Source organism: Gymnoscopelus braueri (assembly GCF_963280865.1).
Source record: "Gymnoscopelus braueri genome assembly, chromosome: 5".
NCBI lineage: Eukaryota > Metazoa > Chordata > Actinopteri > Myctophiformes > Myctophidae > Gymnoscopelus > Gymnoscopelus braueri.
In genome coordinates, this window is record NC_137606.1 from 49583323 (window position 1) to 49655411 (window position 72089).

Here is a 72089-nt window from a genome sequence, read left to right on the forward strand (position 1 = left end):
CATCGTCCACACGTTGATACGGTCCGTCATAGGGCTGATCACGTTCGTCAACAACCTGCCCATGATGACGGCCCACTCTCTGTTTGACCTGTGGAACCTGTTCCTATTTGGCCTGATGCTGCTGGGCGCGGCCGCGTCCAACCTGGCCCACGGCGCGCTGGCCGTGCTGGGCAGCTGCACGCTGGCCCTGGGAGGGCTGGTGGAGACCCTGAAGATGGCGGGTTACCTGTCCGCGCACCTGTTTCTCCGCGGGAAGGAGCACCTGTGCCGCGCTCTGCTGTCCGTGCTGGAGGGCTGCGACATCGCCGTGAGCCTGGCCGTCTACTTTGTCAACACGGTCGTCAACTTTGTGCTCATCGCCGCGCAGAACCTGTGCTCGGCGCTGACCAGCGTGTGGCAGGCCGTGTCCAGCCCACTGCAGAAGGTCCTAGAACTCACCCTGACCCTCTTGACCTTCCTGTACAGCAGCCTGGTGGGAACCACCAACATCCTGTGCGCCCCCTGCCTATTGCTGCTGGACTTCCTGGCCTCGCTGACGCAGATCTTCGTCAGCGTCTTCGTCCTGAACGTCTACGGCTTCCTGCTCGCCGTCGCCATCGCCGCGGCCGCCACCGCCTACCTGAACCCGGCGACGAGCCGCCGGGCGGCACAGCGGGTGGTGGACTACGTCAACTCCGTCCCCGGCGCAGTGACCCTGCGGCGGGACCTGCGGGACGCCCTGCGCCGGTTGCCCGTCGTCGCGCGGCAGCTCCAAAGACTCCTCCGCCGCCTCTACCTGCTGGAGAGAGGCCTGTGGCGGCGCCTGTCTCACCAGAGCGGCCGCCTGGGCCTGACCATGAGGACCTGGCTCCACGGGCAGAGGGAGGAGGAGGAGGAGGACGAAGGCGACGACAGAGTGGGCGGGGACGGGGACCCGGGAGGAGAAGGGCCACGGAGGGACCCGCCGGACGGCAGAGCAGGGGACGGGGGCGGCCGCGGCCGGGAGCCGTTGGACCGCGTCCTCCCCAGCTCCAGCACGGACAGGCCCTTAAAGAAACTGTCCTCGGGCGCGGGCAGCAGCGTGCTCCCCACCGCCGACAGCCTGCTGAGCCTCCTGAAGGAGCAGGAGGAGAGGAAGAAGTGCGTGATCTGCCAGGACTGCACCAAGACGGTGGTGCTGCTGCCCTGCAGACACCTGTGTCTGTGCCGAGACTGTACCGACATCGTGCTGAGGCAGCCCCTCTACCAGCAGAACTGTCCTCTGTGCAGACACATGATCCTCAACACCATGGACGTGTACCTCTGAGAACAAGACCAGCGGCCATCGTTACCGCAAAGCTCATGAACATGAATGTATGACTCAACTGGGGTTCTTCTAGCTATACCGCAGTTATAGTGTTATCCTCTCCTCACTAGTCTACCCGTTTGATCACACCTGAAATGTTGTCTCTCTCATACGGTTTGGTTTGAACCACTTTCAACCTGGCGTCCTCCCTATTTTGGGCATGTCATCACATTGTCAAAGATAGCAAATCTACAAGCTCACAACACGTCACAACGTGACGTGTTGTGAGCTTGTAGATTTGCTATTTTTGCTATTTGTTATACGATTAATTGTATAGGGCTTAAGTGGTTAAAGGGGGATAAACCCTGGTCTGATTTTGTAGTTTGTTTTCCAGTTCAGGTTAAAAACCACAGCAGTTACCGTACACTGTGGTCAACACAGCTGCAGCTAATCAATTTAAATGGGTATGTTAATATTTAGGTGTATGAATCTGCAATCATTGACCCATGGCTATATCTAACACACCCATTATTACGTAATTGTATTACTGTAGCTGTAGCTGTGTTGTTTACATCACAGTAAGGCCAGTCTTATGCAGCCTGCCATGTTTTTTTAATCTAAACTGCAAAACAAAATGATTGGATCAACGCCAAAGAGTGCTTGATCCAATCAGCACCCTTCACAGTAGAAGGGTGCATTTCGTCATTTGTAGTTAGAGAAGCATACAAGTCCTGTCCCTGATGCTGAAATGTTTACTGCAGCCACCTTATGTCTTAAAGATACTTTGCCATCATCAGTGGGCCAAGCAGAGAATAAAACATAAGGTCTCTGTCGGGTGGAAACCTCATACAGTATGTCCAAAACTGTTACTGTTCAGGATTCAAATTCAAAAGTAGCAGATCCACGAGCTGGAAACGCAGCGCGAAGCGACGCGTTTTGAGCTTGACACTTTTGTGTGACGCTGTAGTATGATCAAGTCGGGCGTACCGTTAATTTATGAAAAAGCACAAAAAGTTAAAAATATGGAGATAAGATGTTTCTGCCCGACAGCAACGATAAGGCTTCATGTCGCTCAGCGCTCACGATGACACATGACATCTTTCAGTGGAAAGTACGGAACTGTGTGGCACGACACTGTTTTGTCGAAGCATAAATTAAGCGTGACACTGTTTTTTATAATATTCCTATACATAGAAGACGCCTGCATGTCCATAGTAAAGCACAATGCCTTGACAAGTAATCGACACAATCAATTCAGCTATGTGACATTCTGTGTAACAGTAGCATTTCATGAATTTGTTTAAAAGCAATCCCAAAGGGACTGGGACCTCTTGTTACAGTTAATGCTGTTTCTTAACCCATTCAATTCATTATTTTATACTTAGCGCTATTCAAAAATAGCAGATCTACAAGCCCATAAGTTTGTGCAAATCTTTGAATATATATTTATTTTTTTAAAGCATTTTTTTTAAATCAAATCTTTGCTGCCGGGGATTCTACAAATGTCTTCTGTTTTTAAAAAAATGCTTTAATATCAGTGGTTCAACTTTTTTCATGTCAAGGATCCCCCAAGATGACAATGTATTTGTCCGCGGACCCCCATCTCAAAATATTTTGTTCCAGGGACCCCCCCAGAAGCAAAGATTTTAGTTAAAAATGTATATTATATTATTCAAAGATTTGCACACATTTCACGATTAGTTTTTCAAAAATAGCAGATCTATATCAGATCTACAAGCTCATAGCGTGGCACAGTGCCGCGCTATGAGCTTGTAGATCTGCTATTTTTGAATAGCCAAAGAAATCTAAAGTGACATGGATGTGTTCCCGGATTTAATGGGTTAAGAACCTTTTTTTTTTCTTTTTTTTTTAAATGGTGACCACTTAACCTTCTCTGTAGCTTCACTGCTTAGAGCTCTTCATATGGAGGCATGTCAGGAACAAAAACATTTGTATAAATATATTTTGTATTTAGGGACAGTGGTCAATATTTGGCCAGTCATAGTTGGTCCAAAATGTGTCCATAAGTTTATCAGTTCTGTTGAAAGGGCTAATTCTAATATTCCACTACTGACATTTGACAGTCACTACCCAAGGCATTAAAAGTAATGGTTTGCTTTTCCTTAATAATTGTAATAAGTACTTTTTTGGGGCAATGTAAAATGACCATGAACTCATAGGAAGGTCTACATTTCCACAGGTTTGGGGCTAAAATGTTAATGATTTGTGTTCATTGATCAATGTTTACAGCACATCATTTGCATCATTACTCATAATATTATACAGTGGGGGTGTTGGAGAATCATTTCTTCAGAAAATGAAAGTGCCATATGTGATATAATGTTCTACTTTATTTGACAGTTTTTTTTTTCTACAAATGTTGGAATGAATGAAGAAGGGATTTTGAGTTGTAGGTTGTGCTATTTCTTTTGAATATCCGTTATTCAAATAGTCCCCCTATTACTTGCCTTTATGTCATCACACTATCCACTTTGTTATACGACGTTCTGTAAATGTAAAGTTATTGATTCTCTTTAGATAGTAATTTATTGGCAGAGAATCCAAACCAAAGGTGATGTGTTTCGTCTACCCCAACTAACTACTGCTTTTTCCCTAATATGCCCTGTATCATGGTGTATGTTTGTAATGGCAATGCTCTGAATCTTCCTTTTTTTTTTTTTTTAAGGTTTGTTTTTGAATGATATTGTTATAGAGACCAGACTGTTTCCAGACCTATTTTCCTCTCAGGTAATCTTAAAGCCTTTCAGAAAATGTTAGTGGCATTCTGAACTGAAGATGCCAGTGGACTGTTGGCATTGCTGAAGAGCCAAGAAAGACTGTCATCTGAGTGACCATACAGTTGTTTGAAACGGTGATGGAAGTCACAATACAATGTCAGGAATGTGTTTTTGTAAAAGAAAAAGAAAAGTGTTATGTGCTGACCAATCTAAGCACCTAATAAATGATGTTTAATGAATTACTCTTGTTGCATGGGTTGATGTTGCAAATGACTATCATGTGGCACAATACACTTTTGTTGCTGTTTCGTGCACCAAAAATAGCAGATCTACAAGCTCACAATGCATCGCAGACTCGCAGTGCATCATGTTGTGAGCTTGTAGGTCTGCTATTATCAGTGTGCGACACAATGTATACCAAGTATACATTGTGTATACAAGTACTAAGTATAAACCGTCACAAGATAATTTAGAACCTGGCCTTTATTTTATTTGACATTGTCCTCTTATCTCACAAAGACGTCATTAAAGCTGCACTATGTAACTTTCCTCTTCTACCCCGGATTTGAACCTGGTTTCTGCGCAAGTGCTTACATTTTACCATTGAGCTAATAGAGCCTGCCTGCTTGCTCAGGGGATACGTTGTGCCAGTGTCAAGGTGAGACATGACCTTTGACACAATCTAAGTGTTAAAAATATTTATTTTTAAGTTACATAGTGCTGCTTTAATTTGAACAGTACTACAACATACTAATTTATCATTTCAATATATTGGTATGGTTTCAGTGTTCATTTTGATTAAAAACAAGTTACATAGTGCCGCTTTAACTTTTCTTGTAGAATATTCACTTTAGTTGAAGTTGGCCAAAGATTAAATAATGTCAAAAAAATATTTTTATTATGCATTCAAAATATTTTGGGGCAATAACTGAGGCATGGCCTTATGTGCCTTGTTCAGAACCAACAGGAAAGTGTTGCATTCTCTTCAGCCTGATTTAGCTCAAATTGCATTCTTTCATGCTTTGCCATCTCCACTTTGACCAAATTTGGTTTCATTTCTATAACTCCATTTCCGACGTACGCGAAGAACCCATGAGATTATTTTTTATGTGGATGAAGATTTATTTATTTATTTATTTTACAGTTACTGGACTGTAGTAAATGAGGAAGGAATATGAACCAAGGTACAGCTTCCAATCCCTCATCTGGAAGGAGGGCAGAGAGGTTACGTTGACACAGTTCAGTGTGTGTGTGTGAGAGAGAGAGAAAGAGAGAGAGTTTGGAGACTGTAGGATACAGGGTCAGCAGAACGGGACCCTAACATCCATTTGGGACCACTTCAACCAACATCTGACTATTCACAGAAGCTTTGTGGTTTTCAGTTCCAGAACGTCAACCCCTTTCCCAATGCTCACTCTAAAAATAACCTCAACTTAGCTTGGCTTGTCAACGGCTTTAATGAAAGAATGCGGTGACTAGCATTACTAGATTGATTATTTTGTTTAGAGAATTTAAGATTTAGGCTGATTTGAATTTGAATAAGGAGACATCCTGTTTGATCCTATCTGTATATCCCTTGTCCTTTATGAAGACTTGTTACTCTACCAAATCACTTAATCGCTTAAGTCCTATCCCCCATTTGGCTATTCAAAATAGCCGATCTACAAGCTCACAACGCATTGCATGATGTGAGCTTTTGTAGATCTGCTGTTTTTGAAACATATTGAAATTTGGAGAGAGTAGCAGTTATGATGACACACAGTAAATGGTCCAACAGGCCGGGAATCTAACCTGGGACTTACTGATCAGGGCATTGTGTGCCCATATGTGCCCCTAACAACTTGGCTTGAATTAGGATGCGCCTAAAGTTTGTGGTCGTAACTCGTGAATTCAACTCCCTGTGAATAGAAGATGTCTGAGGAAGAGCCTTGGTGCTCAAATCGTCATCACTATAATAAATCAGCTGGTGTGTAGATTTGATATTTTTTATATGTAGTGAACCTTTTTGATCCAGCACCTGACCCTACCTATATGCGTGTCTTTTGCATTTCTCTCCAGATTCAGTGCCCTGGACATCTCCCTAAAGAGCAAAGGGTCATCATCCATAGCCACAACAACTTACACATCTCACCATGAGGTTTGCACTAAACCTAAAAGGCCACAAACTCTACACTGGCTCAGTCAGAGACATTAAACAACAAAGGACCCTGTGAGTGATTGTGGCCTGCTGACCCGTTAGCCTCAGTCCCAGCGTTGGTGTTTACGTGGCGGGACATTAATGAGGACTGCGTTAAGTGAAAAGAGGAAGTTGGATGTCAGGGAAAAGCAGACCAGAGTAAACGAAGAAGACTTTAATACCCCCCGAGAGCCGACCCTGTCGCCTTGACCCCCCCCCCCCCCCCCCCAACCGTTCTGCGCTGAGGCACTGTGGGAAAAAATTACTTAAACCACAGTCCAGCAAGGTTCACCCCTAGCTCTCTCTGTGTTAATGTTTCTTTCTACTCCCTTCCCCTCATCCCAGCTATTATGGCACTCGTAAATGTATTGCATAGTCACATAGTACGGAGATATTTTAAGAATATTTATAGTGCAAAAAATACAAATACCCTAACTTTCTCAATAAAAACTTTATGAAATACAATAAAAAATCAAGCTGCAGAAAGTGACTTCCAAGTACAGCAGAAAAAAAGCTTTACATTTTTGTTTTGACACAGAATCAAATGTTTTATGGCCATGATTCACCACGAGCCTGGATGGCTTGGTTCCAGGCTTAAAATTATTTATGTAAATATTTTCTGAAATCTCTATGGGAAAAATGAATGTGGTTTCTATCGGTGGCACCACAAAATGGCCGGCACTGCTATGCCCTATACTGCTTTCTGTATTGTTTATGTTTATATCACGCACCCTTTCCCCTTCCCTTGACCATGTTCTGTTATTATCATACTTTCTCTGTTATTCTTTCCCTATCGCTCGATCGCTCTGTTTCATCCAGTTTGATTGAGGAATGCTCCTGCTGTTCCTTATAACCGGACACCACACGACCGGCCTGGCGGTGACATGTCGTTGCCCCCGTAGTTAACTCAGGAACATCCTGATAACCTCACGGTTCACACCAGATAGAAGAAGGTGACGAGAAGAAAGACATACTGAAGTGATGTGAGGAGGCAAAGAGATTTAGGGTGGGGTCTTAGAGGAGGCTGACATAGAGCAGAGGTTCCCAAACCTTTCAGCTCGGGGCCCACAAGCTAAATGTGGTTTCTCCCTGGGACCCAAACTTACAAAAACACATGAAGAATTAACCACGTACGCCCTATTTAATAGTGATTGGCTATGTTCACCATGTCTTTGACAAAGAACATGTTTTAGATTTTTTGAACATTTCTGAGATTCAGAATTAGGAAACGTATAAAAATGTGCACCGCAACCCAAAAAATGGGTCCCGACCCATTGTTTGTGAAACACTGAGAGCATTACCAGCGACCTCAAGCCAGCGCTGACAGGCAATTTAGAAGCTAACAGCAGTGGTGGAAAAAGTACTCAAATTCTTTACTTAAGTAAAAGTACCAATACTGCAATATAAAAATACTTTGTTACAAGTAAAAGTCCAGAATAAAAAAAATACTTGAGTAAAAGTACAAAAGTATTGGCATCAAAATGTACTTAAAGTACCAAAAGTAAAAGTACTAAATATTTGAAAATAGCCGATCTACAAGCTCACAACGCGTCGCGATGCGACGCGTTGTGAGCTTGTAGATCGGCTATTTTCAAATAGCCTATGTATAAAATAGGGCTAAAGTGGTTAATGTATGTTTTATTATATCATAGTTTATATCTGAAAAGTAACTAGTAACTAAAGTTTTCAAGTAAATGTAGTGGAGTAAAAGTACAATATTTGCCTCTGAGATGTAGTGGAGTAGAAGTAAAAGTATTGGAAATTGGAAATACTCAAGTAAAGTACAAATACCTCAAAATTGTACTTAAGTACAGTACTTAAGTAAATGTACTTAGTTACTTTACACCACTGTAACCACGTACGCCCTATTTGATAGTGATTGGCTATGTTCACCATGTCTTTGACAAAGAACATGTTTTAGATTTTTTGAACATTTCTGAGATTCAGAATTAGGAAACGTATAAAAATGTGCACCGCAACCCAAAAAATGGGTCCCGACCCATTGTTTGTGAAACACTGAGATCATTACCAGCGACCTCAAGCCAGCGCTGACAGGCAATTTAGAAGCTAACAGTGATATGCTTGAATAAAAGCCAGTGTGTCGCCCTGCTGTGTGCTGATGATTAAAGCCGGTGCCTCCTGATGATGGCTCCACCAAAAATGGGATGATAGCCATCAGGTCAGAGGTCACGGGTCACGGGTCATAATGGCTCCTTGGTACTTGACCCTTCACCCTCCAGTCTGAGAGAGAGAGAGAGGGGGGAGCGGGGGAGTAAAAGGTCTGGCATGAAACGTACCACTGTTCCTGCACAAAAGAAGTGTCATCTTTGGAATGTTGGTCGCTGTGACACTGCTGTGTGAACCCACTGAGAGGAGGGGTCGGTGCTGCTAGACCATGGAGGGGCCGAGGACGGAGGAGGGAGATAGAAGACAATTAAAAGTTGAAACAATGCCTGGGACTGGCCCCACAGGAAGCATGTGTCATGCACATTGCACAGATACATTCTTGTCAAATGTTTCCCCCTAGATATATGAACTTATGTGGTCAGCCTCCTGTATAAACACAGAGTTGCAGAGAGGAGGGAAATCAGACATGGTTCCAAATATGAGCCCCAGAGTGTGTGTGTGTGTGTGTGTGTGTGTGTGTGTGTGTGTGTGTGTGTTGTTTGTGTGTGTGTGTGTGTGTGTGCGCCTCGAACCGGAACCACTCGTGGTGGACGTGACAAAGCCAATGTTGACATGTTGTGGCTGTCAGGGCCCTTCTTCTTCTTCTTCACACCACCTGGCCCTCTGCCCGGCTCACAGCTCCTCCATCCAGCTCTGCTCAGAGAAGGAATGGCTGGTTGCATCATTTCATTCACATTTCACACACTGACAGTGGTGTAAAGTAACTAAGTGCATTTACTCAAGTGCTGTACAATTTTGAGGTATTTTTACTTTTTTGAAAACTTTAGTCACTAGTTACTTTGTCGATTTGATTATTATTACAAAACATACATTAACCACTTCAACCCTATATAGCCTACTTTTGAAAATAGCCGATCTACAAACTCACTTGTAGATCTGCTATTTTCAAAGGATTTTTTGAAAACTTGTGAAATGAAACCTTCTGCATAATGATGAGTACTTTTACTCTTGGTACTTATATTGATGCCAATACTGTTGTACTTTTACTTTGAAAACCGAACTTGCAGCCCACTTGTTACGGAATATTTCTAAACTAGGGTATTGATACTTTTACTTAAGTACAAAATGTGAGTACTTCTTCCATCACTGCTCTACTCAGAGAAGGAATGGATGGTTGCATCATTGCATTCACATTTCACACACGGATCAATCTGTTGCTAAAGGAGTGGACTGCAGCAGGACTCTACTGGAGGTCATTATATGGATACATTCCATTAGTGTTTTAGTCAATAACACCATGTTAGCTCTCATGTCTCCATACAGTACAATGCAAGTAGGGCTCTTTAACAGTTAGAACCTTATGTCTGCTGACTTATACATATAGCTACCATGTCACTGAGTAAAAAACAAAATACCAAAGTAAGGATATGTTGAATCAATATGCTACTAAGCCCCAGTCTGTGGCAATGAGTACATGAATGATCTGAAGAAACTAAATCTAAATTGTCTGTATAATGAATCTGTACAACTAAAGGCACCTTAGAGCCCTATGGCAGATCATTCATTTGTTAATTAACATGACAGATCGAGCCCACACAATCATAACCATGATGATCATAACCACAAGTTGTACCACTGCAGTCTGTTAAGTTTACACACACACACACCTCATTTGTAGACGTTCCTATCTCTGACCATAAGATAATTGAGTAATGCAATGCTGCTCTCTTGTGGACAAAGTAATAATTCAAAAGCATAATGAGCCATGTAGGAGCAGAATTTCTTTTAGAGACACTTACCAAAGGAATGGCTGTGATATTACATGACCTCCCAGGTAGCAGACTCATCGCGGCGGCATTAAAAGCTGTAGCGCTGCGTACTCACTCAATAATTAATTACTGCGACTTGGGGCCAGCTATTGTCATCTAGTTTCATATCCACTTGAAGGTTCTGGCATGAAACATGTTTAGCTAGTTCCAAATTTGGAACCACATGATCTGATGCTGTAAAGTTTTTTTTTAAATAAATACTGGTAGGCCAACCAGACACAGCCTCCAGTGTCTCCAGATGGGAGTACAGGTATATAGCCGACATTATCAGTGATTCTCAGTTTGGTATGTTTTTGGCCACGGACCCCCAATGAGTGTACAAATAGAACCAAAATGATTTGGTTCCATTTGTACACTCTGAGTTAGACCTGCAAGGGTCCATTTGGTTCGTCACTATCACTAATTTAGCTGGGAATGGGGACCCCCTCAAGGACCCCTCTTTGAGAACCACTGGCCTAAATCTGGACTTGCGGTTGCTCCATCATACCAATAATCAATAACATATACAAATAGTTTTTATTGAATGAACCTTGTGTTTTTATGTCTTTGTATGTCAAGGAAGTATTTAATTCTGCTTTTGAAAGTCTACGTTCCAAATAAAACAAAAGTAAACCAAATACAAAACATTTATTGCATGTTTTATTTAATCAACCATTCGGCATTCAACAATTCGCCTTAAAAAACAAAACAAAAACAAATGGATGAAGAATGCAAGTGCTTAAGGATTTTTTGCTGTACTGTTTAAGAATAACACTAGTACTGCAATGAAGTCATTTGAGCCTGAAACAGGTCTGGATTCAGTTTGCTTTAAGCTCAGTTTATTCACAAACAGGATTTTCTTCTCAATGTAAATACTGATAACCAACCCACGTGGCTCCAAACCAAATTCACGTTTGGTTTCGTATTCAGCAATTTGAAAGCTTTGGGATTGTGTGTCATTTACAATGCAACCCTAGATTTGACACAGCATCACTTCGTTATCTGTACATAACATTGCATAGCAATATGCTCTTATGTTAAATGACCAATCATTGCTGTTGGGTAGAAATATATCAAGTTTATGTCCCTCCCCCCATAAATTAATGCCCTTTTTATACTTCTTCATATGACAGTGTCACACAAAGGTAATGAAAATAGCCCATCTACAAGCTCAACACGTTGCATGACGACAATCTATTTTCAAAATAGGTATCCCAGGTTGAAAATGATTAAATCCGCCTGTGGTTCTAATAAATATTTAACCAATGATAAGTATTAACAAGAGCTTGTGACTAAGTAATAACTTGGATCCATTGGAACACAGGTTTGTTTGTCTCCATTTCCTGTTTTGGACATGTTTCTACCCCACAGCGAAGAAATTAAGTTTTAGAAGTGATATTTGACAGCAGTAGAACCCTCCACCAACATGAACCATCCTGGAAACTTTATGTATCTTCTACACCAGCAGAACAAACTACATTTGAACTGGGAACCTTGGTTTACTGTTTGTTTTATGTGGGTTTTTTTTTAACTTCAGCAACAAATGCAATGGCAACGTTACAACTATGGGTCCCCAGAGTGGCCAATATCGATGGTAGACCGTTCATGAACCCTTAAAGGAGTAGTTCACCCAAAAGATGACTTATTTTCTATCAATTGTACACCCCACGAAGCCTTGAATTCATGGAGAAGAAAAAAAATTGTTCCTAAGCCAATAATTTGATTACCGGCGGAAAGATGCTTATTTATCTGTTAGCAGTAGGAGACACAAAGTAGACTCTTTGTGTCTCCTACCAGAAATACACCCAGTCATCAAATTATTGGCTTAGGAATGCGACAAAAAAAAAAAAATCTCCATGAAATCAAGACTTCATGGGGTGTGTAATTGACAGAAAATAAGTAATTTTTTGAGTGAACTACTCCTTTTAATTTACGCTTAGCGCGGCAAGTGTCGAACAACGCATCGCGCGATGAAATTGACGTCAAAACCACAAAATAATGTTGTGGAGGACGTGTCGCGTACCTGGAAACAGGAATGGTCCAAGATGCTTTATAAAGATGCTTTATAAAGATGCTTTATAAAATGCTGCATACTCTATTGATTGGGAAGATGATGTAAGCTCAGTTACAGAGATGCACGGGACAACCACTTCCTTGTTTACATTTTGTAGTGATGTCCGTGAGTCGCAGACAATATGAACACTCAAAACTTTGTAAACATGTAGTGTAATGCATCATTTGACACTTGTCGTTTAAACATAAATTGACCTTTACAGAGATATGTATGCAAAAAAAGAAAAGAAACATTTTCTATGTTCCACATGGATCTAAACCATCATCTATCAGACTATCATGCTGACTCCCAACCTGGGGCTCTGGACCCCCAGCGGGGCCCTCTAGAGATGACATGTTCAGACATGAGTCTCTAATTGATTGGAGTCCTAAATGGAGCAAGGCACCAACACTTCATGGGTTGGGGGTTCTACTCTACCGTGCTGCTCAGCTGGCGATGTGAGTGCCTTGCTCTAGCCGCGAAGCCCCCCACAGGGGAATAGAACCCACAACCCTGGCGGTGTTGGTGCAGGAGGAAGGTGCAGGGTTCTGAAGCGGGGTTCTGTCGATGCCAGGAGCAGAGGAGGAGGAGACGTACTCCTACTCTCCCAACTCCAGCTCCTCCAACTCCTTCAACAGCTGCTCCTCTTTCTGCATCTTCTCCAACTGGGGAGGAGAAACCCACATGGATTAAACCAAAATGAATTATCACAACTGATTTTCTTTTGTTAGGCCAAGTCATAATCTGTGATTTGAGAAACAGCAAGAAGGATTGAGGCTTTAACTTTTGCTTTTCTGAAACATCTGAGATTCAGGCATGCAAACAGCCCGAGGTGAAAAAGGTGACAACATGTTGTTTTCTTTCGGGTCAGGTGTCACACAATTGCCCTATTTGGGTTCAAAAAGGTGACTGTAGCTGAAAAGTGACACTTTTGCATGTCTGGAGATTATTGGGGTTTTCAGGAATTTTGAGCATGTATTCTGCTAGCATCACAACTTCAAATACTCTAATCCGACGTGTTGTAAGCTTGTAGATAGCCTATTTTTTGTAGATAGCCTATTTTTCGGTGCATGACATGCTTCCATAGAAGACATGCTGGCTACTATGGAATCCAAATGACTGAAATCAGTTGTGGCGAGTGAGAACTTTAATCCATGAACCCATTGGTCATGAGAGGGAATTAAGCCCAGAACATTGTGTTCAGGTCTTTTTCCACACAAGCACACACTGACCTGGTTTTTCTGCATGGGTTTACCAGAGGCCTGCAGCTCCTTCAACTCCTCAATGGCTCTCAGCTTCTGCAGGTCAGAAAACAGAAGACATGTAGGGCTTTTGGCAATTCATATAATTTTCGGTTCAATTACAATTTTGGCTTCGAATCATGAAAACAAGATAATGGAGATAAAACGATTGTTGTGCCGCTGCTGGATTCTGTATCACTCTCAAGTGGATTTGTGTTATAAATCCAGTGCAGCCCTTCCTTTACAGCGGCGCGCTCTTACCCTTCCCTAAATACCTAAACTCACGCGCTCCTGTTCCTGACATACTGTAGGGCATACAGCGACACGAGAAAGAAAACGTGATTAGAAAGGGCATTTGTTTCTGTCTAACCTGACATACTGTTAGTGTAGGGCATACAGCGACACAAGAAAGAAAATGTGATTAAAAAAGTCATTTGTTTCTGTCTAACCACCTGGTACAGTCTTCATTACTGCTCACCTTCTTTACGTTCTTAATCTTCTTGTCTGTCTCCGGGTCACCAGACGTGGGTGCTGCTGATTGGCTGTTTGTGGCGGCGGGGGCGGGGTTAGAGGGAGGCTCTGGGTCTTCCACCTTTGCATCCTAAAACATTAAACATAATTTTAAAATCATTCCTACTGTCAGTCACAATTTCTTTATCACATACCAGAGGCTTATTTATTGACAGAAATAGCATTTGTTCACTCTTGAAGACCTGTCTAGAGTGTATCCCGTACGTAAGAGAGTTATTCCTGCCTCAGTTGTGTATATGCATTGTGTGTATACTGTATGTCTCTACAGTGTATACTGTATAATTGAGTGTGACCTGTCGAGCAGCTTTCCTGGCCTCTCGTTTCTTCTGGTTCTTCAGAGCAGCTTTAGAAAGTTGTTTATCTGCAGCCGCTCCACCACGCATGTTCTGAGGAGGCTCCTCCTCATGCTGAGAGAGACAAACACAACGAAATATACATACACCAACAAGTCAGTTATTTGCCACACAAATGATGTTTGAGGGACAACAGGGTGTAGGATACAGGACAAAGATAAAGTGTACGATATGAAAATTACGTGTCATGATTATTGTGGCAAAAATAATTGCGATAAGCGATATTATCGGGATTATCAAATTATGCTTAAAACTTTAAAATGCCACTTTTGTTAACCACTTGAACCCCCAGCATCCTTATTCTGGGGGGGGAGCATTTGCCAAAAATAGACAATCTACAAGTTCGCAACGCGTTGTGAGCTTGTAGATCTGCTATTTTTGGCGAATCGATTTGTGTAGAGCAAAATAAGAGCACACCAAATGCGCTCTTTACACGTCCGTTTTAAGTTTTAAGAGGGTTTAAGTGGTACTGAATTTGCAGCTCAACAAAAGCTAATTCATCCTAGTGTATGACAGAGGACAATTTTACGATAAATTAAAATTATTGAAATTGTTTTTTTATCACTATAAACGATAAGGATTATCATCCCATTCCTAATAAAGTCTATCGGTTTATGCTCCATTCATCGCCCTGCCCTCCTCACCAGTTTGGAGCTTGCAGAGGCTGGTTGGTTGCGTAGTGCTGGTGGCCTGTAGGCCTGTGCTGGTTTGGCCTCGGTGCTGCCCAGGTCACTGGGGGCGGCTTGGTACTTGACCGGCCGCGCAGGGAACACGTCTTCTGGGAAGGACTGCCACAGAACCTGCCACAACTCTGCACCTTGTGGTGTTTCCTGGAAAAAAAACACGAAACCTCTTTTACACAGAATCCTTCAACTGGTCTAGAATGTACTAATGAACATGAAAACCTTGGCCACAAAGAGTTTGTAAAACACTGCTCTACACCCTCTGCTCCTTGTCATGTGTGGGTTAGCAGTTCATTGTTCAAGGGGGAATTGATATAAATTGGGGAGAAACAAAAATGCTGTGGAAACCTGTCATTGCATACATTTAAATGCATTATTATTCAACATTTAAACGTATTACTGTTATTGTTACCTGCTGGTAGAGAACAGAGCCGGTGTAGTGCCAGATCTTGTAACCATTAGAGACACGTAACCGTGGAGCGCAGGTTGCCGTGACAACATGCTCGCCGTCTGGGCACCAGGCGAAGAAGGTACAGTCTGGAGCCTGGGGCTTACAAACCTGCGTACAGCAATACATACATACAGTATTACTGTATACACCAATACAAACAGCACATGACATTATAGACCTGTATATACATTATTATGTACATGATATTATACACCTACATACATCAATACATACATAATACTGTATACATCAGTACATGATACATTACTGTATACAGTACAGCACATTAGAAACCGGCATACGTAAATGCATACAGTACATGATATTACTGCAGTGCATACCAGGGTTTCCACTGGTCAATTTTTGGGCCGGCCACCAATACCGACAGGATTATATTTTCAAAGCGTTGCAGATAGCCTACGTGCATCCAACAGTTCATTACACCTTGTTACGTTAGCGCTGCGCATCACAGATGCTGTTTTTATAGTTACCTAAATAATATCTATCTATCTAATCCATCATCTACTCCATCATGCAAAGGTGTCGCTTGCCAAAAAAAGAATTGAATAAAGTCAGGGAGGCGTGAGTGAACTGCTTGCGCGACTCCGTCGCACAGTATAAACAAACCAATATGTTATGATTTGGGCTTTACGTCTAATTCAACCTTAATATGCAAAAAAGCTTTTGCTTTGTTTTGTTAATGTTGTCATGATGGCACCAGGCAGGTTGACTACTTGCCTTCATGTCTCACCAACTTCCACCACTTTATCCATTGCAGACTGCTTGCTTGTATAATATCCACGACCCATACAAGTTCGGGTCCCTGTTTTATTATCGTCAATTGGGTCCGGCTTGGTTCAGATTACCTCATTACCTCAGGACCCTGGTTCTGTTTATCATATGTAACACCCGAGCGAACCAAGTAGACCCGTACTCAGCGCTGATTAGGAGGAGCCGCAGCTGTGTAAAGCTTGAATTGTGCTTCGCCGTATGGCGGTGTTGCTGCGTATCGAAAATAGCAGACATACATGCTCACAACGTGGCGTGTTGCGTTGTGTTACTTTATCCAAATAATAATAATAATAATAATCCAAATAATAATAATAATAATAATGGGCTTAAATTATAACATAGCCTAATAACAGAATTTGCCCAATCGGCCACGGTGGCCGGTGAAGTTTATAATTAACCCATTAAGACTGGGGACGCATCTGTGTCACTTTTAGATTTCTTTAGGCTATTCAAAAATAGCAGATATACAAGCTCATAGCGCGGCACCGAGTGCCGCGCTACGAGCTTGTAGATCTGCTATTTTTGAAAAATCGTGAAAATTATTTTTTTACATTTTTTTCCGAAAAACTGTTTGGATTTAGAAAATGTTTAGAAGCGGCCTCAGGTCTTAAAGGGTTAACGGCCAATTAAACATTTTATCGGTCAATGGAAACCTTGGTGCATACATCAATACATGCAGTACATGACTATAGAAACCTGCATACATCAATACATACATGACATTAGACAGGTTGTCTGTGCTTTGTCACTAGACGGTCCGTCTTCCTCACCTGTTTGTATTTCTTGACATCCCAAACCTCCATCTGTCCTCTCAAGTTCCCAAACCCAGCTAACACCAAGATATGACCCTGAGGACTGGACACAAACAACAACACCTTCAATAGTAAGAATAAAGGCTGTTTCATATGGAAGCGATTGACACGCCTGGTAATTAATTTTGAATGAGAGGCGGGTGATTAGTTGTGACGTAGCCTCGATCTCCAGGCTTTTATTGCTTAGTTTTGCTAAAAAATAAAAGCCTGGCCCGACCATAGCCTGTACTGGGTATGAGGAAGTGTTTCATTTCCCAACCAACCAGAGTGCAGTGGGCGTCGCTCGTAATGTTGTGTTAACGGGGCGGGGGTTGACGGACAGATCGGTGAACCAATGGGATCAGCCGCAATCTCTCGCCGGCTCTATACACCCGCCCCTCTATACACGAAATCAGGAGCGTTGGGGCAGACTAGTTGTGACGCACAGAGAATTTGAAGGGCGGAGGCAAGTGGGCGCGGTCCCGTGACATTCTTGCGCTCGTTTCATACACACGGGCGACAAGAGCAGCATTGTGGTCTGCATTTTTCCCCACGCTACGCGTGTGTTTGTGTCTGCACATGAGGGGCACACCGCGATCCCGCTGATCCAAGCGAGAACGCCCGCGTCAATCGCTCCGCATCTGAAACGGCCTTAATAGTAGCTCTGGTCCACCTCACGTCTAAAATACACTTTTTGGCCAGAAAAGAAAATATTTCACCGGATATGCCAGGGAGTCAACTCAAGATAAAGCTGTTTTAATTAAGTTAAACAGGAAGTGGACAGAGCGGGAGATCTTCGGATGACGTTATTTCCGGATTCCGGATGAGTGAAAAGTGTTTACTAACGGTCAGACAAGCGATCATAACGGATATACATTTTCTGTGACCAGTTGAAAAGGTATAAAAAACGAAAATGTCTGGCAGTGTTTTATTCTGGCAGTGAATTAGTTAAGAATGAAGAAAAAGAAGACAAAGAAACAAGAACGAAATGACAAAAGTCATATTCTACCAGGTGATGATGAGTGAGTGAGTGAGTGAGTGAGTGAGTGAGTGAGTGAGTGAGTGAGAGAGAGAGAGAGAGAGAGAGAGAGAGAGACCGGGCCGAAGGGGAAGTGTCCCCATTGGCTTAAAGGAGTGAAGGACAGCCAATAATGAATAGGTGGCGACTAGGTGTCGAATGATGATGATTAGTCTGACTGTTTGTAGACTCAGGTGCTCAAAAAGAGGAAGACAGGAGGGGGCGTTTGATTTTCTCACCTGTAGTAGGCAGCGTTTCTGGATCCGGTGCCGAAGTCAAACACAGGATCACATTTGAGGTTATAGACGGTGGCCTTGGCAGGCATGAAACCATAAACCACACAGAACTCTGAAGAGTTAGGATGCCACACCACGTCATATATAGGACCGTTCTTAGCTGTAGGATGGAGATACACACACACATAGTAAAAAAAACAATGACAATAGAACACTACAACTAGTAATGATGATAATAGTTGTGACATAGCTATGTTAGCTAGCTATAAAAGCAACTGTGAAGTAATAAGAATCAAAAACACAGCACACATGGTAACAGGACTCAACAGAGGTAATATTAGTACTAAACTTTAATTAATACAACTAGTATATACCTGTACACAACTAGTATATAGCTGTGCGCGCATGCGTGCGTGCGTGAGTTTAACGTGTACATTAAAGTGTAGTAGCGTGTACTAACGTAGTTGGACCACAGCACTCTCTCCATTAACAGCCACGTAGTGCAGACCCTGCTCTCCGTAGTACGATGCTCCAGTCTTATCAACCTCAGTGCTCGTTGACACCAACACCGCTGATGCTGCAGCACACACACACACACACACACACACGTATTACTATACTTGTGAGGACATGAAAACATTTAGGATGCCATTGAAAATTGCTGAAAATCTCCCAAAGAACTGCCGATCTACAAGCTGGCAGATCGGCTATCTTTGGTGAACGACACCGGCGCAGAACTAATTATACAGGTATAACTGTAACCCGAACTCCTAAACCTAACCGTTAAATGTCGAATCCTAACCCTGACCCCAACCTGAAATCTTTCCCAATTGTAAACCTACCTATAAAAATAAATTGAATCAAGAAATCAATCATTTTTCTTGTGAGGACCAGAGAAATGGACCTCACAATGTCTATTCTACTATACTTGTGGGGACATGGCTGAAGGCATGTTACCTCCGCCTGGCAGAGATAACAAAATGTCAGCAACTTAAGTGCTGTTCACACAAAGCACTTTAACTATGACGATAAATATAATAACTATATCGTTCACCATCTTCTTTGCTATAGTTGTGGTGTGAATTTTTAAAACTATACAGTATCTTTACAGTTATAGTGCTTGGTGTAATGCCGCAATTATATATCAAATACAAATTGGAAAATGAAATTAAATAAGTAATAACGGACAATCGAGAACCAAACCAAAGTAATACAATAAATAACATAAAATTAAGCTTACATTCTGGCACTAGACATCTGCACTGAGCCTCTGAGTCAACATATGTACAGTCTAACAAATATAAAAACTGCATTTTATAGTAGTGAAAATATTCCTTCTACTGCAGTTCTATGTGATGTAGGTTTGTATTGGAAAGGTTATGTGTGAATATTATCTTTTAAACATGAACCTTTTTTATTCCACAGCATGGACACTCTGTCTCCTTTGAAGAAGCTCTTGTTGGCCAGGGCAGCAGACGGACCCCCAAAATTGGGGTACTGATAGAGACGCACGAAGGATGGGGAGCCCTTCACACCTGGAACATACACCGCCACCTACAGGACACAACACCACATTACTTCACACGGTTACAATTAGGCAGTGGTGGAAAGTAACTAGGTACATTTACTTAAGTACTGTACTTAAGTACAATTTTGAGGTATTTGTACTTTACTTGAGTATTTCCAATTTCCAGTACTTTTACTTCTACTCCGCTACATCTCAGAGGCAAATATTATACTTTTACTCCACTACAATTATTTGAAAACTTGAGTTACTAGTTACTTTTCAGATTTAAATTATGATATTATGAAACATGCATTAACCACTTCAGCCCTATTTTATACCTAGGCTATTTGAAAATAGCCGATCTACAAGCTCACAACGCGTTGTGAGCTTGTAGATCTGCTATTTTCAAATATTTAGTACTTTTACTTTTGATACTTTAAGTACATTTTGATGCCAATACTTTTGTACTTTTACTCAAGTAAATTTTGAATTCTGGACTTTTACTTGTAACGGAGTATTTTTATATTGCAGTATTGGTACTTTTACTTAAGTAAAGAATTTGAGTACTTTTTCCACCACTGCAATTAGGGCTGTCACGACTAATTGTCATACAAATATAATTGGCGAGCAGGCGATTCTAATGCAATAATTGTGACAGGCCTACTTTACAATACATGTTGTCCTACCTTACTGGGATGTCCTCCTGGTGAGAGAACAAAGTCTGACACCTTCTGCATGTGAAGCTTGTTGGCGATGGTGTCTGAGAACACAGGTAGAAACAGTCACTGTTACAATACAATTACAATGGTCTTTTTATGTTATTAGTATTAACCCTTTAAGACCTGAGGCGATTCTTAAAAATGTTTTCTAAATCCTAACAGATTTTTGAAAAAACATAAAAAATATTTTTTTTCACGATTTTTCAAAAATAGCAGATCTACAAGCTCATAGCGCGGCACTCGGTGCCGCGCTATGAGCTTGTATATCTGCTATTTTTGAATAGCCAAAGAAATCTAAAGTGACACAGATGCGTTCCAGGTATTAATGGGTTAAATGAATAATTTAGGCATTTAGCAGACACTTTTAGCCAGAGCGACTTACAATAAACAAGGTAAATAATCACATAACTAGAATGCAGAGAGAACAGTACCTAGTGCCTCTCAAGAAACTAGGATACAGTGAACCTAGCATTTGTCTAAACCACATGCTATCTAAATAACATTCTGTGCATTGACTACTAACTATAAGACACCAGGTAAACAGTGACCCTAGCATCTGTCTAAATAACATCTAAATCACTATCTTAACTCTATCTACATCACATTCTTAACATTTTGTGGTCGGGAAAACGGAAGGAAACAAAAGACATGAGAACGAGTGACCCAAGATATGTCTGCATAGTAGCCAAAAGCCATATCTTGGTCAGTTGCTGGCATCAATATGAAGAGAAGGTGGCAAGAAGGGGTACAGGGAGAGTGAAATTAATAATACATTACACAGCACTTTGCAGAGCTTTACATACGACTATATTAGTTACGGCTGAGCCAAAGATTTTGGTGATCAGATGTATATTATAATCCATGATGAAGAGACATAGCAACTTATTTTATTCATACATAATGTTAGCTCCATAAAGAACCTCTCACTCCGCTATACAGCTCCGAGATGAGGTTCTATGTCGTTACCTTACAGAATCGGGTGAACGTCCGCCAAGGCTCCGCTGTTTACCCTTTTGTATACGTCGTATCCCAAAACTAATGGTAGATTCCGAGCCGCACGGATGTTTAAAGTTTAGTTCGGCGCATAAAATTTTAGGAACGGAGCGAAACTACACGTTTAAATCGCTTATTCAGTCAGCCTGTGGCCATGTTTCCCATTGTAGCCAAACCGGGAGCAGTACTGGCAGCGGACGTAGCGGGGTTTTCCGGGTTGAATGGGAAACATGGCCACAGGCTGACTAAATAAGCGATTTAAACGGGTAGTTTCGCTCCGTTCCTAAAATTTTATGCGCCGAACCAAACTTTAAACATCCGTGCGGCTTGGAATCTACCATTAGTTTTGGGATACGACGTATACAAAAGGGTAAACAGCGGAGCCTTGGCGGACGTTCACCCGATTCTGGAAGGTAACGACATAGAACCTCATCTCGGAGCTGTATAGCGGAGTGAGAGGTTCTTTATGGAGCTAACATAATGTATGGTATTTTATTTACAGTATATAATAGTATTTTATTTACACATAGTTCTATCGTCTTTTATTTATGTACAGTCTTGTATAGGTGTATCAATACAACACTAGGTTGTCTCTTACTGAAGTCATTGTTCTCAAAGAAGTGAAGTTCATTGTTGACGCTCCGCACAGCGATCTTCTCATCATCTGACCAACTGGGACACCTGAGAAAATAACACACCATACAATAACACACCGTACAATAACATACCATAGACACATCATACAACAACACTCCAGTGAGACACCATACAGTAATAACACACATAAAATAATAACACCCCATATAATAACACCCCATTAAAATAACAACATGCAATAGCACACCATACAATAGCATAACGTCTCTGTCAGGTGGAAACCTCACATGTCCAAAACTGTCCAAAAATACAAATATAGCAAAAGTAGCAGATTGAAAAGCTCAATTTCAAGCTTGTATATCTGCTACTTTTGCTGCATTTATGTGATCCTGTAGTATGATCAACTAGGGTGTTAATTTAGGAAAAAACACCAGAAGTTAGAATATGGAGATAGGAGTACGTTTTTTTTAATCTCTGGCTATTTGAACATCTTCGGCTTCGGAAAGGCTTTCCGAACTATAGTTCAGATAGTCAGGACATCAGGAGGTGCACAGGTTTCCGAGGAAATGTTCCGAGACCTCCTTTCTGAAGTTCGGAATGACAATTTGTAGTTATATCGCCTCCTTTTCCGAAGAAAGGTTCAGACGTCTGAAGGAGTATGCATTGCGCTTTATTGTATACACAGAGGTTCCAGTTCTTAAAGTAGCCATTGATTATGTTCTGGCCCATCATCTAATGACTTACAAAGAAACTGGCCCGAGGTCAAACTTACTGCCATAGTACTAGGGGTGGGACGATATGAAAATTTCATATCACGATAGTTGTGGCCAAAAATATCACGATATACGATATTATCACGATATTAGCGCGTCGCTTATAGAATTCTTAAAATGCTAGAAAAACAGTGAAATCACTTGACCTGTCATTTCTGTTAAAGAACATTTATTATCTTGTCACTCAGGGCAATTTGTAAACATCCAATACTGGAGGTAGAGAAAGACAATGTAAAGATAAGTAATCTGAACTTATCAAGAATCATTCACAATAAGTTATTTATTTTATCATTCAGAAGTAATCAAAGATGATATCTCTACATACAGTGGTGTAAAAGTACATTAAGTACTAAGTACATTTACTCAAGTACTGTATCTTATTTATTATTTTTATTGTATTTAAGTTTTTTTCATTTTCCAAAAAAATATAAAAAATAAATGAAAAAGGTTATCGAAAAAACGCGGCCCCGTCGCGTATTAGGAGGGCAGGGTGAGTCACCAGAAACAAGGACGGATGTTTTTGATTAATCTAGCATGTTAAAAATGGAGTTTGAAGTTATAATGGGTTTGTATAGGAAGGGGGCGTGTCTGATAAAATGAATATCAAATATCTAAATACTGAATCAAGCAACTTAAAAACGGTCTGGGGGGCTCACAAAAGCCTGAGTAGACGATAAAATGACCAAAAGTTGTTTTGAAAGTGAAATATCCCTTTAAGTACACTTTTGAGGATTTTTTACTTTACTGGAGTATTTCCCATTTCCAATAAATTTCTCTTACTTCTACTCCAATACATCTCAGAGGCAAATATTGTACTTTTCCTCCACTACAATGATTTGACAACTTTAGTTACTAATTACTTTGCTGATTTAGATCACAAAACCTACATGAACCACTGCAGCCCTATGCATTTTGGCCATTTGAAGATAGCCGATCTACAAGCTCACAATGTGAGCTTGTATATCGGCTATTTTCAAACATTTTTTTTTTTTATAGATTTGATGCCAATACTTTTGCACTTTTATTCAAGTAAATTTTGATTACCAGACTTTTACTAGTATTTCTACATTGCAGTATTGATACTTTTATTTAAGTAAAAGATTTGAGTACTTTCTCCACCAGTCACCACTGGCTATATAAATATCAATCTGACAATGTAAAGTTAAAACGGAACGGGACGTGCAGCAATTGCTGCTATAAAATAATGACTTTATATTTGGTTGCGCGCCGTGTGACGCATCAAAAAGATGCCTCGCTGCGACGCTGCCTATTACATTACACCCGCCTTCTTTGGAACTGTATCCGGTGCAGTCCACACACATATATATGCATGCTCACAGCTGTTTCCGTTTCCTTTGATTCTCTCTAGGCCGGATATGCAACCTGGCAAAGCAAATGGACACCAACATCTTTTTTGGTCGAACTTTTTTTTCTTTTTTTTTTTCGCGATAATTACAGTACCCGCGATACAGTTATCGTGGACGTTTTTTATCGCGATATACGATAATATCGTATATCGTCCCATCCCTACATAGTACACACCATACAAAAACACACACCACAACACATGCGACATCACAGTCAACATGAGCAGTGTGTTCTCACCATAAATCAACCTTCTTCTGATAAAGAGCCTTCAGGTTGCTGCCTGTCTGCAGGTCCCACAGCTGAAGGTTAGGGTCCCCCTGCACACTCTCCTGGCTCTCTGACACACACACACACACACACACACACACACACACACCCCCACACACACACACACACACACACACACACACACACACACACACACACACACACACACACACACAGAGTGTTGTCTTCATAGTCATTAATAACCAGTATGAAACCACAAACCAGTAGAGTGTGTCGGTAACCGGAACGCTCACCCCAAAACACACTCGCCCCCATTTCAAATGTTCTTGTATTCATTTTAAGGTTAAGAATATGGTTAGGTTTAGGCATAGTTTTACTGAGGTTACGTTTAGGAATAAGGTTAGGTTTAGGCATAGTTTTACTGAGGTTACGTTGGTTAAGGAATAAGGTTAGGTTTAGGCATAATTTTGCTGCGTTTACGTTAAAGTAATACTAGGTAACGTTTTCAACAAAACTAAAGTTAAATTGTATATCTTTTGTCAGTGGCAAAAGTTTCACAACACCCACTCCATGAATTTCACCCCCGGAAGCCTTTTATTTATATATTTTCTATTGAACGGTGAAGGGGGGGACTTTCCCGGGAAAATGACGTTCCTGGCCAACGTCATGACGTCGTGGCCGACGTCCCCAGGAACTACCGCAACGGTTTCCTGTTTGGCCAGGAACTACCGCGGTAATAGCAAAAAGGAACCTCACGCTGATGTTAAGAGAATGTAGGATTGGAAGATCGAAAAAGAACAGAAAAAGAAAGCACAGCTCATGGTAAATAATGCTCCACTGGCTAAGAGAAACGATCCGTAGATAGTATAAAACAATTAAAAGATCGCTTTTTGAAACGCTTCCGGCTTCCGGTGAAAACGAATGGAATTCTGGGTAATCGAGGATTACGGAAATTGTATGCAGTGACGGTAGTGACCAGCAGAGGTTGCTAAAAATCGTTATTTGGGATTCTGCATTGTACAACTTTAAGGAATAAGGTAAGGTTTAGGCATAGTTTTACAGAGGTTACGTTTAGGAATAAGGTTAGGTTTAGGCATAATTTTGCTGCGTTTACGTTAAGGAATATGGTTAGGTTTAGGCATAGTTTTACTGAGGTTACGTTTTAGAATAAGGTTAGGTTTAGGCATAATTTTTACTGAGGTTACGTTTAAGAATAAGGTTAGGTTTAGGCATAATTTTACTGAGGTTACGTTAAGAAATAAGGTTAGGCTTAGGCATAACTGAGGTTACATTTAGGAATACCTGGTGGCGACCTTTCCGAGGCCGCCGGATTTGACCCGGGGCAAGCGTGTTTTAGGGCGAGCATTCTTGTATTTAGTGTGACCGTCTACTGGTATATACTTACTGGTGTAGGGTTGCCAGGTAGCCAGTATGGTATTGAGGGGGGAGAACTGTAGTAGGGCTGTTTTAGGAAGGTCAAAGGTCGAAACGACAGACCCATCTGAAACCTTCACCACGCTTACCCTGGCAACACAGACATGAAACTGTTTTTATTGTTGTTTATGCTGTCTTGACAAGGTGTCCATTGAAAAAGGTGGTGTAAGTGATATTGCCTTGTTAAAGTGTTACATAGCTCTATTACTGTATTCTGATAATAATGATCATCTCTGAATGTATCACTGTACTGGATAAAAGAAAATAAAAATCAATTAAAAGATGTATTAGTTAAATAATAAAAATAAAACAGTAAAAACATCAATATATTCAAAGATTTGCACAAATTCACATTTTTTTCAAAAACAGCAGACCAGGTTCCAGGGGGTCCACAGCAAAAGTAGTTAGTATAGCGTCACAATCATTTCAACCACTTTATGTTAAAATGACATCTATTCTGTGCTGGCTGGATTTTCTCACTTTCATGATATACAAGCAAGCTCATAGCATGTCACTTTGTGCCACGCTATGAGCATGTAGATCTGCTATTTTTGAAAAATCTTGAAGATTTGAGCAAATCTTTGAATACACATTTTTTAAAGGTTGTAGGTAGAGGTCGGGGGTCAGTTACTTGTCTCCGTTGCACCATCCAAACATGGAGCCATCTTTGCTGAAGGTCACATGTCTGCTCTGTCTGTTGTCCCTGGAAACAACACAATACAACACTATTACACACAAGCATACCATGACTAATACAAAAAATACACAATTAAAAATATATTCTACGCTATCTATCGAACTGTATACCCATTCATCCATCCACATTCATGCAAGCAGTTTGTGATGCATATGATTATTAAGTGCTATATAAATAAAGTTTTTATGTCAGATTAATTGATAGATACATAGATGGATAGATAGATAGATAGGACTTTACATCAAGGGGGCAAGCACGACTTCAACACCTTTCAATATTACTGAGCTTTCTTACTGAGTGCACGGTCTGGAAAAGTTACTTTACAATAAATCTCTATAATACCAGTACTCACAGAACTGTCCGTTAAGGCACTTTTATTTAGAAGTTGTCATGATATACTGCAGAGCAGATTAACCTTGTGTCACCGTGACATGGAGTGACATAAAAGTGAAGTATAGAGAACACAAGAAGACAACATGGTGACACATTGTGGGGTTTATCAAAGTATTAGTCACCTCTGGAAGGTGGGACACTCCTCACAGTGTGGTGGTCCACGTAGCAATGTGGTTCCATTTGAACCACGCACTGTTGAGACAGACAGACAGAAAAAGACACACACACACACACACACACAGAGAGAGAGAGACAGACAGACAGACAGACAGACACAAGGAGAGACAGACAGAAACAGATAGAGAGAGAGAGACTCAATAAAAGACAATAATATTAACTTAATATTCTGACTTAAAATCGTATGAATTGCTAATTTAACTGACTTATTACAGTCAAACCACGTTGGCAGATATGAGTTCAGTTGGCATATGTATAATGTACATGAAGACATTCACCAGCATAACGCTATTTTTTAAACGGCATTCATTTTAATAACGTGTATTACATGAGTCTTACACTACATTCTCATTGAGAACGGTAAATCTCCATGCGATATAAATGTGATAAAACGTGTTTGTTGGTAGAATTAAAATGCAGCACCTGCAAGAAGGGGAGTGGGAGGCGCCATCTTGGATGTTACCGGAAACAGAAGCCCGGCAGAGCGGAAGCTACGTTACAAAAAGGGCGGGGCGGGCGTATTCTTCAATGCCACATCAGCACATGATAAACATTATAGAGTATTTTATAAATGTTGTTATTCTGTACATAAATCGTGATGTGTACATACGAAATGATATGTAAATGGCGGTGTTTACATTATGCGCTTTTATTTTATTTCGTAAAAATATTTTTGTCGTCTTTCTGGGGTAAAAATACATACGGTAGTTTATGCCTTAACATTACTTTTGAGGCACATTCATATAATTCAAGCTATGCCGTTATAAATGTAATCAGCTACTAATGATATACATATATTGATGCTCTACTCTCTATTCAAAATACAGCACCAATATTATTATAAGCTATAAAACTGTAGAATTATGAATAAAACAATGTTGCACCCGTGTTTAACTAATCATATAATAGAGGCATGTCAAACTCTAGATAACTGTGTGCAAAAAAATTATATATATTTTCATGATTAAGAATAAGTTGAGCTCAATGAAAATTAAAGGATATATATTTATTATCATCTAAACTTTGGCTAAAACATGGCAAATAAAGACCGGTTCAACTCAAGGTAAAATTATACCTTACGTGTCGTAGTGACACGCCGCAGCTCCGAGCGGGGAGGAGTTTAGTGTAGATTTAAACCAGAAATAGCAGATCTACGAGCTCACAACGCACAGCACCGCCCCGCGTTGTGAGCTTGTAGATCTGCTATTTTCGGCGAATCACATTTTTGTGCGTACACGTAGCCTACATGTGGGAGGAGCTTAAGTTAGTGTGTACGTAGACAAGTCTGGTCTCTCTGTTCTTTTAGACCTGCAGCCTCTCTGAGAGCAAGACGCGTCAGTTTATCCGAGTTTAAAACTTTAATTTAACTTTAAACTTAATTAAAACAAACCGCAACCTTCAGCAAAGATGGTGGCTAAACAGAGGATGCGCATGGCCAACGAGAAGCACAGCAAGAACATCAACCAAAGAGGGAATGTGACCAGATCCGCTGTAAGTAAAGTTGCTCAAATTATTATCATAACTGCCTTTCGTATTAATGCCAGTCAGCAGTATTTAAAAAACACTATGTTGGTTTGTTTAAGTGTAAGTAATAGAGCATGAGACTTGCAGTGGTGGAAAAAGTACTAATATACAAATGTTTTACGTAAAGTAAAAAGTATCAATACTGCAATCATGCAATGTAGAAATACTTACTTAAGTAAAAGTCCAGGAAGTCAAAATTTACAAAAGTATTGGTATCAAAATATCTTAAAGTACCAAAAGTAAAAGTACTCATTATTCAGAATATCCCATTTCACAAGTTTTTAAATGTATAAAACCCTATATATCGAAATTTATATAGGGTTGAAGTGGTTAATGTATGTAGTGTAATCATAATAAAAAATAACCAAAGTTTTCAAATAATTGTAGTGGAGTAAAAAATATTTGCCTCTGAGATGTAGTGGAGTAGAAGTAAATATACTGAAAATTGGAAATACTCCAGGAAAGTAAAAATACCTCAAAATTGTACTTGAGTAGAGTACTTGAGTACATGTACTTAGTTACTTTCCAACACTGGTCAGCAGTATTTAAAAACTACAATGTTGGTTTGTTTAAGTCTAAGTAAATAGAGCATGAGACATATATGTATCTTGAGTATTTTTTCACAGGTACAAACTCTTGAGTTTAAAGTTTGCAAATAAGATAGTTTTGTTGGAAAATGATGATGGTGTATATTTATGTGATTGATCTAAAGATTGATGTGTTTTTCCATGGCAGAGAACCCTGGGTGATGACAAGGGAGTGGGTCCATGGCTTCTGGCTCTGTTCCTGTTTGTTGTCTGTGGCTCAGGTAAATATCGAATCCTCATTTATTCTTGTCTTCTAATTAAAGTTTGACGTTGGATATATTGACAAAAATGCATATACATACATGACCATATCGTCTCTGTCGGGTGGAAACCTCATATGTCCAAAACTTGGAGCTCAAAACGCATTGCGTTTCGAGCTTGTAGATCTGCAGTGTGAAGCTGCAGTATGATCAAGTAGGGCGTTAATTTATGGGAAAAAAACATTCCATATTCTAAAAGGTTAGAATATGGAGATAAGAGGTTTCCCGCCCCGACAGCGACGATATATATTGTACATATAACTGTCAAAAGCATAAAACCACAAACAAGTTTGAGAGCTTATATCTATATCCTTTGAGTCCTGGAAGGCCTGTGTCACACTGTAAAACCCCTCAGTTTTTATTCTTAGTACATCATTCCTGTGTTATAAAGGGTATATTTTGAGTGGTTATTTATTGATTGATTGATTACTTTATTAGTCAGAAATGTAAACAGCACGAGGTACAGTCAGACATTTAAGCTAAAAGGATAACACAAAAAAGTCCTGGGCACTTGTTTCCTTCGTAGTCCTATGTATTCAATTCATCAACATAACATAAAAAATAACAGCAAAATACAATATCATCAACAAATATAAAACACTATGTACAAAGTAGAAAAAATAAGAAAAAAAACTGTCGGCAGTGATTGCCATCACCTTTGATGACTTCATCATGTTATGTAATAGTACGACTAAATGCAGATGTTGAAGGACCAACTGAACGTATCAAAGTCCATCTTTTATCATCTGCCAGGAGGACCAGGATAATCTTTGGTCTCTGGCTCCTCTGAGTGGGATTAGAGATTATGTTTCTACCTCTCCTCTGTGTGCCCATCAACTGAAAAATAAAATAGATTTTCAGAGTTAGGCTCCAATTAGGATTAGACATGTAGAGGTTAGGTTCATGGGTTGGGTTGGGGGGTAGAATATGCGTGATTTATACTGAAAATAGCCCATCTACTCTACAAGTTATTTTCGGTGTACAACATCTGCAGGGCAACTAAGCATGACTCAGGCTTAAGGGTTAAAAGTGGCAAAAGAAATGATAAAAATGTCATACCTTCCACATAAGTCCCACACTCTGGCTCCATATGCAGTAACTTTAATGATGACGTTTCGCCCTTGAGGTCCGAAACGTCATCTAAATCAACACATTTGTTAATTTTTAAGAAGGCCTGAAGGCCCGAAACATCATCATTAACCACTTAAACCCCAGCATCCATATTCTGGGGAAGACTTTAGCTGAAAATAGCAGATCTTACAAGCTCACAACGCTTGTAGATCGGCTAATTTCAGGCAGCAAAGATATTTAGAGTAGAGAAAAAAAACTGAAAAGGAACTTAGTGTAGAGCCCTGAGGGACTCCGGTCATCCAAGTAAAGGAATTAAGTGGTTAAAGTTACTGCATATGTAGCCTCGATCTCCAGGCTTTTATTGTTTAGTGTTGCTAAAAAATAAAAGCCTGGCCCAGCGCGTCGGTGTACTCGGTATAAGGAAGTGTTTCACTTCCCAACCAACCAGAGTGCAGTGGGCGTCGCTCGTAATGTTGTGTTAACGGGGCGGGGGTTGACGGACAGATCGGTGAACCAATGGGATCAGCCGCAGTCTCTCGCCGGCTCTTTACACCCGCCCCTCTATACACGAAATCAGGAGCGTTGGGGCAGTCTACTGCATATGGAGCCAGAGAGTGGAACACTGTCTTCCTCTTTTAAGTTTATTCATAGTGATCAGCACCTCACCACAACCTTTGGTGTGCATTACCGTTCCTGCTGTAAAATTGCTGTACTAAAATGTTGTCCTCATAGTAATAGTAAACGTATGTTTGTGTGTGTGTGTTACCAGCTATCTTCCAGATCATCCAGAGCATCAGGATGGGCATGTAAACGTGACATCATCACCAGGAGACGGAAAAAAGAGACCATCCATCGCACTACCGACAAGATTACAGCGAATGGCCGGGACCACTGCCATCTTTACACACACGCACACGTAACCCGCACATTCCCACCACCAATTGCCAGCCTCCTCCCCCTCCCCTGCCCCGGGCAGAGCGTCAAACCATTCCTCCTTTGTTTAAACTTTCCGTCATGCAGGGGTTTCCGTTGCGTCTGAACCGGGCCCGTTTGTTTCCCAGCCTTTCCAACCTTCAGATAAAAGAAACCACTAAAGCCTTTCTGAGGCCACGAGGATGATGACCCAGAAATGATGGTCTCGATCAGGTTCTATTTGTCCTTTTTATAAGCTTCCCACAGCTACACCCAACTGCCTCAGAATGAGTATCCCTCTGCCAGAGAGGAACCTACCACACCTCATCTAGCCATCAGCTAACAACAACGGTAGCATTAGCAGTAGTTTAGGACGAGTGGTTCTCAACCTGATCAAAAATATTTGCGATGGGGGTCCACGGCTAAATGCATACAAGTTTGAGAACCACTGCCCTAGGGTCCTGTCACTCTGAGATTGTTATGGGTCCATTTGGTTTCATTTGTACAATCTCGGAGTTAAATTAACTTACGATTTTCATCTCTGGGGTCCCAGAGATGAAAATCATAATCAAATCAAATTAGAAAGGTTGAGAATCACTGGTCCAGGATGTGTTTCTCTCCACATTTGAGGTGCAGCACAACATTTCAGTCACCTTTTTAGAGCATTCCCTAATTTCCACACAATGTGTTTTTTTCTTTACACTAGCCCTTCCCCCAGTACCGTTTAGATACTGAGCAGGTTCTCCATGCTAGTGGGAGCATTCCCGGTTTGACTTCCACACATTCCCCCCCCAAAAAAGCCAGGAAACTTGTATTTCTCTCTTGTAATATTCTTTTATACCTGGAGGACAAAAGCTACGGTTTGTTTGAGTTAAACTCGTTCCATTCCTTCCTGCCTGTTGTGTCATCACGAAGGTGTTTCCTAAGAACACCCAGCCACACCCAGCTCTATTGTCCTGTTTGTTTTCCATTTAATGCTGAGATGGTTCACACAGCAGTGGGTCCATGTTAATCTAATCTCATGTTGTGTTTGTTGACACCTTGATGCTCATTGAAATCTGTGTCTGTGAGTTTGTCAGTTTGTCAATGAGGTTTGAAGTTGTCTTTTTGTCTGTCTCACTCTCGTCTCACTATTTCCTCTTTCCCTCTTATCTCTATCTCTATCTCTTTGTGTTGCTATGAGTTGTCAACCTGATTTATACATTGCATGTTAGTGTCGCACACTAAAACAGCAGATCTACAAGCTGAACATTGTACTTATCAGAACATTATTACAGCATTAATGCATGCATATATTAATGAATATGCCTCTTTTTTTTGTATCCTGACAAATGTGGACAGACACTGATGAAGCTCACATTGTTCTACCAGTAACAAATGAGCTGCAGGTAATAATAAAAGATGAAAAGCTATTTTTTAAAAGCAACAAAGGCATTTGATAGTCTACCATGGTGAAAGTACGTATTCAAATCCATTGACTGTAACAAAAACACTTGGTGTTTCCACACACAAGAGCTTGTTAGATTGTCTATTTTCGGTGTGCAATGCGATGCACAACCAAGTATGAATCAGGCGTCAGTCTCTCCACCTCTCTCTTTCTCTCTAGTCTGTTTCTATGAGACGTCAGTCTCTTCATCCACACTGGACTGCAGCCTTTATGACCAGGACGGTATTCATAAAATAATCTGCTTTCATTTCACCTCCAGTCAGTGTTCCAACACAGAGAACTTTTGTCCTCTTGAATGTTTGGAGCTTGATTTGTTAAAAATATTTCATTCAAAGTGCCTCTTGGTTTTAACTGTCATTCAGTTTCTGCCAACAACTGTATTCCAAACTAGTCTTGTGCTTTAAAATGGTTGTAAGACCCCAGTATCTGGTGTTTACACCTCTCTCTATCTCTTGTATCTACTACAGTATATATTTGTGTTTTATCTTACTTGACAGAAGGAATTCATGTCTCTTGCGAAACGGGAGGATTTGAATGTAGGGAGGTGGCAGACTGCACTGTGTGTGGTCTCCCACCTGTCTGTCAAAACATGTTTACAAAATGAAATAAATGCTTGTTGAAGAATTAACATTGTGTATACCGTATCTGTTACTGGAAAATACAAAAACATACTAAAATAATAAAACTATCTATGAACATGATCTACAAGCTCACAATGCGTCGCATTGTGAGCTTGTAGATCGGCTATTTTCAAATCACTGAAATGTATATAAGGCTGAAGTGGTTAATGTATATTTTGTAATAATCAAAATCTACAAAGTAACTATAAATAAAGGTTTCAAATGCAGTGGAGTAAAAGTACAATATTTGTATTTGAGATTTAGTGGAGTAGAAGTAGAAGTATTGGAAATTGCAAATACTCAAGTAAAGTAAAAAATACCTCAAAATTGTACAGTACTTAAGTAGATGTACTTAGTTACTTTCCACCACTAATAGATTAATAACGGTTCACTGATAGTGCAGGTAGCAGCTAAAATACACACTATAATGAAATGGATTATAACTGTATTTGTACACTAGGTGGCGACATAGACCAAAAGAATGTTAGTTATTTAGAACGTTTATATTTGCCAAGTTTGGTCCATTTCTCTCATACAATACAAGAACAACACTGCAAGAAAAGGAGAAGTAAAAAATAGAGTAATATTTAATATAAGGTAAGGAATGTACGTGTGTGAGCAGTCTTGATGTCTGAGCAAAGTATGTTTTTGCAGCAAAAGTTTCAAAACTTACTTTTGCTGCAAAAGTTTCAAAACTTACTCTCCAACGATGTTGGAGAGTAATAGTAGCCTATGGTGGTAGTAGAGTAATAGAAGCAGTAAATGCATTACTTAATAGTAGTGATTTATTTAAATGGTATACTTTTACTCAACTGAAATTATTTAGTTACTAGTTACTTAGTAGATTTCTATTACAAAACATACATTACCCACTTCAGCCCTACATACATTTTGGCCATTTGAAAATAGCTGATCTACAAGCTCACAATGCCTAGCATCGCAATGCATTGTGAGCTTGTAGATCTGCTATTTTCAAAAGATTTTATACATTTTAAAACTTGTGAAATGGGACATTCTGCGAAATGAGTAGTTTTACTTTTGTACTTTAAGTATGTTTTGATACCAAAACTTACCAAACTTTGAATTCCGGACTTTTAGTTGTAACAGCGTATTTCTACATTGCAGTATTTAAACTTTTACTTAAGTAAAAAATATGTGTACTTTTTCCACCACTGTTAACAGGTCAACCTCTGCACGGAATTATACACACTCCACTTCTGTTTCTCACCACACCAAAACCAATGCGGTGAGCAACATCACGTTTGACCACAGATGATTGATTTACTTCCACCAAAAGAGGGTGGTGTTGTTTAACAAAATTATAGTCATATTATTTTATAACACATAATATCATAATATATAACATGTTATAACATAATATAATTATTATCATTATTATGTATCATTATTATTAATTATTATGTTACAACATAATATAACACACTACTAATATAACAATAACATAAAATATATTTAAAGAACTAGAAAAAGTACGAAGCACAGGTCTCCGCCAGGTCAGGTACGTGATTGTGGCCTCCTGGTGGCGCTATAATAGGCCAATGTGAAAAGGGTGCCATTTATTCTTAGGTCGTTCACGGCAATCGGACACTGCATTCATGATTTGAGGCATTTTGTTCCAAAAATGGGTTTTGCTAAATTAGATCTGCTGGTGGCGCTATAACAGGCCAATGTGAAAAGGGTGGCATTTCTTCCTTGGCCTAGTGGGAATATGCCCGTGAAATTTCACGGAAATCGCAAGCTGCGTTCATGATTTGAGGCATTTTGTTCAAAATGGACCAATCCTGCAAACTTTGGAAGCCAACCTTAGCCAATGAGGATGGAATATGGGAAATTGATGACAGATCCGTGTTAATCACATGACTATAGAGATACTGTGTACCGATTTGCATGACGTTTGGATAAAATCTGTAGGAGTAATATCAAAAAATGGGTTTTGCACAAATCGGCCTCCTGGTGGCGCTATAACAGGCCCATGTTATAACCTGGCAGAGGTTCTGAATTGGCATCCAGGGAGTGTGTGTGCACAGTTTCGCAGCGACCGGGCCTACGGTGCCGGAGATTAGCTGGTAACACACGGACAGGACACACACACGGACGGACGGACACACGGACGGATGGACAGGGTGCAAAACATACTCTCTCGCCGTGCCTTTCGGCCTGGCGGAGACAATAATACAAATTCTCCATAAAGGAGAATTTTGATTTATAGAAAATTAAATAAAGGCAATAGGAACTCCTTTTACAGTGATAGAAGGCTAGTAGTAGTAGTAGTAGTAATATTAAAGGTTGTAGTAGTTCAGCTTGTTGGTATGCATTAAGTTAATGATAGAATAAAGATATTATTTAGAATAAACCAGATTTGACCAAACAGTCAGAATGAACCGGTCTCTGATTGCAAACACACTTAGTAGTATTGTGATAAGTCATATTGTTTGTAATATTATAGTATTGTATTGTATTTTAGCATTGTTATTGTTTATAACAATCTACCCTAAGTACAATTACGTGTGTGGGTGCATGCATGCATGCGTTTGTGTTTGTGTGTGTGTGTGTGTGTGTGTGTGTGTGTGTGTGTGTGTGTGTGTGTGTGTGTGTGTGTGTGTGTGTGTGTGTGTGTGTGCGTGCGTGCGTGCGTGCGTGCGTGCGTGCGTGCGTGCGTGCGTGCGTGCGTGCGTGCGTGCGTGCGTGCGTGCGTGCGTGCGTGTGTCTGTGTGTGCGTTTGTCTGTGTGTGCGTGTGTGTGTGTGTGTGTGTGTGTGTGTGTGTGTGTGTGTGTGTGTGTGTGTGTGTGTGTGTGTGTGTGTGTGTGTGTGTGTGTGTGTGTGTGTGTGTGTAGACATGGCCCTCCAGACATCAGCTTGGTGTCACAGTAGGGGGTCCTGGCAGCTTGTGTCCCAGAAAGAGTTGAGACAAACAACAGTCCACATTCTACCCAACTACCCACCAAAACACATCATATATACAGTATGATTCTACAATTACCCACTTATACACATCACATGATCCATACAGTATGCGCCATCCTCTCTTAGTGTATCTACGCACGCTTTATTCTTGCCTACAGCAGTGGTTTTAAAACTTTTTGAATTATAAGGACCACCAGTTTGTTAATGCATATAGGCGACAAACCCCCATAACTCTCAGAGTTACAGACTCAGACTGGTAAGGGTCCATTAGTTCTATTAGTAACTATCAACATTGGTGGGAAAAGTACTCAAATGTTTTACTTTTGTAAAAGTATCAATACTGCAATGTAGAAGTACTCTGTTATAAGTAAAAGTCCGGAATTCAAAATTCAAATGAATTCAAAAATTAAAAGTACAAAAGTATTGGCATCAATGTAGCAGAAAATAGCAGATCTACAAGCTCACAATGTGTCGCATCAATCAGCTGGGGACCCCCTGGAACCCCCCCTAGGACCCTACTTTGAGAACCAGTGTGCCTAATGGAAGGGGTCACCTGTCTGTCTGTAAGATGAAGATGTGATTAAGTGTTCATGAACAGGATGTGAGTGTGTCATTATCTGGCAGTGCACAGCCAACAACGTATTGTCTTTATTGAGACAGATGGCTTCTGATTACAGGGCTTCACATCCAACTGCTGTTTACACACGAGAACTGTTTAACAAAGGTGTCTTCCGCTCTCTCACACTTATGCTTGATTTATATGCTCCATCGGGCTTCACACAGCCATTACATGGAAACAGTGGAAAAGCAAAACATTCTGGTTTGTGTGAGTGGTTTTCAGTTCTGTAGTACCAGTGGTGGAAAAAGTACTCACATTTGTTACTTAAGTAAAAGTATCAATAATGCAATGTAGAAAAACTCTGTTACAAATAAAAGTCCGGAATTAAATTTTTACTTTTTACTTTTACTTAAAGTACAAAAGTATTGGTATCAAAATGTACTCTTTGTTCAGAATGTCCCATTTCACAAGTTTTCAAATGTATAACAATCTTTTGAAAATAGCAGATCTACAAGTTCACAATGCGTACAAAAGGTAAAATACCTCAAAAGTACAGCACTTAAGTAAATGTACAGTTACTTTCCACCAATGTGTAGTACCACCTGCTATGGATGTTCGTCTGTCGCCTTAAAGTCACAACCTGCTGCAACAACTGAATATTTGTTCAAAGATTGTTGGTCAGCCACTTCAGAGACACTATTCATCTACATATAATAACAGTAACAGTAAGTCTGCCAAGGAATATCACTTCAAGCACTAGTCATGATTTGAAAGGGTAATATAAGTCGCTGCCTTCTAAAAGGAGATATAATGTTCCAGAAGTTCTTTGTTCATCAGTCGATTTTGAGGCTAAATCTAGGACCTGGCCAAGGGCCAGTAGACCAATGAAGGACATCTCTGCTCTTGTACTTCATGTTTCATGTTGTGTTCAAAGTAATATTGTATTGTATTGTATTGTATCGTATTGTATTGTATCATAACTCTATTATATCTCCAAACAGGGTCAAATCACATGGAAACTAATTTACCCTGTTAGTGACTGTATATATGGATATTTACTCAGAGGGGAGACATGATCTGTTATGTTTAATTGAGAAGCATCGTGAAAATTTAATGAATACAATTATTTAACTGCAATTATTATAAAATGTGAAATGGTATTTTGTGATGGTGAGGAAAGAAGGGGGAGAAGGAGGGGAGGGGGGGGGGGGTAAGGCCACCTCAAGACCAAACAAAAGATGAAATAATTAAATCATGATGTCACATTGATGAGCATTGTTGAGCAGACAGACAGACAGACAGGCAGACCTACTTCTCTCTAGACAGAATATCCAGACACATAGACCTACATACTGTACATCCAGGGTGAGGGACTGACACAAACAGCCTCTTATTTGGGTCACGCAGGGTTAGTGTGGCACTGGCATGGGTTGCTTCTTTGATCGTTTTTGTTATCTCGACGGCATTGTAAATGAGGGCAAACCTCAATGCTCTTTTTGAGAATAAATAAAGGTCTCAATCAATCAATCAATCAATCAATCAATACTCAGACACCACAGTTACTGATGCACCCACACAAATTCAAACATTTTTATGAACCTTCTTGACACATAGTCAAAGGGTCAATAACAGAGTACCAAAAGTCCTGAGGAGGAACAACAAAAACAAACAACACAAAACAACAGCATTTGAAGCTGTCTGTGTCGCCCCCATGAAGGACCCCACTCTGCTGTTGTCCACCCCTGATCTGTCTGAATGGGGCCCCTCCATCGTATAACATTATATAACACTTGACTAGTATGCTCCTTTGAACATGTTAGTGTTCAGGCCGTAACTGGGACATGTGAGATTCCTTATACATGCACATAAAAACACATTTTGAACGGTTCATAGATCAGGGGCCCACCTCTTGCAAAAACCAGGGGGTGTCCTATTTATCGCAGATATAGAGAAGCTTGTGGAGTCCACAAACATCGTCATAAAGTACGCTGACATGATGGACCTGATTGTCCATGACAACAAGTCTGTCTGCAGGGACGAAGTCGGAAAAACGACGAGCTCAGATCACTGACACAATGGTGTCACAAGAACAACCTCGTTCTAACGTCAACAAGACCAAGGACCTGATTGTGGACAACAGGAGGCCCAAGAAGAGAGCACGCCCCCCTCTATGATGCTGTATAACCAACACTGCTACCGTCGTTCAACCGAGGCTACTAAGAAGAGGCCCAGCGACAACAACGCACCTCAGCCACCAGTGGTGGAAAGTAACTAAGTATATGTACTCAAGTACTGTACTTAAGTACAATTTTGAGGTACTTCAATTTGCAATACTTTTACTTGTACTATTCATCTCAGAGGCAAATATTGTACTTTTACTCCATTAATTATTTGAAAACTTTAGTTACTAGTTACTTTGTAGATTTTGATTATTATTACAAAACCACTTCAGTCGTATTTAAACTTTGGCAATTTGAAAATAGACGATCTACAAGCTCACAACGTGTCGCGAAGCGAGGCGTTGTGAGCTTGTAGATCTGCTATTTTCAAAGGATTTTTATACATTTGAAAACTTGTGAAATGGGACCTTCTGCATAACGAGTACTTTTACTTTAGGTACTTTATGTACATTTTGATACTTTATGTACTTTTACTCTAGTACATTATGAATTCCGGACTTTTACTTGTAACAGAGTATTTGGCACCCTGTGAAGAGCCAATGGGACAAAATGTGGTTTCATTAAAGGGAAGTAAATGTTGGAATGGCTACCACTTGCAATAAGGCCTATACAGTATGCACACATCCCACTTTTAAGACCCATCTGAATTGTGATCATAACTAAACTGACACGATGGACAACAATATGTCAGTTTAGTAATGATGATACAATGCATTTTGTTTTTAAGGTTTCGAGGCCTATCAGGCTCGAAGCCTTATTGAAACTGTAGGCGTTCTTCTTCCGCCGTTTTTTCAGTTCTGGCCCAACCGTGTGGTCGCTTTTTACAAAACTCGGCAATATGGTAGAGGGCTATGCCAAACGGCTAAGAAACGAAACTCACAACTATCGGCCAAAGGGTGGCGCTATTTCACTCAATTGACTTTGAACAGGTACAACTCATGCCCTGTTTGACCTACAGCCATGAAACTTCGATACACACATGCGTCTCCGTCCTCATGTCTAACAACTTTCATACTTATGACTTTTGACCTCTGACCTTTAGATTTCCCACCATTTTGAATTATATGAAAAACAGTACAAATCGATCTCCTCCTGGGATCTTTGAGCAATCTGCACGAAACTTTTTACACATGAACTTTGGACCAATATCTAAAATCTAGCTTCATGAAAAGTTTGTAATGTAGCTTAGATACATACATAGATTTAGACAACATATTCTGGACGGCTTAGCCTTCAGCCACACTGACAATTGTACAATAAAGTTTTAAGCCACTGTATGTTTTTATTTATTTATAACAAAGCAAATGGAAATACTCACCAGACGTGATGGTGAGTGCATCACTGTATTCAGTGTAGTAAACTGGTTGTCCTCTCTCTCCTCTGCACCAGTAGACTCCATCTTCTGACACACTGATTGATCCAGTAGAGTATTGAACACCATCTTGCATGTGATCAGTGAGTCTGTGTTGTTTTTGTACCAGTAGTATTTCCATCCAGATGAGCCGTCCACAGAGCAGGTCAGTGAAACACTCCCCCCTAGGTATGCTCTGTTGGTCACCTTTCAGAATGGCCTTTGGTTTATCTGTTGATCACATTAAAGGAGAATTTTGGACTAAGTTTTTCTTACCTTTTCTATGATGTTATGATATCTTAGGATGAATGATACAGTAGAACATTTTCATAACTCCATCCTGGGTCCGCCACAGCTTAAAACGTGCGCGGATAGGCCTTGCGTTAGATCACATATTTTAATAGCTTTTTTTTTTTTTTTTTTTTTTTTATCTGACGTTCATAGTGACAGAACACTGTCCCAAAAAAACTAAAAAAACAGAAGTCTCGCTAGACGAGATTTCAATCTCGTCTAGCGAGACTTAGATTATTTTATTTTTTTGGTTGCATAGTGTTCTGTCACTATGAACGTCAGATCTCACCAAAATAAATATTTAAAAAAGCTATTAAAATATGTGATCTAACGCAAGGCCTATCCGTGCACGTTTTAAGCTGTGGCGGACCCGGGATGGAGTTATGAAATTTTTCTACTGTACCATTCATCCTAAGATATCATAACATCATAGAAAAGGTAGGAAAAACTTAGTCCAAATTTCTCCTTTAAGAAGAATGTTTTGGGGGGGGGGGAATTAATTGTAGATAGCGACACCCCACTCCACGGTATGTAAAGGCACGGACACACATCTGTGTCAGAAGCGGTGTAGTCGACTTTCTTTCTTTTTGTTTCAAGGAAAACATCAAATCTAGTAGGAAGGCCTAAAAAGTGTTTTTGTCAGGATCATACTATTATTTTTTTTAAAGTATTAGTCGTATAATACGTTTAATACATATAGTATGTCTTACCTGATACATTCAAAGTGACTTTATTACTCTGTTTTGTATCCTTTCTATCACTTTTCATTAATACCAATACACTGGTATTCACTGTGGCCTGACACTGTTGTAACTTGATATGTGTTCCAACCAAGGAATTGGATAAATCGAACACCATCTTTGTATAGGATATACCGTCAGTAACTCTCTGCTTGTCCTTCTCTCATGTCACACGTGAATGTAATGTTCTCTCCAGTAAACATCTGGGGCCATTTGAGGTCCTGGGTCAGAACAGCTTCTGGTCTCTCTACACAAACACACAAGTAGAATCAAACCAAATGCTAAAAACAGCCTTGTCTGTCAATAAATCACAGTAACAAGCACAATATAGTAAGCTGACAGAAATATGCCATAATTGAGAGGATGCTGTAAATGTATGTGACAGATGAGAATATGAACTTGACTGAGTGAATCAAATAAAAATCTTCACCTTGACTTTGTCCATAGGAGAGACAGCTACTCAGCACTGAAAAACATTTGATGAGACAATATCAAGCTAAAATATCAATTGTAATTATAATTAACACCAACATAGACAGCTACAGTTGGCTCAAGTTCAATAAGAACAAATACGTACAATATTATCATGTCCATTCTGCTCATGTTTTATTAACATGAAGGCTAATGATGCTTGATTAAAACTGACAGGATTGCTGCAAAAAAAATTGTTAATCAGAAAGCTAATTAGCACCTTCTTGCTTTCTGCATTTAAGTGTGTGTGTGTGTGTGTGTGTGTGTGTGTGTGTGTGTGTGTGTGTGTGTGTGTGTGTGTGTGTGTGTGTGTGTGTGTGTGTGTGTGTGTGTGTGTGTGTGTGTGTGTGTGTGTGTGTGTGTGTGTGTGTGTGTGTGTGTGTGTGTGTGTGTGTGTGTGTGTGTGTGTGTGTGTGGTTTAAAGGAAACATTGAACACCTTTTATGAAGTATGATGACAATAACAAGTTACAATCTGAGGCTCCACATTAATGTTAGTTTAAAGCTTAATGTTGTAGAATAATACATGTAAAAAATACATTTGCAGTAATATTCTGATTTCCAACAAATGTTTTGCAGGTAGCTAAATCATAATTTGTGTAAAAACATACAAATAAAAATAAATGTGTGGGACCATAAGATGCTAAAGGGTCTCTCTGTTGCATCATCATTGTTTGGTCTGTCATTTTGGTTGTTATTGCTAATAATAAATCAAAATATTGTTGAAATAATAAATATACAGCAAGGCTAAAACATTGGTCATGATCCTGCAAAAATGCAACTACAACATCGATTCCATTGTCATGCTTTTACTGTATTCTAAATCAGAAACGTAACTTTAAAGAAGCAGTTGTTTAAAAGTACAGCCATGTATTCTGTCATTGAAATGGTTCAAATAACAGTATAATAGAATAGAAGCCTAATAATAGTGATATACTGTACTCACAGAGGAGCACACAGGCCAAGGTGTGACCCATCCTCTAACCTTTCTACTTCCTATCTACAGTTTAGAGAGAGAGAGAGAGAGAGAGAGAGAGAGAGAGAGAGAGAGAGAGAGAGAGAGAGAGAGAGAGAGAGAGAGAGAGAGAGAGAGAGAGAAAGTGTGTGTGTGTGTGTGTGTGTGTGTGTGTGTGTGTGTGTGTGTGTGTGTGTGTGTGTGTGTGTGTGTGGACTAAACCAAATTATAAAACAGCAAAAGGACTAAAAGCAAAAGGACTAAACCAAATTATAAAACAGCAAAAGGAAAACTACCTGACACACTGGAAAGAAGCAACACAAAAGCAAAGTAAACTAGAATGCTATCTGGCCCTAAACAGAGAATACGCAGTGGCAGAATACCTGAGCACCGTGACTGACCCAAAACAAAGAAAAATCTTAACTAGGTACAGACTCAGTGAGCACAGTCTTGCGATCGAGAAAGGTCGTCACAGGCAGACCTGTATCCCGAGAGAAGACAGACTATGCACCCACTGCACACAAAATGAAGTGGAAACCGAGCTACACTTCCTAACCGTCTGTCCATTGTACCAAGACATCAGAGACACATACTTCCCACAGATTACAACCACACACAGAGATTTTGAAAACATGACCAATGACAAAAAACTCCCATACCTGCTGGGCGAAGTACAACAATGTGCAAACACAGCAGCAAGATTCGTGAGTTGCTGTGATAGGAAAAGGATATCAAACGGAACACAACCACCCTAAAGACTAATCATTGTGTATATTCCGGCACTATACCTGCACCCAGTGATCTTGGTACATAGAAATTGACCTATCGAAGATTCTGACGTTCAAATGTACATATTTTTTGTTTTGATTGTATTGCTGTATTGTTGTATTATGCTTTCTGCTTTGGCAATGTAAACGTATGTTTTCTCATGCCAATAAAGCCCTTTGAATTGAATTGAATTGTGTGTGTGTGTGTGTGTGTGTGTGTGTGCGTGTGCGTGTGCGTGTGCGTGTGCGTGTGCGTGTGCGTGTGCGTGTGCGTGCGCGTGCGTGTGCGTGTGCGTGTTTATGCAACTTCTTCTTTATACATTCTGCACTGCTCTTCCTTCCTCGTTTTGGAAGAGGAGAAATCAGAGATGACAATTGATGAGTAATGCAGCGGAGGAAGCTAATAGTCCAGGCATTTTATGCAAAAATGGGGGTCAAACTCACACTAATTGCAACAAAAACAAATCCAACTGATTGTGTATCCTCAATATGTCCTGAATGAAAGACAACATGTTTTAAGGATGTGTATGAAGGGAATGTTTTGAAAATGGCCAAAGTATGATCCTCCCAAAAATGCTTTTTTGCCCTTTCTGCTAGATTTGACCATGCTGTACTTTTTACGTCAGAGGTCAAGAAGTTAGAATCTCAAGAAGGGGAGGTGTACCACATTGCCTGAGTCATTATTAGGAAATGAGCCCATATAATGGGCCTGCTCAGTCATCATAATTGTTACAAATCAGTGTATAAGTTAACATGAGTTTAATATAGAAGGTTGGATGAAGTAAGAGAACAGAATAATAACCATGGGATAGGAATAGATCAGTCAGTGGTTCTCAACCTTTTTTTTAGCTCTGGACCACATATGAGCATATGATATTTCAAGCAATCTTCAAGGCAAGGGTAACCCCACCCCACCTTTTAATTTCAAGGGTTTCCCCCCACACCATGCCTATATTATTGAAAATATGTTCTTAAATTTGATGGACCTATGATGAAATAGTATTGAAACATATTTTAATACATTTAACAAAGATACTATTTATTGATTTACATTTTAAAACATGTTCTCATGGACCACCTGTAATTATGCCCTGGAACACTAGTAGTTCATGGTCCATTAGTTGAGAAACAGTGTTATAAATCATTATGAATATTGTGGAGTCTCGCCTCAATACCCCCGATCAGGGCCAACCAGCACAGTGACGACAGAGTTCAGCACCTCGGACAGCGCCACTGCCCAGGGCGTGTCATCAGAGGGAGGTACGTCCCCATCTGATTCTCATTCAGAATCAGAATCAGAATCAATCTTTATTGTCACATCACATTACAAGTAAGGTGGGTGAAATTCTTAGTTGTGCAGGCTCATCATTGCAGTTAAAAGATAGATAGAAAGTCCTCTCATAAAAAGAGAGAGGAGAGGCAAAAGTGCATAATATCTGCATAATACAATTAATGTGACTAAAGTGCATAATAAATAAGAGTCATGAATGTACGTATGTAAATGGAGTCCCTTTAAAACACATTCCAGATCAGTCTGTGCAGTGTCACCAGACGTAGCTCTTGTTCAGCAGTCTAAGACTCTAATTGCTGCTAGATAAAAACTGTTCAAGAGTCTTGTGTTCAAGAAGAGTCATTCAATTTGATGTGATGACACCTGTGCACTGACTAACAAGCTGGAGACAACTGCGCTGAATTGGTTCTGATCAGACTGTTTGACTCTTAAGCTCATCGCGGTAAGCGAATACTATTCCTTATTCTTTTCTCTTCATGTATCCAAGCATGCTAACTGATATACTGATTGTTAACATTTAGTGGTGGACAGTAACGGAGTAAATGTACTTGAGTACTGTACTTGAGTACAGATTCTGAGGATCTGTACTTTACTTGAGTATTATTTTTTTATACGTATTACTCTTACTTGAGTAAATTTTCAAGACAAATATTTTACTTTTACTCGAGTATATTTCTAGGAAGACTATAAAGTACTGAGTACTTTTAAGCCCACTCCACACCCACAACAATGTTTCGCCATGCAACTCCTTGCAACATGCAACTACTTGCAACTACTTGCAACCATTAAACCCAATGGCAGTTGCAAGGAGTTGCATCGGTGTGGTTGACCTTAAAACATTTTTGTTGTAAGGATTTGCAACTAGTTGCATTGGTGCGGTTTGGCCTCTAAAATGCAATTGGCCTAACTTCTGCTCTCACACTAGCCGTGTTTCTGGCTTCCCCCTCCGCTCGCCTCTTTGTTACATCTTGTATGGGTGTATAGGAGTAAAAGTATTTAGTTCTGGTTCCTCAGTCATTTCTATGTTTTTATAGGTGTTTCTGAAGGCTTTGTAGGCTATAACGTCTTCAAGCAAGCACATCAGTGCATGCAGTGCAGGTGGTTTATGAGAGTTACAGTACTTCTCTGAAACAAGAGTTACAAGATCCTATAAATTCATTGTGAAAACATTACAGCAATTCATTGATATCAAAATTAAGAAATGTACTTCTACTTTTACTTTTACTTGTACTTTAAGTATTTTTCAAAGCAAGTACTTTGGAATACTTAAGTATATTTAAAAGCAATTACTTTTTTACTCTTACTTGAGTAACATTTTGACTGAGCTACTTTTACTTATAGTGGAGTTAATTTGACAAAGGAGTATCTGTACTCTTACTCAAGTACTGGGGTCGAGTACTTCGTCCACCTCTGTACCTACGTAACTGGTTTCTTATTTCCCCACTCTCTAACAGTTCCTTGTTTATGTTTATGTCCGGATGGTTACAGTGATCAGTGGTTCTCAAACGCTTTCATGTCAAGGACCCCAATCAGTACAAAGCTTTCACACACCTGGATTAAAAGTCCAAGAGCAGGAGCGTAGTTGAAACGGAGAACATCTGCAATAAAATATTACCCGCACACTGCCACTTGAACAATACATGAAGGATATTTATTAAGCAACATTTCGGTCACTACAGAGCAAAACGCGAAGGAAAATACAATCCTGGATATCGAGGCTACTGCAGGCATGACTCAAACAAACATGTTGAGTTACTACTGTATATACACCATTGGGTCAGGATCAACCAATCAGGGTTGAGCATGAGCATACTGGCAGAGAGGTACAGCTTGTTGTGATAATCAGTGGTCAATGAGTGACAATGACAATCATTCAATATGACACAAGCTCCTCAAGAATAGGGCATAGCAGTGGCGGCCATTTTCTGGTTCCACTTCAAAATACTCAATGCATTTTTCCCATTGACATTTCCAAAAATATTTATATCAATTCATTTAAGCCTAGAATCAAGCCATCCAGGGTCCTGGTGAATCATGACCATTAAACATTTTTTTCTGTGATTTAAAAAAAATATATATTTAATTATATGATATACTATATTTAATAAATACCCTTTGTTTTGCCGTTTTCAAAAAAAATAATTCACAGAATCAAACGTTTTATGGTCATGATTCACCAGGACCCTGGATGGCTTGATTCTAGGCTTAAATGAATTGATATAAATATTTTTGGAAATGTCAATGGGAAAAATGCATTGAGTATTTTGAAGTGGAACCAGAAAATGGCCACCACTGCTATGCCCTATACTCACACATCATTGAGTGAGAACACAGAATTACAATGAAACAAAGAAATACAAAAATATATATGAATTTACATAAATCATTTACAAGGAAGACAACAATAAAATGACAAATTTAAGAGACATACAATAACTAAGTCCAATTCTTGTGTGGAGAAATACAGAGCAAATACCATGAATGCAAAAACAAAAGAGGCGTGTGCAGGGCAGGAGGGCAAGATAATGTCCTATGAGGCATCAGGAAGTCTTGTCAGGTTATTAACCCATTTCGACCTGAGGCCGATTCTAAAAACTCCTTCTAAATCCTGACATAGGTTTTCTGAAAAACTTCAAATATTTATTAAAAAAATTACAAAAAAAATATGTTGCTATATACTGTACATAGCAGACGGGGTTCCCGTCCTAGTTACAAATATGGGTTCCCGCCCAAAATGGGTTAAGGTAAGTTACTATGGGGTTCCAGTAAGACATAAATCTCCCTGGGAACTTGGGGGAGAGTGGATATTCCCAATCTAGGAGGATTCTCCTCTGTACCAGTATGATAAAAAGGCGATACCATTCTGGACCATTTTGTCAGATCTTTAGGGGGTACCCCAAAAATTGCTACTTCAAGACAAGGTTGCAAGTTTATATTGAACATTTCCGATAGAGATGTGAAAATGACAGTCCAGTAATTCTTTAATCAAGGGCATGAGTTAGGTTTGCCGAAGATGCGTGGCATCTGTCACAAATATTATCAACACTGGCATACATTCTAGATAGTTTGGCTTTACAGTAATGGGAACGATGTAAACTACTTTAAATTGCATTAAACCTAATCTGGCACATGAGGTTCTTCCATTTACTTGAGCTAAAGCTCGATTCCATGTCACGTTTTCCCCTAGTTCCCCTTCCCAGCCTGACTTGATCCTTGCAGGAAAAAACAGGTGGTTGTCGCATACATAAACTGTAAAAAAGAATGGACAAAGTGACACCATTGCTTTCTACAGACCCGTTTTGGAGCCTGTTTTTCAGTGATTTCAAATCCGCCATCTTTCTATATCCGGTCCGAAATGCTACCAGAAACGACTGCTATTGGCTGCAACCGCAACGAGGGCGGGTCTTCACTCGGTATAACCAGTAGAAACCCTAGAAACATACCCTACTTTATCATTCATCTTAAAATGAATGGGACCATAACATACTAAATGCCTACTGTATCATGATGATTTAAAAAAGACTGAAAGATTGAAAACATAAAGTGTTTATGAAAAGGTTTACTACGGTAATAAAATCAAGTGTACAGTTCACCCAAAACCTCATTGACTTGTATTGAGATTATAATGTATTGCGACCGGTAGAAGGTGAAATAGCAACATCTCTTTTTGAAGTCACAGTCTGAATTTTCAATACAAACTGTGAATTATTGGTGAAGATCCATTAGATTTTATCCACATGTGTTGTGTTCGGTTTTCAGGATCTGAAACAAAGTTACAGAATACATTTAAAACACAACGCTTTTTTTAAAATAAATTTAGTGTAGCCAATAATTGGTTACCCCCTCCCCAATTTAGTCGTTATGTGCCAATTGATTCCTCCCCATGATTTCTGTGTTGTCACTGCTGTTGTATCCTACTGACTCACCTGCCAGTGAGGAGCCCCCACCGGGAGGTCATAGAACCTTCGTCCGACCCCTTCCACCTAACCCTCCCCGCCTGGCTTTCCTCCCCCGAACACGGACCAATTGTGTTCGCATAGATGCCCAACAAAGCCGGATGCACCATGGTGGATTCCAGTGGTGGAAAAAGTACTCAAATTCTTTACTTAAGTAAAAGTACCAATACTGCAATATAAAAATACTCTGTTACAAGTAAAAATCCAAAATTAAAAATTTACTTGAGTAAAAGTACAAAAGTATCGGCATCAAAACGTACTTAAAGTACCAAAAGTAAAAGTACAAAATATTTGAAAATAGCAGATCTACAAGCTCACAACGCGTCGCGCTGCGACGCGTTGTGAGCTTGTAGATCTGCTATTTTCAAATAGCCTATGTATAAAATAGGGCTAAAGTGGTTAATGTATGTTTCATTATATCATAGTTTATATCTGAAAAGTAACTAGTAACTAAAGTTTTCAAATAATTGTAGTGGAGTAAAAGTACAATATTTGCCTCTGAGATGTAGTGGAGTAGAAGTAAAAGTATTGGAAATTGGAAATACTCAAGTAAAGTACAAATACCTCAAAATTATACTTAAGTACAGTACTTAAGTAAGTGTACTTAGTTACTTTCCACCACTGATGGATTCGAACCCACAACCTCTGTGGTGGTGGGCTAACAAATCAAGCTGTTCATCTGAATCTGAAAAAACTGCAACTCCTAATTCCATAATCATAAATGAAATTAGATTGGATCTATAAAAAGTATATACTGTACCATTTTTCTAGTCGTCAAGTTGGTTGATTACGCCATAGAAGCTTGTGTTGCCTATAAAGATAAACAAGAAAGCATTACATTGTGCTAATTTTTCTTATTTCAAACATTCAATTTAGTTAATTACTCTGCTAATTAGGAAAAATTAACACAAAGAAACTGACACATTTTAAGATGATTCCAAAAAGGACTTTCATTGTTTAATTAATGAAGATTTGTTCATTCAAAATCAATTTAGATTGAGATTAGAACCAGTTGTCAGACCGTGCTGCAGTGGGCAGTATGTGTCATCAGGAGCCCCACTTTGATTGGTCTTCAGGTCTGCAGCTGAGCCCTGATTGGTTCCTTGAGATGAAAGGGGTCTGTAATTAAAAAGAGATGTATTTAACAGAAATTAAGTATAAAACATGATGGAATCTACTACTGTCATGTTGATGAATAGACAGAGATCAATACTGTACTTACATGACATAATCTGGATCTGTAAACAAATAAAACAAATAAGTTGTACGATAAATATTTGGGTTTTAGGCCATTTCTCCTTCATGAGACAGCTAAGGTGGTGACACCTTGTTCACACAAAGCAAGTGATACATCTGAACATGAAAAAATACATTCCACATTTTTATATGCCATTATAAAAAACGAATGAAATTAGATTAAAATCCATAAAAACAATAAAAAAGTATATACAATACCATTCTCATAGTCATCAGGTTGGTTGATTACGCCATAGACACTTGTGTTGCCTAAAGTAAGAAAAAATAGAATGAATATGGTGCTTATTTTCATTATTTAAAACATAGTTTTAATTAAGCTAATTATTCTGCTAATTAGGAACAATTAACAAAACAATGACAGACTTCAATGTACTTGTAAAAGGGACATTCATTGTTTAATGAATGAAGAATTATTTTAATTCAACATTATAAATTCATTTAGATTGAAATAAGAACCAGTTGACCTCGTCAGAACATGATTGGTTCAAAGACTGACCGTGCTGCAGTGGGCAGTATGTGTCATCAGGAGCCCCACTTTGATTGGTCTTCAGGTCTGCAGCTGAGCCCTGATTGGTTCCTTGAGACGAAAGGGGTCTGTAATTAAAAAGAGATGTATTTAACAGAAATGAAGTATAAAACATGATGGAATCTACTACTGTCATGTTCATGAATAGACAGAGATCAATACTGTACTTACATGTAATAATCTGGATCTGTAAACAAATAAAACAAATAAGTTGTACCATAAATATTTGGGTTTTAGGCCATTTCTCCTTCATGAGACAGCTAAGGTGGTGACACCTTGTTCACACAAAGTAAGTGATACATCTGAACATGAAAAAATACATTCCACATTTTTATATGCCATTATAAATCCATAAAAACAATAAAAAAGTATATACAATACCATTCTCATAGTCATCAGGTTGGTTGATTACGCCACAGACACTTGTGTTGCCTAAAGTAAAAAAAAATAGAATGAATATGGTGCTTATTTTCATTATTTACAACATAGTTTTAATTAAGCTAATTATTCTGCTAATTAGGAACAATTAACAAAACAATGACAGACTTCAATGTACTTGTAAAAGGGACATTCATTGTTTAATTAATGAAGAATTATTTTAATTCAACATTATAAATTAATTTAGATTGAAATAAGAACCAGTTGACCTCGTCAGAACATGATTGGTTCAAAGACTGACCGTGCTGCAGTGGGCAGTATGTGTCATCAGGAGCCCCACTTTGATTGGTATTCTGGTCTGCAGCTGAGCCCTGATTGGTTCCCTGAGACTGAAGAGTTCTGTAATTAAAAGAGACGTATTAAACAGAAATGAAGTATAAAACATGATGGAATCTACTGCTGTCATGTTGATGAATAGACAAAGATCAATACTGTACTCACATGACATGACCTGGATCTGTAAATAAAATAAATAAATAAAAAAAAAGGTTTCACCATAATATACCATAATATAGTATATATTATATTTAAACGTTTATATTGCTATACCATGGTACTCAGTGTCTTTTATGGAGAGTTGCTCAGTGATGGTAATCTAGATGTAATCCATCTAAAGTAGAAGTACTCACCTTTGGATGTTCTGGATCGACACACCAGAACCAGAACGATGGTCAGTAGAATCACAACAAGAAGTCCCACAATCATTCCCACCACATACGGAGAACTGTGTTCCCAAGATCCAGATACTGTCAGCAAAGACATGTTATAAAGCATTGACTGAAGAAATACTGACATACATACTGTACAATGTAGATACAAGCCAACGCCCTATTCTAGACGGCTTAGCCTTCAGCCACACTGTAAAAACATTTACAAAAACGTTTTAGGCCACTGTATTCTTTTAATGTTATTTTTCTATAACAAAGCTAATTAGAATACTCACCAAATGTGTCCATGGTGAGTGCATCACTGTATTCAGTGTAGTAAACTGGTTGTCCTCTCTCTCCTCTGCACCAATAGACTCCATCTTCTGACACACTGATTGATCCAGTAGAGTATTGAGCACCATCTTGCATGATCAGTGAGTCTGTGTTGTTTTGGTACCAGTAGTATTTCCATCCAGATGAGCCGTCCACAGAGCAGGTCAGTGAAACACTCCCCCCTACAGGTATGCTCTGTTGGTCAGCTTTCAGAATGGCCTTTGGCGTATCTGTTGATCACATTAAGAAGAAGAAAATATTTTCGGGCAAATTAATTGTTCGAAAGCGACACCCCACTCCCCGGTGTGTATAGAGCACGGAGTCACGGACACACATCTGTGTCAGAAGGGTTGTAGTCAACGCATGCCGAGGCGTCAGACGTGTACATTTCCCATGTTGTCTTGCGGGTTGTGGCAGTGGTTGGTTTGACTTACGTTGGAGTGGTTGGCTCACTGAAAGAAAACTACAAGTGAAATGGCTGCCAAGGCGCTTCTTTACTATTGGTTCACCATAGAAGCGTTGTGTCAAAACACCGCAACCTGATGCTCCATCCCCTTGCTCGCTTAGAATGGAAGTGAATGAGATGCTGACGCTTCTATGTGTGGCCATGCTTTAACCACTTAAACCCTCTAGACCAGGGGTCTTCAACGTTTTTCATGCCAAGGAGGACCCCTTAGCTGAGAGGGAGATGAAGCAGGGACCCCCACTACATGTTGTATAAAACTGTGTTGCAGATTAAAGTGTTTCATAGATAGCTTCATAGACTTGTTTGACAGCACTAATGTTGTTTGTTTGCACATTATCTTTTCTATGAATATGTTGGATTCATTTACATTTTCAGACATTTAACCACTGAAACCCCAGTAAACTTGACCTTTGTCTCTGTACTTGGTCTGGTCCTTTTTCCCTCTACACCAAAACTCTTCACGAGTTCCTATCACACAAAGATTTGGCGGCCCCCCTGTAGTAACTCCAACCCCCTGCTTAAGACCCATGCTCGACTAAGTAAACTGGACCTGAGTTGTCTCTGTACTTGGACCACTTTTTTCTGTCAACGGCAAATCTCCTTGGCAAAAATAGCCGATCTACAAGCTCATGTTGTAAGCTTCTATATGTCAATTTTTGGGGTTCAAGTCTTTGAATGGAAGCAATTGTGTGAAGAACATACCGTACCTTTAAAAGACACAGTGATGGTTTCGCTGAACTTGGACACTTGCTGGTCTTGCTTGCGTCGACCTCTACACTTGTACTGACCACTGGGAAACTTCACTGAAGGACTTATTATGTATTCATGTTCTTCCCTGTCAGTCTTGATAAAGTTATCATTCCTCGACCATGAGTACTTCCAGTCAGAGACCCGTCCTTCCTGTATCGTACACTTCAGAATAAGAGTCTCTCCAGTGAAAATCTCAGGCCAGTCAGGGTGTCTGCTGAGAACAGACGCAGGCGCCTCTGAAGAAGTAACACACACACACACACACACACACACACACACACACACACACACACACACACACACACACACACACACACACACACACACACACACACACACACACACACACACACACACACACACACACACACACACACACACACGTTAATTATGCAACTGAAAGCTGAAATTGCATAATATGTAAATTACCATGAAATGTGTACAATATTGTCTCAGGTGTGAATTTAGGAAGCTGCTTCAAGATTTTGATTGTTAGTTGTTTCATAGGTATCAAACTAACTATTGTATATATTTTATATATTACACATCACCTGTGACTGTGATAGAAACTGGGCTGCTATGTGTGTAGTACGGTGGGGTTCCTCTCCCTCCTCGACACCAGTAGCGTCCACTCTCTGAGACATTGGTGGGCCAGAATGTGTGGGTTGAGAGGGTCTTCGCCACTGGTTCAGAGTTGATGTTGTCTTTGTACCAGTACATCATCCATTGATCTCTAGTTCTACTGTCTACCACAGTACAGGTGAGGGTCACACGGTTTGATGTCCAGACGACACGTGCTCTGTCTGCATTCAGCGTGGTCCTTGGTTTAGCTGTTGTTTAGGACAAAGAAATGTAATAGAGCTGTGTAACTATTCAGCCTCAGTATTTCTCCAAACTGCTACAGTTGACAACAACAATTGTCAAATTCTCAATGGATGGAAAGTATATATTGAGACAGAAACTGCTGAGGAAAGGTCACATAAATAGAAAATAAAATGACTCAGTAATGTGATCATGTTCATTGGGGTTGTTCATCATGAAATTATTTTCAAATAGGTAGTTCTTGAATGTAAGAACTCTTTCCACCCTTATTTACAACACATTCTGGCAATCAATGAAATAAATGAAAGATTAACTTTTATTAATGTGTAGATGTATAATCATAACCTAACATTGTTGCAAAGAGCTTAGATTAATGGGAATGAATGCATATGTAGCTTAACCCCTGATCTTAAACATAATGTCAGTGATGACAAAGTATGATGATACTGTATGTCTTACCTGATACATTCAAAGTGACATCATTGCTTTGTTTTCTATCCTTTGAATCTGTTTTATTAACACCAGTACACTGGTATTCGCTTTGGTCTGACACTGCCTGAACTTCAAATGTGTTTTTATCAGAGTATCTGACAAGTTCAACACCATCTTTGTTAAGGATGTACGCCCAGTCAGTCTCCTGTCCTACTGTAACGTCACATGTGAACCTAACAGTTTCTCCAGTAAACATCCGGGGCCAGTTGGATTCCTGGGTCAGAACAGCTTCTGGTCTCTCTACACAAACACATAGAACACAAACACACAAGTAGAATCAAATCAAATGCTACAAACAGCCTTGTCTGTCACTAAACCACAGTAACAAGCACAATGTGACTTAATAGACATAATAGACATAATAGAAAGCTGACAGAAATATGTCATAATTGAGACGATGAGGAAAATGTATGTGCCAGGTGGAAATGTAATCAATCTTTACCTTGACTTTCTCCATAGAAGAAGAATTGACTGTGACCATAGGAGAGGCAGCTACTCAGCACTGAAAGACATTTGATGAGACAATATCAAGCTAAACATAAATATCTCCAATTTAATTATAACTTAACACAACACCAACATAGACAGTTACAGTTGAGTTAATCTCTCAAGAACAGATTCAGAGCTGCGCTTGAATCTGTCGGGAGCCCCGTTGAGAACCTATGTACATTGGCTACAAGTGGGCGGGCCTTCAGATCAGGAAGCAGGTCGCGCTTTACCCAATCAAATGTAGTGGGCAGGATTTACATCTGTGCGCTCGCTTCCCACTGGAAACAAACCGAAACTCATTTAACAATAGCGTCCTCGAAGCCGACAAAACCACGGAAAGTTAGTAACATTTTAACTTGCTCTTTATCATAGAAACAAGTGGGCTTATAACCAAAACGATCCATGTTCTTTGGGAGAAATGGTGTTAGTGTTCCGTGGAGAAATATTGTTTGTGGGAATGAAAACATAGGCGCACCACCGGAAGTGTGTGTGTGTGTGTGTGTGTGTGTGTGTGTGTGTGTGTGTGTGTGTGTGTGTGTGTGTGCGTGTGTGCGTGTGTGCGTGTGTGCGTGCGTGCGTGCGTGCGTGCGTGCGTGCGTGCGTGCGTGCGTGCGTGCGTGCGTGCGTGCGTGCGTGCGCGTGCGTGCGTGCGTGCGTGCGTGCGTGCGTGCGTGCGTGTGTGTGTGTGTGTGTGTGTGTGCATGTGTGCATAGACAGTTACAGTTGACTGGGTGAGTGTGCGCTGTTGAACATCTGGAAATGTATTAGAACGTAATTTATGTTGAACAGCTCACTTTAGGATATAGGCTTTAAATTATGTTATCACTTGATTTGCCTAAAGAAAGAATATGATATTGACTGGTTGAAATGACTGCTGAGATGCACTCGAAGGCTTGCAGCAGGCAGAGGCCTGCATTTCCTTTATGTGCATTTCCTGTATGTGAGCTGCACTCACTGCGTACGTGACATACAGCCTGCATCTATGGCTGATCAGTGAGGTCAAAGAGTACCCAAGATTTGATAGTTTTAAGCAAATGTTACATGCAAGTGTAAATCATCTGATGTTATTAATGATTTAATTTAATCATATATAATTGCTGATAATATGCAGTATAATTGCAATTACTGAATTATGCTCAGGTATAAGACACATTTTGGGGGACATTTAACCCCTCAGTATGCCCATATATGGCCATGCTGATAATGTCGTGCAAGGTGCAGCGTTTTTTGTGTGTGTGGGTGGCTGTTGGCAAAGTCACACATACACACACATACAGACACACTGACTTCTGAGAATCACCTATAGCTTCTAAGAATAAGGCATGCACGCCTATGTGCACGCAAATACACACACACTGACTGTCTTAACTTTCGAAAAGTCACCTACGTGCACACCTACGTGCACACACATACACACACTGATGTCTGGAGAGCTACTTTAGACCGTACTACCGTATAAAGGGGCGTTGGGGGCCCTTTTTTGGGGCTTCTTCTCTTGCACCTTGCTCAGATGTTAAGCAGTCATGGCTCCACATGGAGGAAGGTAAAAAACTACTTAAATTAGGAAGGAAAAATATAATAAACAATTAATTAAATCAAAAAGGGTCAATTTCTCTATTTTGAGATTAAACCTATTTAGTGCTACTTTAAGGACATTTTTGGAATTACCAAATTTAGACTGGCCTGTATTTCAGGCTGAATGAGATCTAAATGGAACCTCCTCTTTTTAATCTAAATTCTAAATTAGTTTAGGACAAGCCTAAATTAACGCATTTGTAATCTGACCAGACAGACATGAAACCTTACTAGATTTCATTTCTATTTGTATTTTGTATTTGTATTTTGTATTGTTAAATACACATCTGTAATCCCACTATGAACTGAGCAAATAAAGGGAAGCTTTTAATCTTCCAAAAAGCCTCATTTTCTGAGTTAAGTGTTATAAAGATAAATAGACTAGGGGTTTTGTTTGAAGGACACCACCACGCCCTCGGTGAGTATGAGAATTCCACACTACGGCAACATACATACACATTCAATTCACACCCATACAGGTAGAGATTTGTAACTGATGCAAAGTTTGATGCCAACGTTTGATGCAATGCTGAGCGGAGTAATGTATTGATTCATGTTTTTGGAGTGCAATGTTTGGTATGCAATGAATTGTGAGCATTGAGTTGTTTTGCAATGACAGTGTGCTATGATGATGTGCTGTGGGTTGGCATGGTGGCGTAAAGAGTGATACGGTTTGCATGTGTTGGCTCATTATCCCTATGTGACTAGACTTAAGAGTAACAATAATTCTCTGGGTTGTAGGCATTGGTAAATATACATACAAGTAATACAAATACAAATAATACAAGTAAATATACAGTTTTTACGCTTCTGTGTGTTGCTTGTTTAGAAGGTCCCTGAGCCCGGGGACCTCCTATCTGTAATGAACGCCGCTCCAGTCGTGGTCTGGAACGGTTAATAGTGCGTGCGTGCGTGCGTGCGTGCGTGCGTGCGTGCGTGCGTGCGTGCGTGCGTGCGTGCGTGCGTGCGTGCGTGCGTGCGTGCGTGCGTGCGTGCGTGCGTGCGTGCGTGCGTGCGTGCGCGAGCGCGCGCGTGTGTGGGCTATGTGTGGACAGTGGTTTTAAAAAAAAATTGAAAACCTTTCATAGTGTGACAATAACAAGCTTACAATTGGAGGCTGCACATAACGTTAGTTTCAAGCTTAGTGTTGTAGAATAATGTAAAATGTTTTTAATGTAAAAAACACATAAAAAACTTTTGCAATAATATTCTGATATCTTACAAATATTTGGTAGGTAGCTATAATGTGTTAATTATGGAAAAACAAACAATCAATTGTAGTACTATAACCCTAAACCCTAAACCCTAAACTTTAAAGGGTGTCTCTCTATAGTGGCATTGTCACGGTTTGGTCTGTTATTTTCGTTATGTTTAAATGATAAATATACAGCAAGGCTAAAACCTTGGTCATGATCCTAAGAACCAACAACATTGCCTAAACATTGACTTGCTTTTATTGTATTCGAAATCAGAAACTTATTTTAAGTGCAGCCATGTATTCTGCCATTGAAATGGTTCAAATACTAGTTTAATAGATCTGCTATCCTAATAATAGTGATATACTCACAGAGGAGCACACAGGCCAAGGTGTGACCCATCCTCTACCGTGATGAACGGCCCTGGAAAAACCTTTCTACTTCCTATCTACAGCGAACTTATAGCTACTGCTGAGAGAGAGAGAGAGAGAGAGGGCGGGGGGGGGGCATATGAGATGTTACCATGAGTTCAGCATATATTTGCCAACTTCTTCTTTATAAATTCTGGTCTGCTCTTCCTTCCTCGTTTTTGGAAGAGATGAGATGAAGGAGGAGATATCAAAGATGACAAATGATGAGTACTGAAGAGATAAGACGAAAGGTCACTCACGTATACGCACGCAACACATTCTCACAGATAGGCGTCAGTTATTGCCGCTCTGTCATTTTCGCTCCCTAAAAGGCACACATTGGAGCTTCAAACACTACTCGATCCAGGTTTTGGACAGCTGCCTCGGTTATTATTAATGGATCGAGGACCAAATGAATGTATTTGACGGTGCACCCCATCTGAAAACATTTTCAAATAATAATTAAATATGAATTAATAGGTGATGTACTGTATGGTATTATATAGGTTTGAAGTGGTTAAACTGATAGAGATGACAAATTTCCCCACGGACCCTCTGGAGCCCCTTCAAGGACCCTCGGCCGAACAAATGATGCCATAGCCTTATGTTGCTCTCTTCCTTCCTGGAGAAAAGGAGCTGAATGATGTTCATAGTCCATAGTCCAGATATACAAGCAGATATACAAGCTCATAGCGTGGCATAGAGTGCCACGCTATGAGCTTGTACTGTAGATCTATGAGCTATGAGCTTGTAGATCTATGAGCTATGAGCTTGTAGATCTATGAGCTTGTACTGTAGATCTATGAGCTATGAGCTTGTAGATCTATGAGCTATGAGCTTGTAGATCTATGAGCTTGTACTGTAGATCTATGAGCTATGAGCTTGTAGATCTATGAGCTTGTAGATCTGCTATGTTTGAAAAATTGTGAAAATCTTTGAATATATATCTTTTTTAAAGCGAACATTTTTAACTCAAGTCTTTGCTTCTGGGGGGTCCCTGGAACAATTTTGAGATGGGGTTCCGCGGCCAAATACATATCCTTTTGGGGGCCCTTGACATGAAAAAGTTTGAGAACCACTGATTATAGCAACATAAGTTTAAAAAAAAAAAATTTTAGAAGACATTTGTAGAATGATTTGAGTTACAAATGTTCGCTTTAAAAAATATATATATTCAAAGATTTACACAATTTGTCATGATTTTTTTTTTAAATAGCAGATCTACAAGCTCATAGAGAGCACTCGGTGCCGCGCCATGAGCTTGTATATCTGCTATTTTTGAGTAGCCAAAGTATAAGATAAGGCTTTAGGTTAAAGTGGTTAAAATCTAAAATGACAGATGCTTTCCCGGTCTTAATGGGTTAATTAGCAGCCTACTGATCATTCATCAGACAGAAATGACATTAGGACATACTCTGATGGCAGTGCCATGAGACACTTTTGCTTTAGTTTAGTTTAGTTTAACTTTTCGTTGCATTGCAACGTGTTGTGAACTTTGGCTACTTCCTAAATGCTTAAGGTGGTAAATAACCACAGACCACACACGGGTGGAGTGCCACGACATTGAATGAGGAAGCTGCACATTTCATCATTTTGTGAAACACATTCAATGTGTCTGTCTTCTTTGCTTCTGCAGACACATTAAGGTATTTCTATATATTAACAACGGAAGAGCAATCAACTGGAAACTGTCTTTCTTCAGAGATTATCATCTTTAGGATTAATTATACCGTTCAAATACACCTCCATGTTAGATGTTACTGTTGTTCATTCATGTCAATAAAAACATCCAGTGGCGTTTTTGGGATGTGTTGTTGGTCTTCAATCCACATGTTTATTACAGTACATGGTAGTAAAATGGAAAACAGTATTTACAGGGTGTACAGTTGTAAAAAGGGTGACGCAATGAATTCCACACATATGACATGATCATAAAATTAAAGTGGTTAAACTCCTGAAGACTCAGAAACAAACCTGACGTTTGACAGGAAACGGATATAAAACCTCTATCCACTTCTAACGGGTGATTTGTACTTAAGTTGTGCGCCTGTAACAGATCTACAAGCTCACTATCTATCTATCTATCTATCTATCAATCTATCAATCTATCTATCTATCTATCTATCTATCTACAGTAACTGGTTTCTTATTTACACACTCTCTAACAGTTTCTTGTTTATGTCCCAATGGTTATATACTGTAGATCCGTGGTTCTCAAATATTTTCATGTCAAGAACCCCCAAATGCATTTGGCCTAAGACCCCCATACAAGATGTTTTCAAAAAAGCTGATCTAGAAGCTATTGTAGCTTGTAGATCGTCTCTTTTCGAATTGGTGATGCATAATATGCATTTGCTATACACATGCTTTAAACCTATATCATATATATTATAATATAGGTTCCCAAACCTATATTATAGGTTTAAAGTGGTTAAACTGATTTTGATGCTATATTAACACATTTTGCCAGGGACCCCCGGGGGGTCCCCAGACCTCACTTTGAGAACCACTGGCATAGATAGTAAGTTTGAGGCCCAGGACAGCTAATAATAATAATGATGTGTCCTGTCCTCATCACATATAGCATGGCGATTGACCGTTCCCCGTAGCAAGCCCCAGGCATGGTGTCCAACTGTCCATTACAAATGTCCTTCAGCAAGAAGACACTCAACCCGTCACTCACCCGTCGTCAGAATGAAGTAGACATTCGCTTCAACGTGCCGCGTGGTGGAAGCGGCCGATGTACAAGCTCAGAACGTGCCACATTCGCGGCACGTTGTGAGCTTGTACATCGGCTGTTTTTGCCGCATGACTCCATCGTATGACGACGTACAAGGCTGGACTCACACATCTGCGTGGGATGCTTCAGACCCGGAGGGTTTCCCCATTCACTTCCATTATATGAGAAAAAAGAGGCAGAGTGCCTCGTTGCAGCGTGTTGTAGGCGCTGAATTGTGTGAAGTCCGGCAGGTGTGAAAGCGTTGGGTTCAGCTGAATGATTAGAGAGCCCGGCTGGGAAGCCGAAGGTCCCAGGTTTGATTCCAGGCCCCTGCAATGTGTCAAAGTGTCCCTGAGCAAGACACTTAACACTGCTCCCCGAGCGCTGTACTAATGGCTGCTCACTTCTCCTAGTTGTTGTATAGGATGGTTAAATGCAGAGGACAAATTTCACGTACGTGCAAATACACAGCGACAAAAAGACCCCAAGGAGTGGGGACCAAATTATTATTATTATTATTATCATTATGTACAACATGAGTGAACCACCAACCAATAGGTTGGCTTCCAAGTGTGTTGACCGCACTTGGAAGCCATTTCACTTGTAGTTTTCTTTCAATGAGCCAACAATGCAACACAAGTCAAATGAACTACACACCGGAAAACAAGCACTATGGCGGCACTGCCCACAGTCCTGCAAGACATCATGGGAAATGGATGCGTCTGAAAGTGTCAGTTGGCTGAAGGATTAAGTCCAGCCTAAATCGGGCTTAAAGTAAGACTATATACACAACTGTACATGCACACATGATCGTCTGTGTGGCCCGGCTTCAGCTGTTGTGCGTGTGCGGATCCGGTTTCAGCCGGATGGCCCAGGAGTTGGCCGAGACGAGGTTTCCGCGGCGATGGACGCGGCAGGTGTAGACGCCCTCGTTGAAGTGGTTGGCGAGGACGCGCAAGTCTCTGTCCTTCAGTATGATGTGACCCGGGACTGAAACCAGCAACCTCTCTCCATCTTTATACCAACTACACGCACACACACACACACACACACAACACACACACACACACACACACACACACACACACACACACGCACACGCACACGCACACGCACACGCACACGCACACACACACACACACACACACACACACACACACACACACATATTAATACTGGGAGCTTCCCACTTCCCAATACTTTGAGAATTGTGGTAGCACTTTGAGATTTGTGTCAAATATAAAATGCATTACAAATAAAACGTATTATTATTATAATGAATACAACCAGTTCTACTGGTGTTTTGATGTTACTGTAACAGCTGCGTTGTGTGATTCCACGCTCCCTACAGGTAAACAAGGTGAGTTACAATGACAAACTGTTTCAAACCAAGCAGATGAGAAGCTTGAGGAGTGGAGGTTAGAGTCGTATAATTATTTTGACAAAAACCTTTAAAGGAGGGGAAATAACCAACAGCAGTGTGTCCAGACTGTCCACATATTGTAACGTTATGTATCAATGAAACTGTCATATAGTTATATTATAATATTATAACATATTATTATATTTATATATATTATATATTATATTTGGATGCAAGATATCACCCAATGCAGCTTACAGCACTTTGTTAAACAAGTTCATTCTTATGATTTATGATTGATTACATCAGTGGTTCCCACCTTTTATGCTTGGAGCCCCCCTTCTTACATATATGACACAAGCAAAGCCCCCCCCCCCCCACACACACACACACACACACACACACACACACACACACACACACACACACACACACACACGCAAGCAAGCTCACAACGCGTCGAGATGCGACGTGTTGTGATTTGTAGATCGACTATATTTGTGCTATTTTTTAATCAAAATTATCTAGAATTTGGGACTGATTTGACCAAAGTCGGGATTTTGTGCAACATGTTTACCCCTCAGGTTGGGAAACACTGGATTACATCATCATGCTGTTCAGTGTTCTGACCTGACTTTGGGCGGGACACGAGGGTTTTTGGTTCCACAGCGGAAGCCCACCACCTTCCCCCGAGGGACCAGCTTCACCTTCACGTTGTCCGGAGGAGGGGTCGGTGTGGCAACCGCGTCCAGGGGTTCTGACAGGAAGTGCACACAAACAGGAAATAAATGTCATACCACAGACAGATGGAACATTTCACCCATAATCCACCTGGCTTGTATTGTGTGTCCTAGCCTTAAAATCAACTCAAATAAAGCATGTTTAAAAGGACTGCAGTCGAGCAAAGTGCTACACAGGTTAATAATACAATCAAAAACATGAGGATACGTGAACAAATGAGAGACACAAAAACATTACACAATCAAATACAATCAAGGGGTTACAACAACAGTACACAGCAGAGGCCAGGGTGTCAAGTTCAACTAGAATTCAAGGCCAGGGTCTTCAATAAAGATGTTCTAATCTAGAGCCTGGGGGCAGTCGCCGCAAAGGCTCAGTCAACTTAGTTTTTTAGCCTAGTTCTAGTCACATTCGGCAGCAACTGGATGGCTAAATTCCCATCGAAAGGAGGTGTCATTCGCTGCCGTCATTTTGATGACATGTATTTTCGTGTACATCTTTTATGCTATGTTGATGAATTTGATACCATAATGGAAACAAGTCCCCTGGACTTTTTGTGTTATCCTTTTAGCCTTAATGTCTTACTGTACCACGTGCTGTTTACATTTCTGACTAATCAATCAATCAATCAATCAATCAATCAATCAATCAATCAAACAAACAAAAATAACTCTAGCTGGAGTGTGACAGTGTAGGAGTTCAACTAGGTACAGAGGAGCCAGCCCGTTTATAGCTTGAAAAACATACAATAAAAGCTTAAAATCAATTTTGAAACGGACAAGGAGCCAGTGGAGTGAGGCCAAGACTGGAGTGATGTGGTCACATTTGTTTTTTTATCAGTGAGGAAGCGAGCAGCTGCATTTTGAAGGAGCTGCAGGCGCCTGAGCGGCGACTGGACAATGGCCACACATACAGAGAGTTTACAGTAATCAAGCCTTGAGGAAATGAGGGCATGAATTACCCTCAATAGGACTTTCGGGGATTGACAGGTCTTAATCCTGGCTGTAAGTCTCAGCTGGACAAAGCTGGTTTTGACCACAAAGCTAAACTGTTTATCAAATTTGAAGGTGCTACCAAAAGTCACACCAAGATTCTCCATAGAGGAGAGGATCTCAGAGCTTAAAGGGCACGGTATCAACAGGAAAGGACTGCAAAATCATGTCCAGAAATGATTATCTCAGACTTGCTTTCGATAGAAGTGATTCTATACAAACACTGGCATAAATAAAGAACCCTGATTGGCTGGATGGATGGTCCAATAAGAAATAGAATCAGATGGATATACACAGCCGGTGTCAATATGATATGACAATATGATCCTCTACATCACATCCATGCAGCAGCCACAATACAGACAGACAGACAGACAGACAGACAGACAGACAGACAGACAGACAGACAGACAGACAGACAGACAGACAGACAGACAGACAGACAGACAGACAGACAGATAGACAGACAGACAGACAGACAGACAGACAGACAGACAGACAGACAGACAGACAGACAGACAGACAGACTGACTTGTATAGCAATATCAGTATCGGACGATTTGACCACGCAAATTAATCGGATATCGGATTCCGGCCAAAATGTCAATATCGTGCATCCCTACTGACATTGTTATACAATAATATATACACTATAATCGCTCAAAAATAGTAGTAGCACTACTAGTGGTAGTAATAATACTACTAGTGGTAGTAATACTAGTAATAGTATTCTAACCGTAACAGAGGTCACATCGTTGAGGACAGTTCTTCTTCATAAAACTCTTTCTGCGTTCACAGAATCCCAGCCGAGCCCATGGCTCACACACCCGCTTCTTATCCAGGCAGCCTGGAAGACACACACACACACACACACACACACACACACACACACACACATTGATATACAGTATATTTGGCTGCGGACCTCCGTCTGAAAATGTTTTGTGCCAGGGACCCCCAGAAGAGAAGATTTGCGTAAAACAAAATGTAAAATGATTCACTTTCAAGATTTTTCAAAAATGTTCAGAAATAGCATATGTACATACAAGCTTGTACATCTGCGATTTTTAGATTTCGCCACAGTTACAAATTTAGCTGGGGACCCCCTGGAACCCCCCTCAAGGACCACACTTTGAGAACCTCTGATTTATACTATTAATTATTTAACTTGAGAAGGACAGCAGTTGAATATAATCCACCTCTTAAAAGGGACAGAAAGCTACTGTATGTAATCACCATGTCTCTATAATCCCCCCCAAAATAGAAGTAATAGACAACATCAAGTTACATCAAGTTCACTCGTAGTCATGTAGTTCATTTAGACACTTCAGCTCAGAAATAACCAGACCGTAATGAACCATTAACCATTTATTACCATATAGCTGTTACCATATGTGCAATGATATTGCAACCAAAGTTTGGCGGTGTGACTCTGCTCATGTGATATTACAGATTCCTGTGCAAACATGTCACAGATCATTCCATCACAACCCCCTGAGCAGAACGTAAACAATAATAACATCACACAACAGTTATTATACAACAGTTATCACTCGACAGTTATAACACAACAGTTAACACAACATAACCACAGCGCCAGGGAGGAGGCCGGGGAGGAGGAGGAGTTTTGACACTGACAGCTGAACAACCGAGACTGACAGCTAAGCACGTAGAATGAACAGAGAACTGGGGCTGCTTAAATGGAACGCCAGTGTTGCACTGTGGGTATAAGAGGCGTGAGTGAGTTAGCTTATAGCGAATGAGAATGACAAAGTTTTGAGACGTATGATTTAAAGGAGTACAACTGAATAACTTGTTAGCGAATGGGGGGGGTCCGGGGAGTGTGAATATGATATATAAACATTCTGCCTTCCGTGACTACATGAACTAACGTTTACACTGAATTTACTTTCCATCAGAGATCTCCCTCATCCCTCATTTAGTCATGGCACCCTCTGAAATAATGGAAGCCACCAACACATCTGCAAATGTCTTCTAAATCCTAACAGTTTTCTGAAATACTTGTTGCTAATGCTAATGTTGCTATAATATCAGTGGTGCTCAAACTTTTCCATGTCAAGGACCCCCAAAATTATATGTATTTGGCCGCCGACCCCCATCTCAAAATATTTTGTTCCAGCAAAGATTTGAGTTGAACAAATGTTCTCTTTAAAAGATTTGCACACATTTTCACGATTTTTCAAAAAGAATGGTTAAAGCTCAAATCTAAAATGACACAGATGCGTTCCCGGACTGAATGGGTTAACCTATTTAACCCATATTTGCTCCACCTCTGACTGTTTCTTGTCGATTAATCTGATTTTGGATCGACACTCATAGACACTTGTTTTCTTTCCGCATACATTCATTAAAGCTGCACTGTGTAACTTTCCTCTTCCACCCCGGATTTGAAGATCTGCGCAAGAACTGAAAATGTTCACCATTGAGCTAATAGAGCCTGCCTGCTTGCTCAGGGGATAAATTGAATCTTGTGGCAGATCCCGTGTCTAGGTGAGACATGACCTTTGACACGATGTAAATGTCTCAATAGAAGAGCAGGGAGACAAAATACAACCACCCCAATTGTATAAGTTATATTGTATTAACATACTGTACCATACAGATTGGACAAAATTGCATTTTATTCATTAAAAAAAACTTACATAAGTGTCGCTTTAATCACTTTAAAAACTGGCCTCCCTATTTTGGACATGTCATTACAGGCGCAAATTTGAAATACAATTCGTTTTTTTCTTGGTGATCTACAAGTTGAGAGCTTGTAGATCAGCTCAGCAATTTTTTTAATCAGGCTTAAGTGGTCACCCTCTAGTTTTTTTTTAATCCATTTTATCTGTCATTTTAAGATTTCTTTGGCTATTCTAAAATAGCAGATATATACAAGATCTGCAAATCTTTGGATACATACTGTATATGTTTTAAAGTGAAAATTTTTTACTCCGATCTGTGCTTCTGGGGGTCCCCGGAACAACATATTTGAGATGGGGGTCCGCGGCCAAATACATATCATTTTGGGGGTCCTTGACAAGGAAAAGTTGGAGCACTACTGATATAGCAACATACTGTTAAGATTTCGAAAACATTTTAGATATGTATTTGGCCGCGGACCCCCATCTGAAAATGTTTTGTTCCAGAGACCCCCCAGATGCAAAGATTTGAGTTACAAATGTTCGCTTTAAAAAATATATATTCAAAGATTTGCACACATTTTTTAAAAAATAGCAGATCTACAATGTACAGATGAGCTTGTCTATCTACTATTTTTGAATAGCCAAAAAAATCTAAAAATGACACCGATGCGTTCCCGGTCTTAACTCTTTACCTGCCATTGACGAGATTTCTCGTTTTTCTCTGCATGGCTCAGCCAGCCGTCGACGAGAAAAACGCGATTTTTGGAAAAAAAACAAAACCTTTTTTTTTGTTATTTTACTTCACAAAGGAAGCAGGAGATAACGCGATGCGAAAATGTTCTGCTCCATTCACTTCAATGTTAAAAAATAAACTGAGACAAAATTCACATTTTACCTATTTTTGCAATGTATTTTCTCTGGCAGGGAAGGGGGTAGATTGTGTATATACTCTGGCAGATTAATGAAATAGCGCCTCTGATCAGGAGCTCCCTCTCTTTCTTTTCTTTTTTTTATACTTTTTTCTTTCTTCATATGGGCACCACAGTGAGTAGTCATATGACTACAAAGACAACACAAAATACAACGTTGGGACAAATCAGGGCAAAACAAAACAAAGAGAACTAAACAACTAAAGCACAGGAGCTCCCTCTCAGTCCCAGAACTGAATGTACCAGACTGAATGGAGGAAGTTGGACTATACGGCTTACGTTCCCCCAGTGTTCTGGGAAGAGTCAATATGACATTAGATCCTGTCCAAAATGCTGCAATTATATGAAGCACAAAAGTCTGGGGAGAGTATGTGTTGTTAATACAAAAAAAAAGAACCATGTAAAAGCCCAATAGGCCTATCAGAAAAATGGTTTGCAATTTGTGCAAGTTTTATGAACTGATTGAATGATAGGCCAAAAATACTGACTGAAAGTGCAGGTCAAGATGCCCTTGGACGTCAGGACAGCCTTGGTTATGCCAAAAGCACAGTTCAGGCCATGTCAAATATGATGGATTAAATGTCAGAAATGATGGATTAGACGTGTTTATTTGATACCGGAGGGAACATAGGGAGGGTCGTATAGACAGTTTGGAACAGACAAAGCCGTTTAGAAGATGCAGCCCAAGAGGTGTGAAACAGACTGCAGCCTTGTGCATGCTATCTCAATAACTCTAATCTTTAATTAACATTCCTGTTAGAGCCTTCTGTATTTTACCACTATATATAGATATAGATATAGATATAGATATAGATATAGATATAGATATAGATATAGATATAGATATAGATATAGATATAGATATAGATATAGACATAGATATAGATATAGATATAGATATATGTAGATATATACATTGCTCACAGCAACAATGGCAAAAATGTTCTTCTAAACTGAAAAATGGTCGCCCTGTCGAAAATCAGACGACAGACGAAATCTGGATCAAAGTTCTGTTAATTTCCAGTTATATTTCCTGCTTGTCCTGCCTGAGTTTTAATAATAATGTAGAAAGCAACGTGGAAATAAGATAAGATAACCTACCCTTAACCCTAACCTCAGTAAAACCATTCCTGCCAGGGAGCCAATCAGATACAGGTAATGTATCCTATAACGTTGGTGAATCCATAATAACGCCTCCCCTACAGCAGGTTTTGGGGTTCAGCAAACTTGAAATAGCTGAACCCCCGTTTGGTGACTTAAGGCCAATTCAAGTTTGTCTCACTGCGTTGTGAGATTTGAGCATTCATACTGTCTGCGACTCGCCCACAGCCTCGCCAGAAAAACGTAGAACACAGACCGTAGAGCCTCTGGATGCCCCAGACGTCGTCCTGGGCGATGTTCCTCTGGCCCGTGTAGGTGGCGTTGGGGTGCATCAACGCCTGAGGGTCCCTGCTGTGCCACAAGCCCAACGCATGGCCGATCTCATGGGCTGCCACCTGCACCAGGTCGTTCAACCACACACCTACAGTACACAGAGTGGAGATAACACACATCAGATCTGACAGACAGACAGACAGACAGACAGACAGACAGACAGACAGACAGACAGACAGACAGACAGACAGACAGACAGACAGACAGACAGACAGGCAGGCAGACAGACAGACAGACAGACAGACAGACAGACAGACAGACAGACAGACAGACAGACAGACAGACAGACAGACAGACAGACAGACAGACAGGCAGGCAGGCAGACAGACAGACAGACAGACAGACAGACAGACAGACAGACAGACAGACAGACAGACAGACAGACAGACAGACAGGCAGGCAGGCAGGCAGACAGACAGACAGACAGACAGACAGACAGACAGACAGACAGACAGACAGACAGACAGACAGACAGACAGACAGACAGACAGACAGACAGACAGACAGACAGACAGACAGACAGACAGACAGACAGACAGACAGACAGACAGACAGACAGGCAGACAGACAGACAGACAGACAGACAGACAGACAGGTACCCTGTCTCCAGCTGAAGCGGGACTTTCCCAGGATCCAGAACTCATGGTTGTCAAAGTGGATCTCTCCTCTAGGGGGCAGGAAGGCGTGGGCCAGCTCCCCGTTCAGACCATCAAAACATGGATGGAGCGGAGAGAACCAGCAGTCTGTGTGGTTGAATGTATAGAAACCTGCGCACGCACACACACACACACACACACACACACACACACACACACACACACACACACACACACACACACACACACACACACACACACACACAGTTTGAAATGACAATTTTTGTGTGCAAGGTCAATAAAGCCTAATTGAAGGCCATTGACGTGCGCCGGTTTCGCGAAATAACTGCGAAATAAGCCATTGTGAACTTGTACGTAGATCTGCTATTTTTGGCACATGATTTACGCATTTATACTCTGCAGTACGACAGTGTTGCGTGCCAAAAAAAAAGAAACACATCTCCAAGCTAACAACTGACCGACTTATGGACTATCGTCTGTGGATTTTTACCTGTGATGTTTTTTGCCTCATGGGGACTAACTTGTTATGTGGACCTCTGTTGTGCTGCTTTTTGTACCGTGTGTCTAAAGTGTCTGCTCACCACCACGGAGGTGGTGGGTTCGAATCCACCGTGGTGGTGCATCCGGCTTTGTCGAGTGTCTACACAAACACAATTGGCCGTGTTCGAGGGAGGGAAGCCGGCCGGGGAGGGTGATAATTGTCACCAGTGGTGGAAAAAGTACTCAAATTCTTTACTTAAGTAAAAGTACCAATAATGCAATATGAAAATACTCTGTTACAAGTAAAAGTCCAGAATTAAAAAAATTACTTGAGTAAAAGTACAAAAGTATTGGCATCAAAATGTACTTAAAGTACCAAAAGTAAAAGTACTAAATATTTGAAAATAGCAGATCTACAAGCTCACAACGCGTCGCATCGCGACGCGTTGTGAGCTTGTAGATCGGCTATTTTCAAATAGCCTAGGTATAAAATATGGTTAAAGTGGTTAATGTATGTTTCATTATGTCATAATTTATATCTGAAAAGTAACTAGTAACTAAAGTTTTCAAATAATTGTAGTGGAGTAAAAGTACAATATTTTCCTCTGAGATGTAGCGGAGTAGAAGTAAAAGTATTGGAAATTGGAAATACTCAAGTAAAGTACAAATACCTCAAAACTTTACTCAAGTACAGTACTTAAGTAAATGTACTTAGTTACTTTACACCACTGCATGTAATCCTACGGTCTGGGGCGACACCTGTCAGCAGGGAGTGTTGGGCGGGAGGAGTAGGATGAAGGCTCTACGTCCACCCAGTGGGGGCTCCTCACTGGCAGGTGAGTCAGTAGGATACAACAGCAGTGACAACACAGAGATGTGTGTGGGGAGGAATCAATGGACCCTTCGCTAAACCCCACCCCAAAAGTGATTGTCCAATGCTAGCTTAGCAACCGTTGCTAAGCTGGCATATGGTCTGGCAAGCTTTTGTCACCTGTCTGTCATAGCAGTCAATGTTATTTCGCCCGCACACACACAATCATTTGCAACATAATATCAAGAATATAGCAATACCACGATAACGCAATGGTGACTATGAACCAGCAACAGATTCCACGTACCCAAACCCGTTGGCGGGTGCTTTTCCCAAGCTGAAATATGCGCTTAAACTGCAAGGCTGCAGGGCTGTGTGTGTTGAACACATACACAGCTTAACGTCGGGAAAGTTACACGACTCACCTGCCCAGGTGGTGTCAATAATACCAATCACCGTAATCATAACAAAATTCAGAATCACAGCCCTGCCTGCTTCGGATTCCGCACGTTAAAGTATATTAATTCATTTGTTCGTCTATTTATTAACTGCTACTGTAGTCTTACCCTGCGGTACATGAAAACTCTTCTTACAGTCATGGATTAACTTCAACCTGGTGTTTGCACTTTCTCCATTTACGGTCCGTACATCTATATAAAAGTTCAGATTTCAAATATAAAGTGCTTACCCCATGGCCACGGATGTTACAATTATGCACGGGCCTCTCAGAAGTACCCTTTTTAATTGGATTGGTGGCCATTTTCTGATATTATAATGTATCAGAGAGCAATACAGCTCCCAACCGATAGGGTTGCACAATACAGATGATACGGGTACTTCTGAGAGCCCGAACATAAATGTAACATCCGTGGCCATGGGGTAAGCGCTTTATGTTTGAA

General features: G+C 40.3%; 5 protein-coding genes across 7 annotated transcripts in view; 2 read left to right on the forward strand and 3 right to left on the reverse strand.

Moving 5' to 3' along the window:
• The window catches only part of rnf26 (ring finger protein 26), a 2014-nt gene extending 534 nt beyond the window's left edge, over window positions 1-1480 (forward strand). Inside the window, exon 1 of the mRNA XM_080428985.1 lies at window positions 1-1480. This exon is cut by the window's left edge and continues 534 nt beyond it. Within this exon, the coding sequence (XP_080285111.1) occupies window positions 1-1285 (1285 nt within the window). The 3' untranslated portion in view covers window positions 1286-1480.
• Window positions 1481-10746: 9266 nt separating this feature from the next.
• Window positions 10747-27610, reverse strand: eif2a (eukaryotic translation initiation factor 2A). 2 transcript variants are annotated; one of them, XM_080428984.1, is made up of 17 exons: window positions 27572-27610; window positions 27094-27163; window positions 26513-26584; window positions 25853-25971; window positions 24457-24556; window positions 22080-22162; window positions 20456-20529; window positions 19672-19816; window positions 18723-18839; window positions 18266-18422; window positions 16988-17072; window positions 15387-15533; window positions 14936-15121; window positions 14232-14345; window positions 13886-13999; window positions 13399-13464; window positions 10747-12831 (listed from the first exon to the last, which is right to left on the reverse strand). In XM_080428984.1, exons 1-17 carry the CDS (start codon window positions 27597-27599, stop codon window positions 12766-12768), a joined length of 1743 nt encoding a protein of 580 aa, XP_080285110.1. In that variant the 5' UTR covers window positions 27600-27610; the 3' UTR covers window positions 10747-12765. The 2 variants fall into 2 exon arrangements, with proteins under 2 accessions (XP_080285110.1, XP_080285109.1); XM_080428983.1 differs by having other exon boundaries at window positions 13886-14008.
• Window positions 27611-28435: 825 nt separating this feature from the next.
• On the forward strand, window positions 28436-33577 carry LOC308085716 (stress-associated endoplasmic reticulum protein 1-like). Its single transcript, XM_080428990.1, has 3 exons — window positions 28436-28639; window positions 29408-29480; window positions 31360-33577. Exons 1-3 carry the CDS (start codon window positions 28556-28558, stop codon window positions 31398-31400), a joined length of 198 nt encoding a protein of 65 aa, XP_080285116.1. The 5' UTR covers window positions 28436-28555; the 3' UTR covers window positions 31401-33577.
• An 11399-nt stretch (window positions 33578-44976) lies between these two features.
• Window positions 44977-58448, reverse strand: LOC308085957 (uncharacterized protein; the record flags this gene model as incomplete). The annotated part of the gene is made up of 14 exons (XM_080429272.1): window positions 44977-45080; window positions 50077-50157; window positions 50809-50906; window positions 51010-51025; window positions 51220-51270; window positions 51518-51615; window positions 51718-51733; window positions 51906-52022; window positions 52220-52486; window positions 53430-53708; window positions 54024-54302; window positions 54898-55026; window positions 55229-55288; window positions 58418-58448. The coding sequence occupies 14 exons, from the start codon at window positions 58446-58448 to the stop codon at window positions 44977-44979; spliced, it is 1626 nt and encodes a 541-aa protein (XP_080285398.1).
• Window positions 58449-60249: 1801 nt separating this feature from the next.
• The window catches only part of mmp23bb (matrix metallopeptidase 23bb), a 17320-nt gene continuing 5480 nt past the window's right edge, over window positions 60250-72089 (reverse strand). Inside the window, exons 4-9 of one of the 2 annotated variants that reach the window (XR_013933208.1) lie at window positions 69882-70049; window positions 69206-69370; window positions 65008-65118; window positions 63169-63295; window positions 60866-62200; window positions 60250-60830 (exon numbers count right to left, since the gene is read on the reverse strand). Coding sequence is in view for 1 of the 2 variants with exons in the window: in XM_080428986.1 (XP_080285112.1) it covers window positions 62005-62200; window positions 63169-63295; window positions 65008-65118; window positions 69206-69370; window positions 69882-70049 (767 nt within the window). In the remaining variant the exon portion in view is untranslated. Of the gene's footprint in view, window positions 62201-63168; window positions 63296-65007; window positions 65119-69205; window positions 69371-69881; window positions 70050-72089 lie in introns of both variants that reach the window. The other variant, XM_080428986.1, reaches the window with a different exon arrangement.

Coding starts and splice junctions, on each gene's coding strand:
- eif2a (XM_080428983.1), bottom strand. CDS start 27,599: ATGGCGCCTCCCACTCCCCTTCTTGCAG. Junction 26,585..27,093: donor GAGTGTCCCACCTTCCAGAG/GTGACTAATACT, acceptor TGTTGTTTCCAG/GGACAACAGACAGAGCAGAC. Junction 12,832..13,398: donor AACCCATGCAGAAAAACCAG/GTCAGTGTGTGC, acceptor TCTCCTCCCCAG/TTGGAGAAGATGCAGAAAGA.
- LOC308085716 (XM_080428990.1), top strand. CDS start 28,556: ATGGTGGCTAAACAGAGGATGCGCATGGCCAACGAGAAGCACAGCAAG. Junction 28,640..29,407: donor GGAATGTGACCAGATCCGCT/GTAAGTAAAGTT, acceptor TTTCCATGGCAG/AGAACCCTGGGTGATGACAA. Junction 29,481..31,359: donor GTTTGTTGTCTGTGGCTCAG/GTAAATATCGAA, acceptor GTGTGTTACCAG/CTATCTTCCAGATCATCCAG.